Below are 72,089 nucleotides of genomic sequence, written 5' to 3'. Positions count from 1 at the left end.
AAGTAAAATAAAATAATATGCTCAAGAAGAATTGCATAAATATAAGAACTTTTAACCTGTTATCACTTTGAAAGTATCTTCTATAAATATGCTTGGAAATGATATTCTATTTAAATAGCATGAGATTTTCTATGAATTGTTGAGTTTATTAATGGTGGACCTATAAAAAATAAAGGCTACTGATGCATGAAATTCATTTATGAGAACATGCTCATTACTAACACATTAAAGGAAGGAAAATGTATTGGCATTTAAGTGATATAGTAATGTAAATTATAAGAAAATATTCTCTGTTACAAAAACAAATAGAAACAAAGAGAGATGGGAGGAAGCTTGAGTCACATGCAAAGCTATATGTAAAGAATTTTAAAGGCATCTTCATTTTTCTCCAGACCTTTTCTGTTTTTAAGTATGGGGGGGGAAACTAAATGCCCATAATTTGTAATCAGAAAAAATTTCATTTGGAACTCATATAATTTATAAGATAGTCAAAAGAATGACCTTTGGAAAAATCTTATTGAAAGGCAGAATATTTTAAGAAAACATGTCATGGCCCTGGAGTCCAGTTATGGATTTGTCACCTAACAGCCATTTATCTTCTTTGTGAAACTGGTTGTTATTTCACTCTTCTTGAGCTTGCTTTCTTCATCCATAAAAAGAAGAAACCATTATGTCTACCTATGTAATTCATAGGTATTATAAAAAGTACTTTGTATGTCTTTAATTCTATAGGAGGGAGGGGGAAAGTGATTAGTGGAAAGGAATAGAGTGCTCAACTCTAAGTCAGAAAACCCTGGACTTTGATTCTGTCTCACATACTTCCTAGCTATGTCAACGTGGATAAGTCATGAAACCTGTAATTCTCAACTTCTCATTTCTAAAATTAGGCTAATAGTAGTGTTGTTTTATAGGATTGTTGAGAGAATTGAAAAAAAAAAATTGGAAAGCACTTTACAAACTCTAAACCATTCAATTAGCTATTGGTATTATTAATGTTTAATATTATTGCTCATTATTATTATATAAATATGAATTATTCAGGATATTTAATCTGATTTGTGAAAATGGAGATAGATTTTTGGATAAAACTCTTGAAATGATCACTTATATTTATGTTATCCAGAAGCAACATGACAAAATCTCTATTTCTTTGACATTTAGAAACGCAGATATTTTTCTTTAGTTGTTATATGTGGAACTCAAAACATACTTGCAGACGAATCTTTGTTTTAGATGTTCCTTTTCTTTTCTTTCTAGAATCAAAGCTTGGTATTTTTCTCAGAAGACTGAGTAGCCACAATGCTGAGCTTTTGAAATACAACTCTTCAGAGATTCAAGGAGAATTTGAAACACAGAACTTTAACTACTCAGATGTTACTTTAACTTCCATCAAGTTTGTGAGCTCAGAAATTGTCCAATCTTTTCTTAAAAATATAAAAATAACACTCTCCAAAGCCTCTTTGCAAAGCATTTGTGATGCTCTTTGAATGATTTTCATGTGCATAGTTTAAGGTGATTTCTTATCCCAAAAAAACAAAGAAGTAAGGACTCTCACATTCCTTATTCTCTTGAAAAATTAAAAAGAAAATATGTATAGAGATAAGAAAGCATATAACCAAAACACAATAAAGAATGCCAGTTAAGGCATCGTTGTCCAGCTTAGGCAAAATTCACTCATTTCAGATATACCAGTTCAAGGTCATCTGTGGTGAAAACAGAATAGAGAGATTCATTGGAAAGATATATTGTTGTTCCTGATTTTTAAAGTCACTTTCAGGGTTTAAATCAGAAAAGAAGCTCACTTAGAACTGAATAAGGGATGACACAATGAATTTTAAAATAATAATAATAAATCAAGTTATCAAATGTATTAATTTTTCTATCAGTAATAGAATGAATTTAGGGTCCAGGAAGGCATCTTAGACTTAATGATATCCGTGCTGAGCAACAAGGAAAGGGAAGATGAAGAAAGGTGCCAATTATATCATATATAGATAAAATACAAATGATATAGATCTAACTATAGCTATAGATATATCTATAGATGTGAAAGCAGCATAAAGTGCTTTTGTTACTGTAAGTCTCTCTTACCATGTTTATAGTTTCTTATCTATTTGAAAAATTACATATAGGATACGTGAGACTTGTAATGGAAAAAGTACTTTATGCTCATCATGTGGTAAACAAAATGAAGACATTAAGACTGGCAAATAATATAGTTAGATAGAATCGAAACAAGCTAAATGACCAGATCCCAAAATTGAAATTAACTTAGAATGAAGCTTTTAATTGAATGTTCAGGAATTCTTTCCATCATAATCTTTTGTTCAACATTTTCATCAATGATTTAAGTTAAAGCATTAATGTCATGTTGACCAAAACTAAAGAAAGCACATAGCTAGGAAGGATCACCATATAGTGGATGATAGAATCAGGATAAAAACATATGTCAATAGAATAGAAAATGGGGCAAATAAGATAAACATTAATAGGAATAAAATGTAAAATTCTACAATTGAGTAAAAAATTTACTTATAAAATATGAATTAAGGAGATGTGACTAGATATTTGAAGTATAAAATATTTCAAAGCTATGGATCACTTCAAGCTCAATATGAAACAAAGCAGGCAGCCTGTCAAAAAAACAGCTATCTATATTGTCTTGGGCTGCATTAGGAGAAAAATGGTATCAGGGGTCCTCAAACTACAGCTGGGCCAGATGCGACAGCTGAAGACATTTATTCCCCTCACCCAGGGCTATGAAGTTTCTTTATTTAAAGGCCCACAAAACAAAATTTTTGTTTTTACTATAGTCTGGCCCTCCAAAAGTCTGAGAGACAGTGAACTGGCCCCCTATTTAAAAAGTTTGAGGACACAGTAAGGAATGTGATAGCCCTGTTATACTATCTTAGTCAGAACAATTCTGGAGATTTGTTTTCAGTTCTGGGTACCATAATTTAGGAGAGACTCTTACAAAACAAGTCAAAGGGAAAATGGCCAAGACATGATAAGACTAACATACATACATGTTATTTTGAGGGAGCTGTGTGTTTTCAGAAAAGAGAAGATTGGGGGTAGAAAGGTTGCATGATTGCTGTCTTAAAACATTTGATGGGCTGACTCATAAGAAGAATTAAATTTCCTCTGCTTAGTTTCAAAGGACAAACTAAGAAGGGGTGGAAGTCTTTATCAAGTACTACTATGTACTAAGCACTTTGCAGGCTATTAAAAGCATTTAAAGGGAAAAATGTTCAACCTCTTCTTTCAAGGGAGTTAAATCTTAAATTCTATCAGAGAAGCTTGGATACATGCATAGATAAATGAAGGCTGTGATGAGACAAAAGAGAAATCTGGGGGGGGGGGTAGGGAGAGGGAGAGAAATGTGCATCCAGAAAATTTAAGGAGGAAAGAAATACATTCAGTTGAAGGAATCTGAGAAAGCTTCATAGAAGAAGTGGTATGTCAAAGGAAACTGAACTTCGAAGGAAAAGAAAGATTCTGTGAAGAAAAAATTAGAAAGGAAGACATTAAAGATATGAAGGATAGGCTATATGAAAACACAAGAGCAGGAGAAAGATTAATTCAATATAGGGATATACTTTGAAGAAAGGATAGGAAGGATGATAGAAAGCTTTCAGTACCAATCTAAGCACTGTCTGTATTGTTCTGTAGTGTTCTGTAGTCTATAGAGAAGAGGTTTGAAGGTTCAAGGATTTTGAACAAGGGAAGTAAAATAATTATTCTGACAATTGTTTGAAGGGCTGTTTGGATAGGGAAAAGGTGAAAGTAGAGAGACAAATTCAGAAGCTTTATAAGAGTCCATGTGAGATGAATTTTTAAGCAAATGACAGGGAAATCTAAAAAGCATATTACCAAACTATCATTTATAATAATAATGCTAATTGCTTACTATGTATTAACAGTAATATCATATTATTAATAATTTATCACTATGGATTACTATTAATAGCTTACTGATTAATACTTACTATGTGCCAAGCATTGTGTTCTTTACAATTATTATCTCATTTGATCCTCCCAACCACTGTGGGTTAGGGTAGAATTTATTATTAATCCTCATTTTACAGATGGGAAAACTAAGGCAGTAGGTAAATAATTTGCCTAAAAGCTTTGAATCCAGGTCTTCCTGACTCTAGGTATAGAGCTCAATCCACTGAGCCACCTACCCATTGGTTGACAAAAGATTGAACATGGCCAAAATCGTAGAGATTATTTTTTTCCTTTGCCATACAAATATCTGCATTTATGGCTGGGGGTGGGGGAAAAGGCAGGCATTTATATAACATTCAGAAGGCAAAGAGAACAGAAATCAGTTGCTAAAAGTTGCAGAACTAATAAGGGAGAGGGAAGGCTAGAAAGCAAAACCAATGTTCTTGCCATTCCATGCTGTGAGTCCACAACCTGAAATAGATGAGCCTGCCTTTCCCCCCACGCCCAGCCATGTTTCACATCAAGTACACACTTAATTCAAAAGGAAAAATGGCTTTTGAATTAAGAATTCTGGTTCTTAAAATAAAGGATTATAATTAAACTTAAAGTTTTTCTTTGTAACACATAGGAAGATTTTGCTAGAAAATATATTAGCATAATTAGTTTCAGAGGCCAATAAAGAGGACATATTAAATAAAAGGAATTTAGGATAATACTCGGCTTTTGTTCATTAAGTCCTTCCCCACTCCAGCCATCATTCACTCAGCCATCAAACTGATTTTCCTACAATTCAAGATTGGCCATGTCATATCTTTCCCATTCAATCAAATCCCTATTTAGTCAAATCTAGTGGATTCCTATTGTATCTAGAATCAAGTATAAAATATTTTGACTTATAAAATCTTTTATAGTTTATTCCTTTTTATTTTTCCCTTGTTTTTACATTTCCCCCCACATTTTTACATCTTACATGCTAACTGCTTTCAGTTCAGTGATCCTGGCTTTCAAGACACTCCACCCCAATTCTGAGCATTTTCACTAGTAATGTTCTATACCTGGAACTCTCTCACTCTTCATTCCCATCTCCAGGCTTTTTTTGTTTCTTATTATTAACTAAGTTCTAGTTTCTGAAAAAAAAGAAGCTTTCTCCAATCCTTCTAAAGTGTAGTACTTCCCTTCTGTTGATTATCTCCAATTTATCCTGCATATAGCCTGTTTGTACATAATTGTATGTTTTTCTCCTTGATTACTTTAAGTTTCTTAGCACTTAGCACAGTGCCTCACACATAGTCAGCACTCAATAAATGCTAGTTGATGACTAATCGTTCATATAGAAAAAAGATTGACAAGAATAACTTAGTCACAGATGAGTCACTTCGTTTATATTCTCTGGCAGACATTACAAGCTAATACTGAAAACTGTAGTATTGGAAGTGATATTTACATTGGTGAAATCATAGATCAACTAAAACATTGAGGTATAAATTAGCTGTACAGATATGAATAATGCTAATTACAAATGAGTCATTTATGCATTAAAGCAGGTTGAACAGGACCTCTAATTAAAGCAATTTGTTAGCACTTAGTTTAAATTATTATATGCATTTGAAAGTAATAAAATTGCATTCCTTTAAAATAACATAATTTGGGCTTTTTATTACTCAGTTAGAATTTGTGAACTTGGAGTATTATTGGCTTTAATTCTACAATTAACTCTCTGAGAGACTGTATGTCTTCAGACTGTTCTTAGGTCACATCTGTTCTTTCCTAATTCTTACACAGCCTCATCCTGATATGAAAATAACATTGGGCTCAGAGTCAAAAGATCTGAGTCCTAGTTCTGGTCTTCTTAAGTTGTATGACTTTGGACTATTAAATTAATGTCTCTTAATTAACTTGTTGGCTCATCTGAAAAATGACCTAATATTGTAATGATTTATTTCCCTAGCTCAAAAGCTGTAATGAGGAAACACATTTTAAAGGATTAAAGATAGATAAATGATAGATATAGATATTCTTCTATAGTCAGAGATAGAAATATATGTACATATTCCTACATGTGTACATATATGTAGTCTTTATTTATTTTAACATTATTTTTTAAATTTTGAGTTCCAAATGTTAAGTTCCTCCAACACCTCTCCACCCACTGAAAAGGGAAACAATATATTACTCATTATATATGTGAAGTCATGTAAAATAGATTTTAGTCATGTTGCCAAAAAAATCATGAAAAATAAAGTAAAAAAAATAATCATCACTCTAAATTCAATATTCAGGCTTGATGTCATATATGTAAATTTGATTATATGTATCAGTATAAATGATATTTGTGCATTTATTTATAGCACCTAATTTATAAGTACTTAATACATACCTATAAACCAAATATCTACCAGGCACTGTGCTAAACTCGAGGGATAGAGTTAATAAAAAGAAAGACAGTCCCTTTCTTTCTTAAGATAATACTCGGCTTTTGTTCATTAAGTCTTTCCCCACTCCAGCCATCATTCACTCAGCCATCAAACTGATTTTCCTAAAATTCAAGATTGGCCATGTCATATCTTTCCCATTCAATCAAATCCCCATTCAGTCAAATCCAGCAGATTCCTATTGTATCCAAAATCAAATATAAAATATTTTGACTTATAAAATCTTTTATAGTTTATTCCTTCTTGTTTTTCCTTTGTTTTTACATTTCCCCCCAACATTTTTACATCTTACACCCACACATGCTAACTGCTTTCAGTTCAGTGACCCTGGCTTTCAAGACACACCCCAATTTTGAGCATTTTCACTAGTAATGTTCTATACCTGGAACTCTCTCACTCTTCATTCCCATCTCCAGGCTTTTTTTGTTTCTTAATGTTAACTAAGTTCTAGCTTCTGAAAAAAAGAAGCTTTCTCCAATCCTTCTAAAGTGTAGTACTTCCCTTCTGTTGATTATCTCCAATTTATCCTGCATATAGCCTGTTTGTACATAATTGCATGTTATGTACAATACAAACAAGAACTTAAGATCTAAAAGTGAGGAGACAAAACACCAAAGGAGGCAGGAAAAAAAAGTTGGGGCATTACCAAAGGGTACCTGACACAGTGACATCTTATTCTATAGAGGTGAAAGCAAGCAGAACAGAGTTAGCAAGGTAGAGGAGTGAGTTGAAAGTCCAGTTCCTGTTCTCTATTAAGGAAAGCATTGGGAAGAATTTGGAACATAATTGTTCACTCCTCCAGTCAGAAGGGAAAAGGGGCAAAGGGAGATGGAGTTAATCAAGTTTTAAGTTAGCATGAGATTAAAAATGATAAGCTTATTCTGGGATATATGTGTGTGTGTGTGCACAAATACACATATATGTGTATATATATATGTGTGTGTGTGTGTGTGTGTGTTTGTAAATGTTTACGTGCATCAGTTATTATCCCTACTTCTTTGAAAAAGGAGCTATGAGGGATACCAATGAGAGTTTCATCCTTTAATTAGTCACTAACATTTATTAAGCATTTCTATATTCTAGGCACTGTTCTAAGCACTGGAAATACAAAAAAAAAAAAAAAAGGTGAAGGGTGTGGGGAATGTATGGAGCATTGAGAGATAAAAAATAAATTATGCTTAGGGAAAACACTTCATATTTCCAAATGTGGCCCACAGGGAGCTGACATTCATGCATTTCTAAAAAATAATTGCAGCATCTATACTATCCCCTTCCATTATGGGACAGATTTATCCTCAGTCCATTGGATTTCAGGCACCTGACCATGGCAAGCCAGTGCCTCCTTCCAGATGCCAACCCCAGGAGAAGACTTAGAAACAGACCAACCCAGTCAATTTCAAAAAAAAAAAATCTTCTTTTGTATCACCGCAGTACAGCCAAAGTGACACTTTCAAATGAGAATACACATTGTGGGATGTTTTGTCTTGCTCTTCATTCCAGTTTTGTTAGATCTTTTCTTTCTTTGATGCTCAGAATATTGCACCATTTGGCTCTAAAATCTACATTAGAAGAGCATTAATTAAAGGCAGACACAGTGCAATGGAGACACTGTTGAAATTATGCTTGAAGGTACAATGTAATTAATTTTGTACAAGAGAAACATAAAAGAGGGAATGAAACTAGAGGAAATAGCACCACATCTTCACAAAATGATAATGAGAAATACAATTGCAGATTAGACACAATATAAAAGGACATATGGAATAATTAGACTTCAAGAAAAGAAATCAAAACAAAGGGTAACCTGCTAAGTGCTCATGAAAATTAAATGAAGAATACAGAACTGGTGTGAAAGTAGTATTTTCTCTTCTGGTGGCAATGCCTTGTATGAAGCACCTGCCATTTGAATGGAGAATGAAGAAACAAATTGTTCAAAGTTAGACTCTCAGCTCCCCGTTAGAAATAATTCAGTTTAATGGAAGTCCGAATCCATGAATCATAGTTTAATTCCATCAAGCAAGTACTTATTTTGAGCACATAATATGTGCTCAGAACAAAATATGTGCAAAGAACTCTGCTAGATGGTAGACATATAAAGAGAGGCAAAAGCCCTTACTACAAGGAGCTTACATTCAACTGGGGAGGTAGAGCATGTAAATAATTATTAAGTCTATATGATAATTTGAGTAGCATGGAGAGAACATTAACAAGTCAAGGAATCTGAAAAAATTTCTCACAGACAAAGGAGTATGAGGTAAGCCCTAAGAGAAATTAGAGATTCTTAGAAACAAGAGTGAAGAAGGGAATGCATTCCATCTAATCTTAATTCCAATAATCTAAAGTAGTCAAGATTTGGAGTATCAAATTTGGAGACCAACAAATATGCCATTTTTTCTAGAACATAGAATATTTGAAGGGTAGTAATGTATGATAGACTTGGGAAAATAAGCTGGAGCAAAAGTTTGTAGTTTATTGTAGAGATAATAGGCTACCACTGGAGGTTTTTGAGGAAGGAGAAGTATAGCCAGAGTTGAGCTATAGGAAGATTATTTTGGCAACTGTATGATAAATAGATTAGAGAAGGGAGAGACTAGGAGCTACAGTACTATCTAGAGAGTACTGGAATACTTTATAATCAAATTAAATAAATATAGAACTGGAAAGGAAGTTAGAAGATGTTTTTGTTTTGTTTTGTTTTGTTTTGTTTTTTGTAAAACTAGAAGCTTCAGTATGATGTCACCAAGTTATGTTATCCCTTCTAGAATTAGGAAAATGTACAGCAACTAACAAGTGCCTTGAACATAGTAATTATTCATTAATAATTATTCATTAAATTAAACTAAATTATTCTTAGTCAAGTGCTATGATCTTCAACAAGACACCCTCAAAGGATCTGATTTTTACTTTATACTGGAATTCTGTATTTTAATTCACTAAATAGTTTTCACATCATAATCTATAAATCTACATCTCACATTTGAACAGTTTGATTCTCCAAACAAAAAAAAAAAACTACCTATAAAATTCTTCAGCTACTAATCAAATATATATATATATATATGTGTGTGTGTGTGTTCTTCAGCTACTAATCAAATATATATATATATATGTGTGTGTGTGTGTGTGTGTGTGTGTGTGCATATGTATATGTGTGCATGTTTGTATGTATATGTACTCTTAAACAGGCAAGAATTTACCTCCAAAAGTGACATTGAATCAGAAATTAGCCAAATCATTTATTCTATTACAAATTACATAGGTAAACATGAGGTGCTATTACAAGTATGGATTTCATCATTTTGTGTTTTCATTTCCCAGATGCTATATTTTGAATCTATTTTGTGATCAAAATAGACTCACCTATATAATTTCTTGTGACACCCCAGCAAAGTGAGAAGGCAAGTATCTGGATATTGTTATTGTGGCTCAATATCAAAGGTTCCTATTTTTAGTGAACTGAACCACAAGCTTTACAGCCCTCAGGACAGACGGTTTTAGATTATGTCTTTCACATAAAACAGAATAAAATATTATTATAATATATAGGATATATATATACATATACAGAGATAGATAGATGATAGATAGATGGATAGAAGACAGATATTTGCTAGAGTTTCTGATAAATTCTCATGTCTAACCAAGGAGTGGAACTGATAAGTCTGTTGACTACTTTTTTATCTCTAGCATCATGGAATCACAGATTCAGAGCTAGAAGGTTACTCAGAAGTTGTCAACTCCAGTATTTTTTTTAAAAAAACATGTGAGACTATTTAGGCTTAATGAGTTTAAGTGATTTGTCCAGGATCACACAACAAAAAGTGTCTTAAGAGTACATTAAAATTCAGGGTTTCCCTGATGCTAAATCTAGTGCTCTATTAAGCTTTAGTCCTTCCTAGAATATTCTCCCCTAATTTTGAGAAAGAAGAATTTAAAAATAAATACTTTAGTATGTATCATTGAAAAGCAATATGTGCTAATGTAGAAAGACCTAGTCTTGGAGTTAGTAAGAATTCAGTTCAAGGTCTGACTCTGACAGGTACTAGCTGCATGGTTCTAGCTAAGCCACGTGACTTATCTGTGTTACAGTTAGCTCTCTCAGAGAGCAAACTGAAGAACAACTGCTAATTTGCTTCAGTAAAAGAAGCTTCTTCATGGATATTACCAGTGAAATCACTGGTATGCACAAAAAAGACAAAAGACTTTGCATGAAACTGAGGAAATAACTGTCATTTGCTCTTATTCCCTTAGAGTAAGTCTCAAGGCAAAGATCTCAAGGATGGAGGAGTGGGTTTTATCTGCCCAGGGCAGAATCTGAGAAGTAAACTCATCATCATCAAACTTTCTCAATGTTATATCTGGATTCAAAAACAGCCCCACAATACAGTCATAGAATCACATAGACTATCCTAGGGACAAATACAGGACTAATCTTGATGGCTACCTTTCCAGAGCAGTGAACCAACTATATACAACAGGAAAGGACAATGTTCAAGATCCAGACAACTACAACAACATCACCACACAACTACTCTCTTCTAAGCATTCTCTGCCATAGAAATGACAAATTGGATGGTTTGAGGTATACCACTACCATTGCCAACAATGACTTTGAATAAACACTTTGATCTAGGAACTTGTTCCTATCCTGGTGATGTGCAAACAATTTGTGGGGCACAGTTCCACTTGAACTCTCTCTTCTCTTACCCTGCTCCCCTATTTTCCTTGTTATGCCAACATGTTGCAATTCAGAAATGACACTAACATTGATTGATCTGTGCATCTGTGTGTGGATGTGGATATGGACAGCCCTGTCCAACATCAAACCCAAATGAAAATTTGCAGCTGCAACTGCTGCTTGCCAAGTCTATTATGGTTTACAATTCCACCAGCTGTCTGATTCTATGGACTATATAGTCTATTCCATTGCTGAGCAGTGCATTACCTCATCAAAGCCACTAGGAAATTTCTGGGCATTTCTATAGTGGAGCATTGAGTGGAAAAATGCAAGGGGCTAAAATGCAGAATGGGACCCTGTGGCCAAAGGGGATCATTGCAACTCTAACCATATCACTTATTCTCTGGGAGGAACTAAGGAATTGTAAAGAGTCTGGCTAAACAAGCTACTCATTTAATAATAAGAAATAAAGATTTGATTTTTTTTTCAGAAACTGTAGTGTCGCATTTATTCCACTTTCTGTGACTTACTAAATTTTCTGCTACAGCAATTATAGCCATGTATTGTTAGGGAGGTATAAACAGTGAAAGAACTTATTACTGTTGGAGATGATTATTAAATATACAACATTTGCCTACAGCCTACCAGAGAAACACAAGCAAAACAAAAAAGTCATTAAAACTAATTTTTTGAAGTCTGCTAGTGTCCTTGGGCTGAGTCCTAAAACAGTAGAAAATTGATACTCTGATAATTTTCGTTTACAGGACTTTTATTAACAGCATATCTTGTCTCTGCCAATTAATCTTTGCAAATTTTTACTCATCTTTCTGAATGCTGCCTGAATTCTGATAGTTTAGTGCTTGCTATACCTGCAATGCATGAAAATGCTTCTTAATCTGTTCTGCTCTGTGGCTTTCCCTGAAGAAGCCAAGTGAATTCGAAAGCAGTCAAAATATTTCACCCCCACAAGGTAATGTTGGGAAGGGCAAATCCATTATTGCCATATTAATCAAATGGCAGCATCTCTTTTTAATGAGGCCATAGCCAAAGGAGCAGGTTATATATCTGGAAACCTCTTTGTAGGCCATTAGCAACTCGGCCTATATATTCTCTGCTCTGTTTATCCAAAGGAGGGGAAAGGATTGGCTTCCATACATAAATGAAGTTTCAGTGGGGTCAAGCTCCCTGGTGAGAAATAAAAGACTTCTAGGAAATCAAAGTGAATTCAAATTGAAATACTTAGGAAATACATTTTTCTCAAGGAAATCCAAGAAAATGACTGAGTACACATGGCCTCTGTCTAATAAAGTTAATTGATCAAGTGAGAAGAACTATGAATTTCCCTTGAAAAGAGGAAGGTTTTCCATGTGTCAGACAAAAGTATATAGGCATATTGGGAGAAAGGAATAGAGATCAGCATGAAATGGGCCTGGGCTATGAGGAACCCCTGGGAACAGAACTTTAACTATGACAGGACTGAAATTTAGAATAATGCACTTCCTATTTCACAAACTTGTGACAGTGACATTTTTAGTCCAGCCATTCCTACTCTCTCACTCAGGTCAGAAGCTATTATTGCTAAAGATCCTTTTGGTGTTCTGACTTCACCTTCTATTTTCCCTTTTAGGTTAGCTGGAGCTATTTTCCTCCTTTTTTTTTTTTAAAGGCAATTGAGGTTAAGTGACTTGCCCAGGATCCCACAGCCAAGAAATGTTAAGTATCCAAGGTCACGTTTGAACTCAGGTGTTTCTAACTCCAGGGCCATCCACTGTACCATCTAGGTGCCCCTACAACTACTCTCTGTATACCTTACATTCACCTGTGCATTTACATGCTGTCTTCTCCCTTCAAATGGTAGTAGTTCCTTAAGGGTAGGAACTATTTTTGCTTTTTAAATTATTTTTCCTAGATCTTATCACAGTGTTTCGCATATGGTAAAAATGTTTGATGACTAGCTAACTGTGCCCTTCTCCTTCAGCCCAAGGGCCTACTATTATATTTACAATGCATCCTTATCATCCTAAGAAGGACAGAAATACCCTATGTATCCTGTATTCAAGAGAGGCAGTCACCATGGCTTCTACAATCACGGTCCCTCCCACCCATTTAAACCCACCATGCCTCTTCCTGAGAAATTAGGGGTTCAGGGTTCATTGACTATACTCTGAGTACATAAGACAGAATCTCAGGAAATGGTACAAGTCTTTGGCTAGTATGGTCTTTCCATTTTACCCCAACCATATCACACCTCAGAAGACTAGATATTTTCACCAGGCATTTTACAAAGCAATTGTGTCAGCAGCGCTATCTACTATTTATTTGATCTGCTCTTAAACATAGGGACTATAGAGTGAGACAAGCATGTAATTCAGTGGTTCCCACAAAAGTCAAATAGGGCATTTTTTTTAATCTACAGTAAAGATAAAGGCCATCAAACTAAGGATGAGGTGGAATCCTCAAGCATTCTCATGCCTTTTTCTCTAAAGATATCAATAATCTTCTAATTGCCACATCTAATGTTCTTTTTTCAGTCCTCATCCTTCTTGACCTCTCTTCAGCTTGGAATATCATCAGTCATCATCTCCCCTTTGGCAATTTCTCTTCTTCAGGTTTTTATGACCCTGTTTTCTCCTGCTTCTAGCTGTCTGCCTATATTTCTTGGTCATTTTTCCTGTACCTTCATCTAGATCATTCTCTCTAATTCTGGGTGCCCTCTGAATTCTGTTCTGAGAACAAATGTCTTCTTACTTTATACTAGATAATTTCATCTCTGTTCCTATGTATGCATGCATGCATATACACATATATAGGCATATATATGTATATAATACTTAAGTGCATTCATATACAAATACACGCATATTATATACATATATGTGTATATGTTTGCATGTATATACACATACATAGACTCAATAACTCTCTTGAGCTCTAGGCTCACAATGTCATCTTCTTTTTAAGCACCTCAAATTGAATAACATATATAAGCATATTAAATTCAACATGTTCAAAAGAAAACTTATGATCTCTCCCCCCACATCCTCTTCTCTTTCCAGTATCCTCTTCCTTTGATGGCATCACCATTCTGTAAATAACTAGAATGAAACCTTAATTCCTAATTTGCCTTCATACCACATATACAATCTATTGACAAATCATGTTCTTTTTATAAATTTCTTTTACGAATTCTTCTGATTAGTCTTCTTAATAACTTTCTTACATCAAGTCTCTTCCCTTTCCAATCCATCCTCCTCCTTTGACAAAATGATTTTCCTAAAATACAGAACTGAACAGGTTAATTCTTTACTCAATAAATTTGAATGACTCCACTTTGGCACAAGGATCAAATATGAAATCCTCTTTTTTTAGCATTCACAATCTGACTCCTCATCCTTTCAGTCTTCTTGCAATTTATTCTCCTCCCTGTCCTCTAAAACTTGCCAGTCCTCACACCCAAGTACATCTGTTTTCCACATGTTTTGCATTCAAGGTCTACCTGGTCTAGAATGCTCTTTTTTTAACTCTTTTTGCCTCCAGGCTTCCCTGGCTTCTTTCAAAACTCAGCTCAACTCCAAGCTGTAGGATAGGACTGTAGGAGACTTTCCTTCCCCATCCCCACTACCAGTCTCTTATTTCTGAGTTTACCTTCTATCTACACATTATATATATATATATATATATATATATATATATATATATATATATTGTATGCATAGTTATTTGTATATTGACCTTGCCAAAATGGGAATTTCTTGAGTTCAGGGATCATATATTTGCTTTTCTTTGTATTCCCAGACATTAGCATATTGCTTGGCATATAGTAAGTGCTTAGAGTAATGGTTTCCTAACTCTTCTCATTGCTTTAACTCTTATCTTTTTCAATTCATTATTCACAAAGTGAATATGAAATAAGAAAAAAAATAAGCTCCTTCATTTACTACTCTGGCCATGTGACTCCCTGCTCAGAAATTTTCAGTAGGTCCCTACTGCCTATGGGATAAAAAAAATCTCTCCAGCTTTTAAGTTCTTCTATAATCTGATTCTAACTTATTCTAATTATATGATGATAAAGCAGATTTCCCATTTTAATCTTCTACACACTACAGTCATGCCTAGATCTCAACATGTTAGCTCCCACCTCTGGGTCTTTCTATAAGTCATTCTTCTTTGTGATACATATAGTTCCTTCTCATCTCTGTGAGTCCAAATTCTTCTCTTCCTTTAAAGTTCACCTTAGGTTATACTTTTACTAAAAAGTTTTCCTTGATTTTCCAAGTTATTAGTATTGTCTCCCTTTTCAAAAACTCTTCAAGTATTTCAATATCTCTTTAGCGTCTCTACTACATAATTGGCATTTATATTATATATGTGTGTATATGGATATGTATATACAGATATATATGCATGTATATATACGTATGTGTTTTATGTTTTTATATTGCATTCATATAGACATGTGTGTATATTATATAGATATAAATAGATATACCTATATATGCATAAACCTATATGTATTACTCCCCCTACCATGTCACCACACCTCACTTCCTATAGAAATCTTATCTCCTTGACAATAAGGATTATATTATTTTTCATCTTTTTATATCCACTGCTTAGCATAGTGTTTTGTACATATTAACTATGCAACAAAAGTTTATTAGATTAAATTTTAATTTTACTCATAGGTACATAATTCTTGGGAATTACTGAAATGGATGAGTTTTCTTCTGTTACATCAAAGTTATTCTGAGCTTAAAAATGGGAATAATACATTTTAAATGCCCCTGGACATTTAAAACAGTGGTGACATTGGCCAAACCAATTTTTTGTTTCCTCTGGGCCTCTTCAATTTCCTCTTCAGTGAATCAAGATTGAAATATGAGTAAGTCTCTGAGGTCCTTATTTCTGGAACATCCTGTGAGTATAAAACCCTTTTAGTCTTTAGGATTCCTTATTTATATATAGATGTGCCTGTACCAGGCCAAGCTTCAGAATGTTGTTTGCAACCTTTGAATTACCTTCAAATCTTCACCCTCCCTTACCTTATATATGTAATTGTTTGCCATATCTAATTAATTTTAGCTCACCATTTATTTCATCCATTGCCTTCTTTCTACTTACCACTTAATTAAGGATCTTATTGATAAAATTATATAGGTTTCTAATTAGTCTTCTTGCCTCAAGTCTCTACCACTTTCAAACTATATTCCTACAGCACGTCAGACCCTGTCATTCACTTGTTCTATAAACTCCAGTAGCTCCTAATGACTTTAGGATAAGAAAAATTCTTCTAATTGGCATTAAAACCTATCTCTGACTTTTCAGCTTTATTATTTTTATTATTATATTGCCATTAACAGTTTCTTTCAAACACACTAGGATCAAGGCAAACTTCATATATTGCTATTCTACACAGTGCTGTAGGTGAGATTCCCAGTGCTCCTCATTTCACCATCCTCCAGAAGAAAAGAGAGACAAGACAAAGAAAGCAGATTTGTTTAAAGGATACTTTCAAGGTTTCCTTAAAGAATGTTAGAATTGATTGTATGATATGGGAGATACTGGCACAGAACCATCCAGAATGGTGTGCCCTCTTTAGAGAAGTTGCTAGGCTATATGATCAAAGCAGAATTGATCAGCTCAGAAAATGAGAAATGTGCAAATGAGAGCGTCCACCTCAGGTATTCATAGGGACTATTTGTGGCTGATTTGTGGCAGAACATTCTAAGTTCATATTGGTCTGATCAACCACAGTCACACACACTGTAACTTGACTCTAACATAGTGATGTCATTTTTGGTCCTTTGCAAGAACAAAGGACAACCAAACAATATCAAATATGTCTGAAAAGATCTAAATTGGAGTTACAATCAAGGGTTCTACCCTTTTCACTAGCAGAAAGATTTCTTTTCATTATCTTATTAACTTGATTCAGAGGGACCTTACTAATCATTCTAGCTAGAATCCAATGCAGGAAAGATGAGATATGGGATGTATTCCCACATTCTAAACATCTGGAAAACAATCAGGCATTAGTTGTTAAATATGGTATAAGCAAAGATTTATAATCTTTTTTATCAAATTTTTAGCAATGTATTTTTCCATAGGGAATTAGGCTATTAAATCAGTGATGAAATTTGCCTACAAATTGCAGTTTATAAGGCATTATTGAAAGATGGTAGGCACAAAGGAGAAGGAAAGTTAGAGGTATAGTTAGCACAAAACAAACATTTGGCTCCTTAACAGTGTTCAACTTGAGTAGGGGTGATAACTCTTTTTACGGTTCTCCTTTACAGATACAGAGTAAGAAAGATTGCATTTCAGAGATTTTTTTTCTGTTTCTGGTTCTTTTGCCTGATGTCCAGGAGCCAGAACATTCATAGTAAAGTAGTAAGAAAATTTTGAATCTATTCATATTTCATCCCTGAGCAAATATTCTCAAATCCACTTATTGACCTTAAAGTAACCAATATCTGCACCAGTAGTTATACAAGAGTTGGCCATTAATGAAAATAGAATCTATAGCCCACAAGAAGAAAAATGAGGATTGTAGTAGTAATTCCATCAAAATGTAAAGCAGTTGTTATCTAGGACATTTCATAAGGAAAATTTGTTAATATAGCAACTCTCTTGCGAAGGCTAACAATCAGAAATTGAGAGAGTGCCCATCAATTGCTGAATGGCTGAACAAACTGTAGTATATGATTGTAATGTTTTGTGCTATAAGAAAAAAAATGTAGAATGATTTAAAAAAAAAAACCTGCCTTTCCATGAACTGATATAAAGTGAACAGAACCAGAACAATATACACAGTAACAGCAATACTGTATAGTGAATTGTGAATGATCTAACTGCTATCAGCAATACAATACCCAAGACAATCACAAAGGACTCGTGACAAAAAAAAAAAAAATTAGCTGCTTCCAGAGAAAGAATTGATGTTATTTGAATACAGACTGAAGCATCCTAGTTCCCTTTCTTTCTTCCTCTTTTCCTTCCTTCCTTTCTTTCTTTTTTCAGTTTTCTTGCACAAAATAACTAAAATGGAAATGTTTTACATAATTACACATGTATAACCTATATCAGACTGCTTACCATTTGAGAGAGGGAAAAAGAGAAAGACAGAGACAGACAGACAGAGAGGGACACAGAGAGAGAAAGAGAGAAAGAGAGAGAGAGAGAGAGAGAGAGAGAGAGAGAGAGAGAGAGAGAGAGAGAAGTTGGAATTCATTTTTTTAAAAAAGATGACTATTTAAAATTATTTTTACCTGAAATTGAGGGGGTGTGGGAATAAAATATTACTGTAAAAAAAGAATACAGCACTTAGAATGGCCTTACACTTATTCTGCTTCTCTGAGTTTTAATTTCCTTAACATAACATGTCAAATGTTGTTATGAGGCTTAAATGAGACAATTTATTAACATTACTACTAATGTTGTAGTATCCCTTCTTGGAAATTAGCCTCATCAAAGGAGCTTGGTGATTACCCGAGGACAATCATATATTTATGTTTAATTCTGGATACAATTGATTGACCAGATATACATTGATAGACAATCTCTATGGGTAGGACATCAAATTGCGTATCATAATTTGGTAGTGGACATCCTTCATCCATTTACTTAAGGATTTTTCATTGTTTGTTTTTCCTCAGTAGATAATCAGGCCAAACTCATTTGAATGTTTACAAATCCCTTACTCTACAGGAATTTGCAGTTTGATGCAATTATAATATCATCCTTAAAAAGAAAAATCTAGCACTAAGAGGAATAGCTAACATGTTGAATCAGAGTTTGGTCACAAAATGGTATTGGGACACATCTAAGATTAAAAATATAATAAAATATATACAAATGTATTTCCTTGGGTTAAAACTAAACTGTCCAAATATTAAATAGGAGTATAGTTCATGGGAAAAAAAAAATAATTGATGACATTTTGCATGGCACCTTAATGTTCTAAGAAAATTCATAATATTATCACATCAACACTGTCAAATAATTCAAAATTAGAAACAAATATGTCTTTATCATTGGAAATGACATTAAAGAAGAAGCATCTGCTTTGCTTCTTGGTCCTAAAGACCACAGATCTTTTCTATTGCATTCATGCTGAAATGTTTTATAATATCTCCCCCAATTGAATGTGAGCTATACAAAAGCAAAAATTGTTTGGTTCCTATTTTTATTGCTAATGATTTTCGTTGATGTCCTGTTTCAGTCACTGTTTTATTCATGCCTTCCTTAACAGTAGCCTGTGAGGTTGTTAATACATGTATTAGTGTGTTACAAATGAATAAGTTAGGAAGTTCCAGAGGCAGAGTTCAATACCAGGTTTCTCCTGAATGTAAATCTTATATACTTTTTCCACTATATACCATGCTGCTTCTTGGAAAACTCTGAGGTTTATAGTGTGCTGTAAGCATAATATGACTCAATAGAATGGCATGGCAACCAAAAAAAAGTAATGAACTTTTTGGAGTGAATGAAGAAAGATTTTAGTATTCAGAATGAGAAAAGAAATAATCCTCCTATGCTCTGTCAGACCTTATCTATGCTTTAATCAGACCTTTCTGGCATCACATTTTAGAAAATGTTTCAATAATTTTTTGAAAAATATCTAGAGGAAAATGACAAATGCTGAAGAGGATTTCGAAAAATTGGGACACTAATTCATTCTTAGGTAGAACTGTAAAATGATCGAACCATTTTGGAGAAGAATCTGGAATTATGGTCACACCCTTTGAAATCCAGCAATATCTTTACTTGGTCTATTTCCAAAGATGATGAGGGGAAATAGGAAAAGAATCTACATGTTCTAAAATGTTTATAGCTTCTCTCTTTTTGATAGCAAAGAACTAGAAATTACTGTAGTGCCATCAATTAGGGAATGGTTAAATGGAATACTACTGTGATATAAGAAATGATGACCTCAGTGATTTTAGAAAAGCATGGAAAGGTGAACAAAATAATGAAGAGTAAAATAAGCAGAATTGGGAGAACATCATATGCAGTAAACACAATAATGTTGTAAGAATGACTTTGAGTAAATAAGCTATTTTGTCTATCACAAATACCCAAATTAACTATAAAGAACATATGAAGAAAGATGCTATCTGCATCCAGATAAAAAACATATATTACTTATATGAACACACAGATAAATATATACCTTTCTCTGTCTAATGATAGCCAGCTCTAGTGCAGTGGTGGAGAGGGAATAAAACAAAAAAAGAAATTTATGTGAAAATCTTGTTGTATATTTGAAGGGGATAACAAGTTGTGCGTGGTAGATGAGTAGTTTCGTGTACAATCATTTTTTTATTGTTTATGTTATAGAAATTCTTTTTTATTCCATAAATTCAAAAAAAAGGAAAACATCTAGAGGATGGCAGACAAAATGATGACAGCACATTTCAGAATTTATTGAGCACCTACAAATGTACCAGGCACTATAGTAGGTACTGAGGACACAAAGACACCATGAAATAAATCCTGCCTTCAAGATACTTACATTCTTCTGATGGGAACATGAATGCATACAAATAAAATGAATACAGAATAAATATAAGGCACTAACAATTGGAGTAGGGAAAAGAATATATCGAAAATAGAAAGTAAAGTGGTACTTAAACCAGGCTTTGAAGAAAAATAGGAAGTCTGTAAAGAAGAAGTGAAGAATAATGAAAATCCAGGCCTGGGGAACAGCCTCTCCAAAATAGATAAAGCATGAATTGGAATAGGTTTTAAGGGGAACAGTAACTGGGTTTGTTTTGCCTGATTACAGGGGACATGAGGAGGACAGTTTGTGATGTGTCTAGAAGACAGGTTGGAAAAAGATTGTGAAAGGCTTCAAATGAGAGTGCATTTTATCATAGAGGCAATAAGGAACAGTGATGCTTGTTGAGTAGAGAAGTCACATGGTGAAATCTGTCTTTTAAAGAGATCAATTTTTGACAACTGTATGAAAAATGGACTAGATAGGAGATGGAGTAGAGGCAATTGCAATAAATTAACTGAGATGATCTGGGATAGAATTATACTGTTGGCTGTATTTGTGGAGAGGAGGGGCTAAATATTAGAGATGCTGTTGAAGGAGGATTTGGAGGTGGACTTGGCATCTGATGTGAGTTGGGGTCAAAGAGGGGATGAGTTTATGGATCTTACAGTCTAGTAGATATTTATATAGCATTTTATCATATTTGACATTCTTTCTGACTTAATATGATCCAATTATATTAAATCTAGGAGGCACTTCATGGATCATCCGGCTAAAGTCCAACATTTTGTAGATGAAAAAAAAAACTGTACTCTAAAGAGATATAACAATTTGTTTAAGGTCAGAATAAATAATTAAAAGGTCTAAGGTTTAGAAAGAAATCCATCAGACTCTAACTATCATGTCCGTAGTAATGATAACACAGCAACCCTTCCAACAGCCAATGTACTTCTTACTATTCTCAAATTATAGACAAGAAAACTGAGTCTCAGAGATTAAGCAATTTGCTCTAATTTGGTCATATGACCAATAAGAAGCATGCTCTCTAATGACCATTTATTTTGGTGTATCTCTGGTGGGAAGTCAAGTTCAAATATTCCTTAGTACCCAGATTCTTAAACTATAGCTTACAGACCCCTATAGAGTCTCATAACTGAATGCAGAGGTTGCAAAATTATGATTTATTACCAGTAAATGTTTGATTTGTATACCTCTTTTATCTACCTATATATCCAAGATTACATAAAAATTTCTCTGATGAAAAAGGGTCATAAGTAGAAAATGTTTAAGAAGCCCTATTAGCACACCAGGCAGATTTAGCAGATTGAAAATATTTTGGAGTCTACTTTTAACATGTGTTTTCAGTGAGAACCAAGAACCACTATTCTAGTTGTTTCTGACAGATAAATGAGCTGACTTCCTCAGGCCCATTTATTCTGTGGGTTCGAAGTGGCAGATAAGCACTACTAGCTTCAAATTGAAAAATTGTTATTACTGGACCTAACTGGATAGTACCTTCCCCTAGGTTATTAACATAATATAGTTTTGGGGTAGTATTTTCCCTCTTTTTAGGAAATTGACTCTGCCCCTGGAATTATATTTCCTAGTTCAAGTTATTAATTTGTTCATATGTGGCTTATTTCTGGATAACTGGGAGAAATATAAAAATTGGTTACTTGTTCCATTGATTTTAAAGCCTGAGTGACATCTAGACTTTTGCTACTTCTTTGACCTTTTAAATAGTAAACCAGATTAATAACAATGAATTCCAGTGTATTTAAAAATAGCAAATTAACTGATGCCATCAAGGCAGCTATTGTCAGTTGATTTGTTAGGAGCAATATTGACCTCAAAAAACAAAATGGATTTTAGAAACCACTGCAAATATGTGGTTACCTTAACTGAAGAAATCCCAGGCCTTCTTCATTATTCTATTGCCAAATGAAGCATTAATAAATACTTAAATATAGAACATTCATAAATTTTCTGAAGAGGTAGAAATGTTCAAAAAGTATCAACAATGAATGTAACCTTAGGCCCTTTCAATTGAATTTTTAAAATCTATATTACTTTTAAGGAAAATTGAATCAGCATAAAATACATTGCATATCTCATCAAGCTATTGTAGCATAAGGACAGAGTCTGAATAGTGACTAGTACTTCAATGGGTGACAATCAGATCAGATTTGTTAGAGAATGGAGGGTGTGCTAATAAGGTGGGTGACTGAAGCATAATGAATCTGTGGGTCAGGAAAGTGTAGAGAATTGATGACAAAGAAGTAAGAGTGTTTGATGGACATGAGTATTTATATTGATCTTAAAATATGAAATTAGACATTGAAGAAGAGAGGAAAATTATGATGTTAGTTCTGAACTTCTCAAAAAATGAAAGAGAATGACCTGAGGCTAATGGAGATCAGCCACAAGAATATGCTTTGTTTGAATTTGTCAGCGTGAAAGTCCAAAGAGTGATAATGATTACTAAGTAGTAATGGCAGAAAAGATCCAGTGGGTAGCAAGGTATGACAAGTCCTTGTGCTGGCCCCAGGGCCTGGAAAGACAAAAGAGAAAGAACTAGAATAGTTGAATGATTCAGAGATGTGTCCTCTATCCATATGCAAAACATGGATAGGGCCATGTTTTGGTGAGCACAAAAGAAGTATAATAATAATAGTAATGATAAATAATGATAATAAGAATAATAATAATGGAACAGGGATTCTCAAGAGCATACCTGAAAGTAATGGCAGAGCAACAAGTAGAATTGGGGAAATAGCAAAATTGAGCTAAATGGAGATAAGATTACAGGGAAAAGATATTTTCATTCTGAAGATATGGGTTGTAGAATCTCAGTGAGTAAGATGAGTAGAAGGGAGCACAGATCCATTAACCTCTGGCATCATTTGGTTGCACTTTTACCTTTCAGGGTCCTGCTGTGGTGAAGAACAGTATTAATGCTATGTTCCTATTCTATAAACGCCATGAGAATGGGATGATTTGTGACAATTCATTCAAGCTGGATTTCTAAAGTGCTCTAATGAATTTACACATGGCACCATCTGAATAATCCCTTATCAAGATGACAGAGGCAGAATACATTCAAAAGATATCTCTCATGTAGAGCATATAATCAGCTCTTTATCAGGTTTGTTATCTGAGATCTTTATTCTTTTGTCATTCAGACTAGACCTCAACCTCAGACACTAGGCCTTTGAGACATTAGATAAGGCAGAATATCTTACTCAAATCAAATAAATGGTCTTCTGTCAATGAAAGAACAGAAGTTAAAAAATTCAAACTTGAAGTTGAACCATTGTCAAGACCAAAACTTACCTTGAAGAAGAAATGTGAGAATGCATATTTTTCTGCCTTCTTTGAAGAGGAAGGGAAATATAAATGTAAAATACCATATATTAATTATGCTAAAGTTGTTTTCTGTGTTGATTAGTTTTGATAAATTCCTTTTTCTCTCCTTTTTCATTTTGTAGTTGATGTTTTTGTTATAAGGGAATGGATTTCTAGGTGGAGAATGGCACGGGACTGGGAAAAAAAGTTGATATAAAGAAAATCAATAAAATTGGGGGGAGGAACCATGAAAAAATTTGATTTTCTTTGCAAATTTTCCTTAGTAACTTATTCTAGCCTCAGGACAGATTTGGAGATATTAGGATAATTCATGAGTTTGCTCAAGTACAAAATGTTGGTAATGAAAATTGGTCACTGGCGTCACCAGAGACTGTAAACTGAACTTCAATAAAAATTGTTTTCCTGTTAGATTTTTCAGTTTTAGTTATTTTGTCCCATGTAGATGCTCTGTCCCATTCCAACCCACCACAATCAGCTCCCTTCATCAATTCATAATTTCTTGGTAGGCAGAGAACATGTTTTTGTCTTTTTTTCTATCCCAGCACCTGTCACATAGATGGTACTTAATAAAATGCTTAATGACATGATTTGTTGACAGAGAAGTAATTCTGCTAGTCAATCTTCTTATGATAACATTCTTCTCTATATTGTAATAGTCCTGATGCATTGCCCAACACTGGGTCCAAACTCAAACCCTTGCCATTTTAGAAGCATCATATGAATATTTGTTATGTATGTAGCCTATGCTTCATCGCTTTTTGATCTGTGTATACAGAGACCAAGTTTAATCTTAAAAGTTTAATCCAAAGATCATTTCCCTTTAGTTCTTTTAGTTCCAAATTAAAATTTCCTCCTACTGTATTTGAATATAAATCATGCTTAAAATTCCTCAAATGTAGGGAAATAAGTCCCCAGCTTCTATGTGACTCTGAATTCCTATAAATCATCATCCAAATCCTATTCTATACCTCCTGCTTCCTAATTCCTCATTTCCATCCCCCTCAATTTTTTCACCACAAAATTTCACCCTAATTTTACATAATTCTTCCATTGTGCCCTCTGCAGTGGCTATTACATAGATAATAAATTTTTCTTAAGCTTAAATCTATTAATCTCTCAGTTCTTCTATCTACTAATTGTAACTGAGATCTGCTTCACTGTAATGATACAACTTCCTGGGCCAACTATTCCAGTACTGGCTGCACTTCCACTCATTTTCCTCATATTGAGCAAAATGTGGGAGTTGGAATATTCCTTGTTCCCCATTGCCATTTCCAGCTTTTCCCCCATACCCATCACTCAATAACTTCTTTTCCTTTGAGACTGATACTATTCATATTTACTACCCAACAAAAATCCTGATAACTATTACATATATACCCACATACATACATTTTCCTTCCTCCTTATTTGGCTTATAATTTTTCTCTCTTCCTTGATTTCTGCCCTCATCCTAGGGATTTTAACAAGTGTATTGATTTTCCTCCAAATACCCTAACTACTCATTTCCTTAACTTCCTCATTCCTCATAATCAATTCCTCCAACCCACCTTAGCCATGCACGAAGAAGACTTATCTTAATGTCATCCAAATTTTGTACCACCTCCATATCCCATTTTTCATGTGTTTTTCAACCTCTCCTTTTCTACTGGCCTATTTTCTCTTGCTTACTAACATCCCATGTTTCCTCTATTCTAAAAATCTCTCACTTAATCCTTCCATTTCCAATTATAATGCTATAACTTTTCCACTTTTGTAGTTAAATTATTTTAAAAGGCCATTTACAGCAGATGCCTCCACTTTCTCTCTACCCACTCTTTCCTTAACCCCATAGTCTGGCCTCCAATCTTATGATCCCACCAAAACTGCTCTCTGTAAAGTTATTAGTGATCTTTTACTTTCATATCTAATGACCTTTTCTCAATTCTCATTCTCATTTACTTTTCTGCAGAGTCTGATGCTATCAATCACTTTCTCCTTGATATCCTCTTCTTTCTAAGTTTTAGGGACACTATGCTCTTCTTGTTTTTCTCCTAACTATCTGACTACTCCATTCCCTTTGCTAGATGGAGAAGTTCTTTTGTTTCCTAAAGCCATATCATTAAAAGACCCTGCATTTAGCTTTCACTGGCATCTCTCAGCCTACTTGCATTACATATGTAACTGTGATAAACCTTTATCTCAATGGTACCATTTATGGCTCACAATGGGAAAGCTAGTCCAATGCAGAAGTTTTTCACCTATTCCAGGAACTTGGGTCGACTCTTAGGTCAGATTTCTACCATATGGTGATTTATTTTTCTTTTCATCTCTGAACAAAAAACAAGAACACAGTAGTTGTGTTTGTCTATTTTTATAAAACAAATGTAAAGGCATAGTTTTGAAATCATTTATTTATTCCTTGAGACTTAATAACTCATCTCCAATATAAAGGACACTGAACATAAAGTCAAAATATTAGGGTTCAAACCTTTACTTTGTCAGTAACTTGTCTGTGTCCTATGACAAATGACAACTTCTCTAGTTCTTGATCTGTAAAATGAGATTATATTCTATGGTCCCTTCCAATGCTAAACCTATAATCTTATAAGACAAAAATGGAAGAAGTACTTAGGCTCATTTGATGTCCTCACCCCTCTCAAGGAGCTACCAAGGAGCAATTCTAAACCTTTTATAATGACCTCATTTGTCATTTAAGCTCTTTAGCCATTACTGAATCCAACCCTTCCCTTTCCAGGAGTCCTGAGGCCAATATAGATCAAGTCACTTTCCCAGGTCACTGAGGCAGGATTGAAACCTAGGTAATCCTGACTCCTGTTCTATCCATTATACTAAGCTGCCTCTTAAACATAAAGTCCCCCAAAGATGTCCAGTGCTCTTAAATAAGTGAGCTACCACTACTCACATATAAATCGGTTTTGAGTAACATTATCCTTTCCCTATAAAAGAGCTGGTTAAAAAATTGGGTGAGGCATTTACGTGTCCTGAAGAAACATCCAGCAGTATTTCCCTGCATGGACAGTTCATAGTATCCCAGAAATATCCATTAGGAAGATACTCAGAAAATGAAAGGAAGAGAGATTTTTCTCTTCGAGGGGTGACTAAAGAAAGAATAAAGTGACAAAAACTTTGCTATTTGGCAAGCAATATTGGGATTTTATTTTCTCTCTTTTTCAATAAGGTCATTTCTTTTCTGTTGTGAAATGATCAGCCCTTGGATTGTTAGCTGTCACCCTATATAAATATGACCAAAAAGCTGGAGAAGCTATCCTTATTTATTAAAACATTAACAACTTCATCACCAGGAGAAATCTATCAAGGGAACATCAGAGACAGTTTAGTATTGTATATGGGAAGATAACCTGGAAAACTTACATTCAAGTCTCACCTCAAACATATACTTTCTCTATAGCCCTAAGAAAACTATTTAATCTCCTGTGGCTCTACATCACTTTCTAAGACTATAATGTTCAGAGAAAGTGCCAATTGACATGGTTAAAGGGAGTTTCAATCATTACCTAAGAGTTACTACACCAATGAAAATACATGTCAAATATCTAACTTATTTCCAATCAAGGATACCTTCCCTTCCTTCCTTTTTTATTACTGGAGGGTATTAGTATGATCAAGGAGTCATTTTCTGTCAGACTTGCCAAATTCATGAAATGCTTTCATTTTCTTACTGATCCCTCATTGATATGTCACCCTTTTATTAATGGATGGTTTTCTTTCATCTTAACTAATATCAAATGGACGAGCAGAGCAAACAGCATGATAGCCAGTGTTGAATAATAAAGCTGCTTAAGGAGCCCCATTCCAATAAAGTTAAAGGCCTTCCAATGCATTGTAGGTCTGGTTACTGCTTGATTTCCCAGACCAGGAAAGGAATTATGCTTCAAAGGAAGCTAAAGGTAAATGTCTTTAACTCAAGATTGCAGCTTGTTTCAAATAATGATGGTGGTCAGAAGCACCTGCCATTATAATGCCAGTTAATATTAAACTATCAAAGCTGCATGTTAGCTACTTTGATGTGGTCTGCAGTCCTAACTGTGGATGAATGACAATTACTTTAAGTGTTATAAATGGACCCAGAGGGTATAGATTTGGAAGGGCACCTATTTTTCATCAAGAGATCAGAGAGAACTTAATTTTAAGTATTTCTTCTTGATTGTGAAGATAATGTCCATGGTTCACTTCATTTCTCTTTAAAGCAATATCCTGCACCATATGTTTGCTTATCTATATCCATACTGCATCCCTCATTTAGAATGCAAGTTGTAAAGAGCTGAAACTCTGAGTTGAAGCACTGAGGTTGGACAACCAAGGACTTAAAGCTAATTACTGATTGGACAATACTTTATTAGCATATGCTTGGAAAATAGCCCTTCCCACTATTCTGTGCTGGTTCAATCTTTTGGTGTATACAGAGAATTGTGGGAAGGATTAGGGGGTGGAGTAAGACAAGCCAGAGTCACTTTGGTGGAAGACAAAGAGAAGGAAGGTCGTAGAGATCCTGCATTCATCCTGTTCACTTCTACCTATAAAGACCAAGAATAAAGACCAAGGACTTTTGCTTATCCTGACTCTGGCTGATTCTAAGGCATCCAGGGTGCTAACTTGGTTTACAGCAAGCCCCTTGAAGTTTGAGATAATTTTATTTTAAATGTCTATCCCTAGCAGAAGAAAATCAATATGTCTTAGTTGGCTGAGAGTTTTGAATTTGTCTGTTTCTGATTGTGGTGTTACCCTAAGCAAATCAGTCTCTCGATACACTAAACTTGAAGTTGTAAAGAAGAGAGTAACTTGCAATAGCTCGTTGAATATATATTGAATATACCAATGAAATATTGAATATATACCAATGAAATCATAGGTCTAATATCTTTCTTATATTCAACATGTATAAAAGTGTCTCTCTCTTATAATAAATAGAGAAGAGATGTTTTTGCATTCAATTTAAGTTCAGATCTAAGGTGATAACATTGAAATTAAGGTGGAATTGATGAGCAAAAGCATCATGGTAAAAGATGGAAATTATGTAATTCAATTATAGGAGTCTATTAACTAAAATAATAGCTATTACATTTTTTGATATCCAATGCACCAAACATTTAAAAAGTATCTACACGTGCAAGTTACCATACTAGGTGAAAAAAATATTTGCCTTTCTTTAATTGTTACCATTTTTAAAATACCTACTATACACATAATACTGTTATAGATACTGAGTTGAGTTGCAAAAGTAAGACATGGTCCATAATCTCTAGGACTTTACTTAATTCAAAATTCCTGCCTGGAGCTTCAGCCTAACTAATTCTTCCATAATATCAACACAAATAATTTTGATGAATATTTACTAAGCACTAGCTTTATTCAGAATCATTTGTCATATTATGGGGGGAAATACAAGATTTATCTAATACAGCTAATACAATGCACTTTCATAGAACTTAATCGAGTAAAAAGATGTAGACATATTATCATCATCATTACTAGCTCTTACATAATGTTTTAAGGATTACAAAATGCTTTACATATACTATCTCATTTGTTTCTCATAAAAACCTTGTGATGAAGATAGTGAAAAATCCCATTTTACAAAAGAGGAAATTGAGACTGAGAAAGATTAAGTGATTTGCCTAAAGGTCACAAAGCAAGGGACTATTTGAGATTGAATTTTTACTCAGATTTTCCTGAATCCATCCATATCCTGCACTCTATCACTGTACCACTTAAGTTCTCTTACAGGGCAGATTGCTGAATAGAAGGCATTATGTTTCTCATCATTATGTTTCTCAAAGACCTTTTACATTGATAATATCTTATCAGATCCTGTCTTAAAATATCTTCACTCTGCATGAATTCAAGAAGCCAAGGTCATTATGAGTCATTGGAGAAAGTCATTAGGCAAAAGGAGGAATCTGTATAAAACAAAAGTAAAGTGCAATATGTTCTTTGAGATCAAAGAAGTTCATGGCAACTATCACGTTGGAATGGAAGAGGTATCCAAGAATATAGGATTTATCCTTTGAAAGAAACCTCCTCAAGGAAGAGGTAGTATTTAAATTACAAACAGGAATTCACCAGGCAGAGTAATTCCAAGAAGAGTGAACGGTACACATGGAAGAGTGAACAGTACACAAGAAGATTGGAGGAAATGGGACTGAGAGATAGCAGGAAGTCTTGTTTGACCAGAAAATAGAAGAATTACTACAAAATAAGGCTAGAAAAGGAAAGCTATACCAGAAAATAAAAGACCATGAAAGTGTTTAACTACTTTATGCAATAATATTTTGTTAAGTGAGACATCAATTCTAATAAAATTATTTTACTTCATCATTATTCTCCAAATCTTTAGCTGTCTGGCTACATTCATGATAAGCTATATTCATTTTTAAATATTTAGATTTACAAGCTCTTTAAAAATCTTCATCTAGTAATGGCTATCTACTTGAGTATGAGGTTCTTAACTTAGATAATAGAGTAGCAGAAATAGATGAAGCTGCAATGTTCAATTGTTGCTTAGCAATAAATGTTTCCCTCTATACCTGCTGTGATATGTACTTGGCCAGAAAACAGCTAATAGCTCAAAATAATTAGCAAATTTCCTAATTTTGCTGGCTTTTTAGCCATTCTTTTTACAAACCAGGATCATAGAATTTCAGAAAGGAGAGGGACTTTGTGTATTATTTGGAGCAGTACAATACAGGGGAATTCCCATTGAATTGTTTATATATGTTTGGTTTCTACTTCAAGATGGGTCATTGGGTAAGTATTATTTCTGAGCCCCATTTTCCTTATCTATTAAGTATGGGGTTGAGTTAGATGATTTCTAAATCTCCTTCCATATCTAGCTCTATGGTCCAAGAGGCCTAATCTAATTCCAAATTGAAGGATAAATTCTAAAGTCCTAACAACTTAATATCTGTTTTATATAGAACACCTCCAATAATAGAAATTTTCCCATATCCTAAGGTAGACTCTTCTGCTTTTGGAATAACTTAATTATCACAAATCTTATATTGAACTAAAGTCAGTCTCTATATCTTCCATTAATTTGATCTAAGTACTATATAACTGACACCAAAAGATCAAGTCTTACTTAAGTTTCACTTGATAGTATTTAATATAAATGATCAAGGTCCCCCATTTCCAATAGTTTTCTGTTGTCAGAAATAAATATCACTAGTTTCTACAAAAGATTTTTTTTTAAATATACTAAGTTCCAAATTTTTGTGAATCTCTTTCTCTTCCCTGACCACTCCCTAAGATAGCAAGGAATCTGACATATGTTATATAGGTACAATCATGTTTATTTCCACCGCATGTTATTAAAGAAGAATCAAAACAAAAAGGAATAACAATGAAAAAGAAAAAAAGAGGAAAACAATATGTTTTAATCTGCATTCAGACCCCATAATTCTTTCTCTGGATGTGAATACAATTTTCCATTAAGAATCTTTTGAAATTGTCTTAGATCATTGTGTTGCTATGAAGAGCTAAGTCTCATAATTGATCATCATACAATCTTGCTGTTACTGTGTACACTGTTCTCCTGGTTATGCTCACTTCACTCACCCTTCATTTACATCAGTTCATATAAGTCTTGCCACATTTTTCTGAAATCTGCCTACTCTTTACTTCTTATAGAATAATAATTTTTATTCCATTAAATTTATATACCACAACTTGTTCAGCCATCCTTCAATTGATGAGGATCTTTTCAATTTCCAATTCTTTGCCATCACAAAAAGAGCTGCTTTAAATATTTTTGTACATGTGTGGATCTTTTTCCTTTTTTTATGATCTCTAGGATACAGTGCCACTATTGGATCAAAGAGTATACCTCCTTCGGGCTTAGTTCCAAGTTGTTCTCCAAAATGTATGAGTTTACAATTCCACCAATAATGCATTAGCATTCTGATTTTCCCACATCTTCTCCAACATTTATCATTTTCCTTTTCTGACATAACCAATCTGATAGGTATGAGATGGTACTCAGAGTAGTTTTAATTTTCTTTTTAGTAATCAATGGTGATTTAGAGATTTTTTTCATATTGCTAGAGATTTCTTCATCTGACAACAATCTATTAATATTTTTGACTACTTACCAAATGAGAAATGATATATATTTTTATGAATGTGTACCAGTGCTACATACACACACACACACACACACACACACACATATATATATATATATATATATATATATATATTTGAGAAATGAGACTTTTATGAGAAATGCTAGCTCTGAAAATTTGTTTTCCAGATTTCTGCTTCCCAATTAATCATGGTTGAATTGGTTTTTCAAAAACTTTTTAACTTAATGAAATCAAAATTATCCATTTTACATTTCACAATGTTCTCTATCTCTTGATTGATTATAAATTCTTCCCTTCTCCAAAGATCAGGCAAACTTTTCCTTGCTCCCCTAATTTGCTTATGGTATCACCTTTTGTGTGTAAATCATAAACCCATTTTTTACTTTATTGTAGTATAGGGTATGAAGTCTTGGTCTATGCCTACTTTTTGCCATGCCATTTTCAATTTTTCCCAGAAGTTTTTATCAAATAGTGAGTTCTCATCCCAGAGAACTATTGTCTTTAGGGTTATTGAAGAGTAGAGTATTCTTGCCAATGACTATTGTATATTGTGTTACTAACCTATTCCTATGACTCACCACTCTATTTCTTAGCCAGTACTAACTAGTTTTGATGATTGATGCTTTATAATATAGTTTTAAATCTGGTACAGTTAGGCCATTTTCCTTGATGTTCTTAATCTTTCGTTCTGCAAGACACATTTTCTCATTTATTTCTAGATTTATATAATTTTGGGTACTTTGGTTGATATGGCATTAAATAGGTAAATTGATTTAGGTAGACTTGTTGTTTTTATTGTATTAAATTGGCCTACCCATGAGCAATTGATATGTTTCCAATTGTTTAGAACTGCCTTTATTTGTATGAAAAGTATTTCATAATTGTATTCATAAAGTTCCTGGATTTTTCTTGCAGGTAAATTCCCAATATTTTTTATTGTCTGTAGTTATTTTAAATGGAATTTCTCTTTCTATCATTTGCTGCTAAGTTTTGTTGGTAATATATAGAAATGTTGATGATATATGTGGGTTTATTTTATATCCTGTTTCTTTGCTAAAGATATTAACTATTTCAAGTAGGTTTGTAATTGATTATCCAGAGTTCTTTAATATACCATCATATCATCTGCATAGAATGATGGTTTTATTTACTCATTGCCTTTTTTAATTTCTTTTTTTTTCTTCTCTTATTGTTAGAGCCAACATCTCTAGTACAATGTTAAATAATAGTAGTGCTAATGGACATCCCTACTGTACCTCTGATCTTATTGGAAATACTTCTAGCTTATCCCCATTACATATATTGTTTGCTGATGGTTTTTAATAGATACTGTTTATTATTTTAAGAAAACTCCATTTCCCCCATATTCTCTAGTGTTTTAAATATAAATTTTGTCAAAAGATTTTCTGCATATATTAACATAATCACATGAATTATATTAATATTGCTATGAATTATGATCAATTGTGCTGTTTTTCTTAATATTTCCCTTAATATTACTATTTTATTAATTTAATGTTAATAATTAATAATTAATTTTATAATAAAATTTAATATTGATAAATAATTAATATAAAATTTAATGTTTTCTAAATATTAAGTCAACCCTGCCTTTCTAGTAAAAATCCTACTTGGTCTACTATAAATTGCTGTGATATCTTGTTGTAACTGTCTTGCTTTAGTATTTTATTCAAGATTTTTTATCAGTATTCATTAGGGAAATTATAATATTTTCCTCTGTATTGACTCTTCCTGACTTAGGTATCACTCCACATTCTCAATAGATTGTTGAATGCATTATTATCCTGTTGAATTATACTGATCTTGTTGATTGTTAAAATTCTTAGATTTTTTTAAAGTAGGTCTCCTCTATGCTATATCTCTGCAAGTATTTTTTTAACTCTAGCAGAGGTCCTCAAACTACAGCCTGTGAGCCAGATGTGGCAGCTGAGGACGATTATTCCCCTCACCCAGGGCTATGAAGTTTCTTTATTTAAAGGCCCACAAAACAAAGTTTTTGTTTTTACTAGAGTCCAGCCCTCCAACAGTCTGAGGGACAGTGAACTGGCCCCCTATTTAAAAAGTTTGAGGACCCCTGGCTTAAGGAATGGTCTCTGGATTATAAACATTAAGGATTCTTTCTATTCCATTTCTCTGGATAAGGAGGCTATGAAAAGATTAGCTTTTTCAGTGCCTACCACTGAAAGAGCATGGCCGTTAACCCTTTGGTTATTAACTCATGAACATTATCATGGCCATAAAAATAATTGTAAATGAGACTTATGCAGGACTTCAAAACACCTCTAAATGAGAAGGAAGGAGGGATATAAACCTGGCAGAAAAGCTGCTAGATCAAAGGGTATGGACAGTTTCATACAGTTTGAGAATAGTTCCAAATTGCTTGTCAGAATAGCTGGATCCATTCTTAATTTGTGGTATACATTTCCATGCAAAAATATTTAAAAATGAAATTATTTGAATTGAAAAAATTCAATTCCCTTGAAATTAATGTTTGATGTAGGCTCTTATATGTTAAATTTCTTTTAAGTTCAGGTTTGGTTGAGACAAAGTCTTAAAAATCTTCAATTTCATTGAATATCCATATTATAGTTAGTTTTCCTTGATGCAATATATTTTGTTGCAGGTCTCATTCTTTTGACTGATAATATATATCATTCCAGAGACCGCAAATATTATTGCAGCTGTAGACAAATCCTGCACAATTCTTGTTGTAGTGGCAGCTTATTTGAATTGTTATTGCTATTGTTGTTGTTTCTTGCAAAATTTTCTTTTATTTGGGGGTTTCAAAATTTGGCAATGATATACCTTTGTTTTCCTCATAGGATCTCTGGATAGTGACTAGTGGATTTTTTCTATATCTACTGTTCCCAAATGTTCTATCACTCCAAGACAATTTTCTTTGATTATTTTTTGCATTATTATATGAAGGTTCTTTTTTAGTCACAGCTTTCAGATAGTTCAATTAATTTTATATTTTCTCTCCTTGATCGGTTCTCCAGAGTCATTGTTGTTCTTATAATCACATTCTGTTATATTTTTTCATTCTTTATTTTCTGTTTTGCTATTTTTTTTGTCTCATAGCTTCTCTGGCTTCCCCTTGCCCAATTCTACATTTCAAAGATTGATTATTTTTTCTTAGATGGTTATTTTATTTGTTTGTGGGTTTGGGAATGTTTTATTTTGTTTTTCTTCAATCTTTCTCATTTGATTTTTAAAGTCTTTTTTTAGTTCTTCTATAAATTCTTTCTGAGAAGGAAGCCATTTAACTTTACTCTTTGGAATAGAATAGACTTTTTTTTTTCATTTCACTGTCCTTCTCTGAAGATGAATCTCAGTCTTCTCTATTCCTATAGTTAGTTTCTATGGTTGGGTTCTTTCTTCTTGGCCTGTTCATTTTTTTTATGAGAATTATTAGTGTAAACATCTCTAAATGAGAGGGAAGGAGTTGGTACCTCTAGCTTCACTTGAGCTCTCCCCTCTGAGATCCCAAATCAAAAACTTCACCTTGTTGCAAAGTTCCCACACCCAGCTGTATCTCTGCCCCACTGCTTCTGCATTCACCAGGTATACTGGTTCCTTCTTGCCTAGGTCAGCATCTCTGCAGCACAGCTGGGCCTTCTGTTCCTAATTAGCAAAGATTCCCTTAGTCTCCCTCAACCAGACTTATGACTCCCTTCACTCTCCAGGAGTTGAGAGTTCCTGTGATTTGGGCTGAGGGTCCAGCTAAATCCAGCTATCTCAGACTCCCCACTTGCTGATTCTAGGAAGCTAGCCTGAAGGTATTTGCACTTCCCACTGGATACTTAAGATGCTGGCATCTTTCTTTGGTTTTTCTCCAGTTGTCCAAGAAGCATCCCTCTTCGGTGTTAAGGACCATGCCTAAGTGAAAGTGCAGGTCAATTCTCTGAGAGCTTCCACAGCTATGGATCATAACATTTGAAGGAGTTGCAAAGCAGCCTTTGCTGATGCAGGTGTTCCTTGTGGATTGAGAATGAAATAAATTGGAAGCAAGAAGAAAGAGGAGAGGGGTCAGTGGAGAGGTCAGAGAACAGCAACTGCTTCTCCATCTCCTTGTATCATCATCATCCTCTCACATAAAGAGATCCATTTTACAGATCTGAGTTAGAGCTCCAGCAGCCATTTGCAGGTGGATCCCATATCACAACACTTTGGGGTCCAAGTCTTTGTTGTTTTTCATTGGTCTATGTTCACCCTGAGGTACAAATTTGTTCTGTTTCTGGAGGATATGTGGAGAACCTGAAATTTTCTCACCAACTCTAACATCTTCCCAGAATCTTCCCACCAAAAACAAATCTTTTCTAAAAAATCCCAAATAAGATCATGAAGAATCAGACAATACTGAAAAAGAGTCAACAACAAATCTATGTCTTTTTCTAATCAATTAAAGGGAATAGTACCATAGCAAACCTACCTTCAAGTTGCTATTGATTTGTACCTCTGTACTCTTTGGATTTAAGTCAAAAAGTTTCAAAACCAGCTAAATGTGCTATTTGTACAGCCCACATTTCATCATCAATGAAAGTACTTAAGTGGCACAATGAATAGTTATACTTAGAATCAGGAAGATCTGAATTCAGATCCTGCTTTAGACATTTGCTATTTGTATGACCCAGAGTAAGCCAGTTAACTACTCAGTTTTAGTTTCTTTAACTGTAAAATGGGGATAATAAATGCAAATTTCTTACAAGGATATTGCAAGGATCAAATGAATATAATAAATATAAAGCATGTCTTTGACAAAGTCAGAAAGGATTTCTGTCATAAGCTTTGCAAATCTTAAAGTACTAAATTACTGTAGGCTATTATGGTATCATTATGAAAGATTTCTAAAATTACTTACTAAAATAAGGCTATTCTATGTTCCAGGGATTCACCAAGATATTGCTGAGGTATTCCAGTATACCAAGGCTTTGTGAGATTGCTCAGCTGGATATTACTTTTACTGATATAGACTATAGCTACGGAGGTGATTTTCAAGAGTTGATATACCTGGAAAATTGTTTAACTCAAACCTAGTGAATGAGGAACTTGTCCAGTTTAGCATGGTTTTTTACTAAAGAAACTGAGACTGATAGAGTATAAGTGACTTGTCTAAGGTTACAACTAGTAAATGTTTTAAGACAGATTTGAACTTGGGCTCTTCTGACACCAGGATGCAACACTCTGTCCACAGCACCATGTAGTTGTCTCTTTCACTTAATATCTTTGTGAACAATTTAGAATAATGTGAATTAGATGTTGATACAGTTAGTTCATCTTTAAATTAGTTTCCCAAGCAAACCCAAAGCAGAGTTGATTAATAGATTCTTATGCTGATGATGAAAGCTAACAAGTCTTGACCTCATTAGGTCTTCTTAGTCCTTATTTCTTCCCAGTCTTATTTCAAATAATTCCCCTTCATATACTCTGGTCCCTCTTAATATCACCATACCCACATACATGTGTGCTTACACATATACACACTCAATATTCCATCTTCTAAATTTGTATCTTTGAACAAGTGGTAAGCCAAGATTTAAATTACCTACCTCATGACCTTTGCCTCCTAAAATCCCTAGATTGTTTCTAGGCATAGATTCAGTACCATCTCCTACATAATCCCATTCCTCCCAATAAGTAGTAATTAGTACTCTCTCTCTTTCTTGAATCCATTACCAATCCCATACTTAAAAACTGCTCAGCTTGTTGGGACTTACCTTAGATTAACACCTGTTGATGTAACTTCTGGTATGCAAAAAGGAAGACTTTGGTGGAGGATAAATCTGGAAGCTCTGTGTTAAAAGATGGGTATGAGGGAGATCCAGAGAGAACATAAAAAATACATGGTTGTTATGAGCCAGAATTTGATACAAGATGATAATTCACTGGAATTGATGGAAGCAATGCTTGTGTGCTTGGGTTTACACCTTTGAGATTTCACACATTAGCTCACACACATTAGTTCACACTTTTGGGAGATTCACAAGTCAGTATTCAGTATGAGATTCACGAATTGACACCTCTCATAATCCCACTCTCGGAGGAGGAGTCAGCCTTTGAGTTTACACCTCTAGAAGAGCATAAAAAGGAGCTGAGTTAGTGAAGTCAGTTAGTTCGGAACATTGCCAGGAGTCAGAGTTGAGCTAGAGGCAGAAGCTGGCAGAGCTAAAAGATAAGCTGCAAGAACTCTTGGAACCAAGTAGAGAGAGATAGGCCTCTAAGAAAATTAACCAGGCTATTTTGGAGGAAGCAATAAAAGATCTGAATTTTTAACACCTGGCTGCATTTGAAGTGATTATTCATCTGAACCACAACTAAGACTGCCTCCAGGAAATCTCCCCAAGAAACCTGCTCACAGAGAGAACGATCATATATCATATAAAAGAAGAACACCACATTTTCATGGTGGCTTTTGTTCTTAAGGATTGTACTTTACCTGATGATAGAAATTCTTAATATGGGGTCTGCAAACTTTTTGTAATATTAATTAATGTTGTAATTCTAGTATTTTATTTTATGTATTTAGATACATTACCCTTAGAAGGGGGATTAGCTCCACTATGTCAAAGAAGTTGTTAATATCAAAAAGATTAAAAATCCCTGCCATAGTGGGAGAAACCAGATTCTTTGAGGAGGAAGCAATATTTTTTTTTTTGCTCCAAGGAATCATTTATAAACTTAAAGTTGCCACAAGATAGTAAGAGAGGTGAAACTACTAATGAACAGAGGAAGACAAGATGAGTAATAGCATTTGGTGATTCTTTGCTGAAGGGCACAAAAGCAGCCATATGTGACAAAAAGTCTCCCTAGTTTGTCAAACCTTTTCACTTCTGGTAATGCACAAGGGGATAAATGAAATCAGTTGTTAGGGAGTCAATGAGAGCAACAGGTGAAGGAAACAGAAAAGACAGAGAAAGAGAAGAAATAGGTGTTATAACAAGAAGAGAGCTCTTGATTTTCCTCTGAAATTTGTATTCATGCTAGATTTACAAATGTGACACAGAACTAAGTAGAAAGAATGAATAAACCTTTTTTTTTTTTTTTTTTTTTTAACAAGGGAGCTGTTTGGGTCATTCAGTCAACTTAGACTTTAAAATTTCATAACATAGAAAAAGACAAAAAGGAATAAAGTAGATACAAATAAGTTATTTATGTGTATGTGATTCTTTGGTCTTGTGAAATCAAGGTACTCCCCATGTTTCATGGTAACCAATGAACATTTATCTTCTGACCTGTTGAATCCATTCATAGAAATTCTTTTGTCAGACTGTATGCAATTCTACCTTCCTGACATTCATTCATTGCTACAGCTCAGCTGTGCCAAGTGGATTCCATTCAGTGGTCCCCAAGAGCCAGTCAGCAGGAGGGGAGGACAGAACCAGGACACATACTTCTGACCTTCTTCAGGGGGGAAATCTTATTAGCATAGAAGCAGCTAGTCATTTATCCATTTTGCAAATTAAATATTCATGCAGCTGTTTACAGTGTTACACACAGCTCATCAATGCAGCCTTATCCTTGTACATTATCACTTTCAAGGATGAAGTTTTGCCCACAGCCTTATAATTCCTTTAAAAAAAAAATAGATTCCACTTTTCTGCTTACTGATGATACAAAGTCAACTGCAAGTCATGAGATATGTAAGAGGCAGCTTGGCTCTGAAGTGTTTAGCCTAAAGCCAGTTTTGTAATAAGGTTAGAAAACTTGAAGCAAATACAATACATATGTAGATTACAATGTTGCTGTTGTTTGTAAAATCTACTTTCACAAAATAGACCCAAGCTGGAAGGAATCAGAAAATAAAGTTTAGTACAAAATGCATGAAAGCAAGTTTCATTGAGTGAATATGGAAGTGTATTAAAGAAGATAACCAAGATATTTATGAATATAAAAAATGAAATGTAGTATTTTACTTAAATTATTTTAGTTAAAATTGTTAACATGAATGACTTGCTATTTCTCTCCAGGACTGGAACTATACCTGTGATTGCATTAATAAAGAAAAATCTTTGGTAAGTAAATTCCTTCTACCCATATAGAGCAGCACCTTCTTTTCAACTTAAAGCCTTAGAAAATCGTCTAAAACACTGAGAAGTTATGTTTTACCTTCAGTCACACATTGTCAGATTGTGTCCAGCTTAGTACTCAAACCCAAGTTTTCCTGATTCAAAGTTGTCTATCCATTATTCCATATTGATTCTTATAATGACTATACCTGAGTATATCAGAAGATCAGGTTTGAGTTAAAAGGTATGTAAGAGGTCAACTATAGCACCTTAATTTTATTACTAAGAAAACAGGGAATAAAGAGATGAAGTGACTTCCCTAGGTCACAGAAAAATATCTAGGTACTATAGTTCAAAATCCTGCCTTCTTATGATAGATAGACAGTTGTATATGGGTAGATAATTGGGTAGAAAGTTTAATAAATAGATAGATAGACAGATGCAAGATAGATAATAGATACACAGATAGATGATAGAAAGAGAGGTAGATAAATAGATGATAAATAGGTAAGTGATAAATAAATACATAGAAAGATGCATAGATAGATATGATAGATAATAGAAATGATAGATTATGGATAGGTAGAGATAATAGAAGATGAAGATTATAACTAAATGGATGGATGGATGGATGGATACATAGACATAAATTTCAAGTACCTATCATATTAGAGAATGGGATTATATGCAAATTAAGAAAAACAAAGGAAATTGAAACTCAGAATAATTAAACAGCTTGCATAGAATGATAGAAATAGTTTATGCTGAAGATAGGATTTATTGTTATTATTCTTTTTACCCAATCTACAATTTCATCAGTTTTGAGGAGCTCTACTAATGCAGATTGCTACATTCTCTGAAACTTAGAATCTTAGAGAATTGCTTTGAGCATTGCAGATTAAATGATTTACTCAAGGATCAAAAAGTCAAAATATGTCAAAAGTAGGACTGGAACTCAGGTCTTCTTGAATTAAAGGCCAACTCTCTATCTACTACTGATACCTCTCCATTAGTTGTACAGGAAAATTGACTTAATGATACCATATGGTCCAAGTTTTAAAAATTGTGCTATCACAGAGTCTCAAGACTCAGAAGGGACTTTAGAACTTATTTAGTCCATTTCATCACTCAGTAGAATATTCTTAACAGCTCTGACAAATATATGCATACATACCCAGATAATATAGCTTCTTAAACATTTTACTTATTCTGCCTTCCTACTCCATAATCATTCAATTTATTCCATCTTGTTTATGTTTTTCTTTTTCTATTCTTATTCCTGACATTTTCCTCTTGTATAACCAAGTTCAAAAGCTACTTTTTTTCAGTAAGGTTTCTGCCTTATTCAATTATTTTGCTAATTTACATGAACCTACTAGAATGATGCTATGAATTAGACATGATTCAGACCAATCTAGTGCTTTAGACTTGTGATTAGAAATTGAGAAACTTAAAAACAATTTAACACCTACCTCAAGAGCTGTTATGAGAATAAAATAAGAAAATATTTGGAAAGTGTTTGTAAACCTTAAAGAACTATATAAATACCAGCTAGTATTTATTACTAATAAATTAAAATAAAATACAAACAAAGCATTTCCTTAATAACATGGAGGAGGAGGTGGAGCCAAAATGGCTGATCAAAGGCAAGTATTTGCTTGACCTGTCCCTTAAAACTCTCCAAGTATCTTTAGATAATAACTCTAAACCAGGGTTGCTTAAATTTTTTCCACTCATGACCCCATTTTGTCTGAGAATTTTTATGTAACTCTGGAAATTCAGGTATATAAAACAAATATACAAATCAAACATTTACTAATAATAAATCATAATTTCATAATCCCCACATTCAGTTTGTAAAACCTTGACTGGAATCATAGGCCACAGTTTCAGAAGTCTGGGTGTAAACAAATTTTAGAGTAACAGAACCCACAAAAAGAAAGAATGAAACTAATTCCCAGCCCAACTCAGAAAGTCAGTGGGAAAGGGCTTATGCAGTAAGGCAAAAGAAGAGTACAGTGGGCTGTGCAGACAGAGTCCTAGAAAACCAAAAAACAACACATGCTGTGACTCAGCAGCAGTGGAGGTTTCCAAAAATCTTAGCTCACAGAACATAAGGGCTTTGAGCATGTATCAGAAAGAGATTTATAGGGGTTCCTTTGTTGGTACTAGAGGCAGGACTGTGTTATATTGATGCTTTTTGTATCTGGATTGCAGTCTTGAGTCTTAGTTCCAGTGTGAGGAACACTAGCACAGCACAGTTTGTGGTCCTAGGGGAAACAAGGATCCTAATCATGGTTTCAGGGTTGAAAAAAGTGCTTGCAGTAAGTAGCTCACAAACCAGGACACAATTCAGGAGAATAGTAAACACACTTAGATTACACCAACTTGGAAGAGCCAAAAACTTATATGTCCCCAGAATTACATATGAAAACAACTGCACAAAATCCCTGAAGCTTGGAACAATGCATCTGTTATCTGCACTCAATATGCTACTAAAGCCCTACTTTAGTGTAGAGTTAAAAGTCAAGAAATAAGTTGGAAAATGAGTAAAAAAATGGAAAAAAAATTCAGATCAAAGAAAGTTATTATGGTGAATAGAAAGATCAAAAGACACACATAAGAAGATAACAAAGTCAAAATTCGCGCATCCAAAGCCTCAAAGCAAAATATGAATTGATCTCTGGCCATAGAATAACTTGAAATAATTGTTAAAATCAAATAAAATAGGTAGAGTAATAATAGGTATTACTCTCATAATAGGAATAAGAAGAAAAATCATGAAAAATAAATCAACAGTTTGGTAAAAAAAAAAAAAAAAAAGCACAAAAAATTAAGAAAATAACACCTTAAAAACTAGAAAAGAATAAATAGAATAAATGGTTAAAGAGGTCAAAAATACAATGAAGAGAAGAATGCCTTGAAAAGCAGAACTGGCAAAATTAGGAAAATGTATATAAAAATCCACTGAAGCGAAGAATTCCTTAAAAAGTAAAGTTGGTTAAATAGAAAAGGAAGTATAAAAGCTCACTGAAGAAATCATTCCTTAAAAGTTACAATTGAAAAGTAGAAGCTGCTTCATGAGACATTAAGAAACAACCAAACAAAATCAAAAGTAGGAAAAAAATAGAAGATTGTGAAATATCTCATTGGAGAAACAACTGAATTGGATTTGAATTATTGGACTACTTGAAAGTTATGATTTTTTTAAAAGCCCAGAAATCATGTTTCAAGAAATTATCATGGAAAACTGACCTAATAGTCTAAAACTAGAAGGTAAAATGGAAATTACAAGAATTCACTAATCACCTCCTGAAAGAGATCCCCAAATGAAATCTCCTAGGAATATTATAGCCAAATTCCAGACCTTCATGATAAAGGGGAACTTACTACAAGCAATCAAAAAGAAATAATTTAACTATCATGGAGCCACAATCAGGATACCAAAAAATTTAGCAATTTCTATATTAAAGGATCAGAAAGCTTGGAATATGCTCTTTTGGAGGACAAAGGAACTAGGATGACAAGCCAGAATTATCTATTCTATATCTATATCTATATCTATCAGCAAAATTGAGTATAATCTTTCAGAGGGAAAATGGATATTCAATGAAATAGATTTTAAAACATTCCTGATTAAAAAAAACAAAAAACAGGGCTGAATAAAAATTTTGGCTTTTAAATACAAGATGAAAAGGAAACACAAAAAGATAAACAGGAAGGAGAAATCATAAGTGATTTGAGAAAATTAAAATGTTTATCTTCCTCTATGGAAAATGGTATTTTTACCTCCTAAAAACTTTTCTCATTATTAAAGCTGTTACATTGAAAGCAGAGATGTGAGTGGAATGCAATAATATGATCATTTTTAAAAAGTAAAATATAAAGAAAAAAGAATGCACCAAGAAAAGAGGAAAGGGAAAGATAGAACAAGATAAATTATCTAATATAAAAGAAGTCTGAACAAATTTTTACATTGGAGAGGGAAATGGGGAAAAACTAGGAGGGGCTAATTTTCATCAGAATTGGCCAAAAGAGGCAAAAATACACATATTCAGTTGAAATCTATCTTTCCATACAGAATATTAGGAAGGGGAAAGGAAAAGAGAAGTGGAAGTGTGGTGATGTGGTGAGTTCACTTAAGGAAAAGAATTGTGGAGGACATAAAAGTCAGAAACAAAACACTTTTGAGAATAGACAAACTAAAAGGAAAGAGAGAATAGAATAAAGGTGGGAAATAGGATAGAAGGAAATGCATAGTTGGTAATAATGTCCAAAAAAGTAAGTGAATTTATTTGATCAAGACCCCATTTCTCAAATATATTGAAAACTCTTGAGTTAACTTTATAAAAAGATCCATCCATTGCTTGATAGATGATCAAAGAATATGAAAGGCAATTTTAAGATATATTTTAAGATCATCAAAGCTATCTATAATCATATAAACATGTTGAAAATCAATATCAATGAGAAAAATACAAATTTAAATTATTCTGAACCACTACATCAGACTTGTCAGGTTGACTAATATGATAGCATAGGCAAGTGACAAGTGTTGGAGGGGATGTGGGAAAATTAAAACACTAATGTCATTTTAGTGAAATTGTATAACGATTCAACAATTCTGTAGACCAATTTGGAACAATCCCCAAAGGACTATAAAGCCACCCACACTTTGACCAAGAAACATCATTAATAGGTCTGTATCCCAAGCTGATAAAAAAAAAGAAAAAATATAGATGTGTACAAAAATATTTATAGCAGATCTTCTAGGGTGGACAAAGAATTGGAAGTTGAAAGAATGGCATTAATTGGAAAATGGCTGAACAAATTACATATAATTCTGATAGAATACTATTGTGCTTTAAAAAATATTGGTCTGTGGACAGAGTCAAGATGGCAGAAAGTAGACAAGTCTTATCTGAGCTCTTCCTGCATCCCTCAGATCAATACCAGATCAAGTCTCTGAACTGGTTTTACAATGACACAACCCATGAATATTTGAAGTGTAGTTTTCTAGCAGAAGATATTTTGGAATAACTTCAGAAAAATTATGTTTCAATTGGACAGGGACAGAGAGGAAGTGATGTATCACAGGGACCTAGGGTGTGTGGCATCTGCATACTGGAAAATCTATAGTAAGACTCTTAGTCAAAATATATCAGCATCGGCTACTCTGTCCTGTTTGGAAGCCAGTGGATCAGCAGATTAGTTGTGAGACATCAAACACAAATACAAATGGCAAATAGTGAGCCTCTGAACCCCAGAATAACATGGACAGAATAACTGTCCATGCCCACCCAGCACTGGAAGGAAATAAGCAGCATCAGCCCAGAGCAGCATAAAGCCACTGTCACCTGTAGCAGAAGGTTGGTACAATCTCCTCTTTCTCCTAAGAGCAGAACTCAACATTTAAAAGAATGAGAAAAAAAAGCAAAAAGAACTCTGATCTTAGATAGCTTTTATGAAAACAAATAAGAGACCTTAAACCTTGAGGATAATAAAGGCAAATCAGATGAATTCCCAAAAGATGACTTTGCTTTCACAAGGCTCTCTTGGAAGAATTCAAAAAGTATCTTAAAAGACAATTAGAAGAAAAATGAGGAAAGGAAATGAAAACTTTGCAAGAGACTTTGGAAAGGAAACATAAAAATTATCTGAAGGAAACTCCTTAAAAATAGATTTAGTGAAATGGAAAATCATATAAATCCTTACAAAATAGATATGATGAAATCGAAAAAGCATGAAACTACTTAAAAATAGATTTGAAAAAGCGATCAATTATTTGAAAAACAAAATTTGTAAAATGGAAAAAAATTCTAATAAACAAAAAGAATCTCATTTAAAAGTTCAATTGGCCAAATCCAAAAGGAGATAAAAAAACTAATTGAAGAAAATAATTAACTAAAAATTAGAATTGAAGAAGTGAAAATTAATGACTCAATGAGACTTCAAAAAATCAAACAAAACAAAAAAAAAAAAAAGAAAGAAAGAAAGAAAGAAAATGTAGAATACCTCATTGGAAAAACAAATGACCTGAAAAATAGATCCAGTAGAGACAATCTAAGAATTATTGGACTACCTGAAAATCATGATGGAAAAAATGACCCCAGAAACTATCTTTCAGAAAATCATCAAGGAAAATTCCCTGAGGTCCTAAATCCAGACGGTAAAATAGCCATTGAAAGAATTCACCAATCACCTCCAGATAGATACTTATTTATTTTTTGCTAGTATTTTATTTAAGATGTTTGAATCAATATTTATTAGGGAAATTGATCTATAATTTTCTTTCTCTGTTTTCACCCTACCTGGTTTAGCTATCAGCATCATATCTGTGTCATAAAAGGAATTTGGTAGGACTCCTTTCCCTATTTTCCCAAATATTTTGCATAGTATTGGAATTAATTGGAATAAAGGAATAATTTCCTTTAAATATTTGATAGAATTCACATGTAAATCCATCTGGCCCTGGAGATTTTTTTCTTAGAGAGCTGATTAATATTTCATTTTTTTTTCTAAAATGGGACTATTAAAGTAATTTATTTCTTCTTCTGATAAGGAATTTGGATACTATAGCACTTGGTACATATATGTTTAGTATTGATTTTACTTCATTATTTATGGTACTCTTTAGTAAAATGTACTTTCCTTCCTTATCTCTTTTAATTAGGTTTATTTTTTGCTTTTGCTTGATCTGAGATCAGCATTGCTACCCCTGCTTTTTTCCCCCTAACTTCAGCTGAAGCATAATAGATCCTGCTCCAACCTTTTACCTTTATTCTGAATGTATCACTTTGCTTTAAATGTATTTCTTGTAAACAACATATTGTAGGATTCTGGCTTTTAATCCAGTATGCTATCCACTTGTTTTATGGGAGAGTTCTTCCCATTCCCATTCCCAATTAAAATTACTAACTTTGTATTTCCTGGCATCTTGTTTTCTAGGTTATACTTTTCTCTTTTGTGCTAGTATAACCTAGTATATAACTATAGTATAGTATAGTTATAAGTATAGGTTATAAGTATAAATAAGGTCAAAATAGGTTTATGATTTAGACAGAAAGAATGATATTATAAGCAGACTAAAAGAACAAAGAATAATTTACCTCTCAGACCTGTGGAAAAGGAAGGAATTTGTGGCCAAAGAAGGACTAAAGTACATTCCTGTATACAAAATAGATAATTTTGATTAAAAGTTTTTGTACAAACAAAACCAAAGCAGACAAGATTAGAAGGGACCCAATGAGGGTGGAGGGTAGGGAGGAATTTACATTTCTGATGAAGTCCTCATTTCTAAAATATATAAAGAATTGACTTAAATTTATGAGAATTCAAGCCATTCTCCAATTGATAAATGTTCAAAGTATATGAACACAAAAGTTTCAGATGAAGAAATTGAAACCATTTCTAATCATATGAAAAGGTGCTCTAAATCACTATTGATCAGAGAAATACAAATTGAGACAGCTCTGAGGTACTACTATACACCTCTCAGATCGGCTAAAATGATAGGAAAAAGTGACAAACATTGGAGATAATGTGGGAAACCAAGGACACTGATACATTGTTGGTGGAGTTGTGAATTGATTCAACATTTCTGGAGAGCAATGGAAAACTGTGCAATACTCTTTGATCCAACAGTGTTTCTACCAGGCCTGTATCCCAATGAGATCATAGAGAAGACAAAGGGAAAGGGACCCACATGTGCAAAAATGCTTGTGGTAGCCCCTTTTTGCTGTGGCAAGGAACTGGAAATTGAGTGGGTGCCCTTCAATTGGATAATGGCTAAATAATTTATGGTAAATGAATGCTATGAAATTGTTCTATAAGAAATGATCAGCAGGTTTATTTCAGAGAGACCTGGAGAAAATTACATGAATTGATGCTAAGGGAAGTAAGCAGAATCAGGAGATCATTGTACATGGCAACAGCAAGTTTATACAATGATCAATTCTGATGAACATGGCTCTTTTCAATAAAGAGATAATTCAGGCCAATTCCAATGGTCTTGTATTGAAGAGAGCCATCTGTACCCAGAGAGAGGAGAGTGAGAACTGAGTGTGGATCACAATGTAGTATTTTCACTCTTTCTGTTGTTTGCTTGCATTTTGTTTTCTTTCTCAATTTTTTTTCCTTTTTGATCTGATTTTTCTTTTGCAGCATAATAACTGTGGAAATATGTAGAGAAGAATTGTACATGTTTTAAAAAAAGAAGTGTTGGGCAGGATACCCTCAGGAAAAATATGGATTTATATTAATTGATGCAAAATAAAATGAACAGACTCAGGGGGACATTGTGCACAGTACTAGTAAAATTACATGATCATCTACTATGAACTTCCCTATTCTCAGTCATACAATGATCCCTCATCTTTAAAAAAAATCCATTCCATTTTAAACAGTTTCATTATAAGGATAATGATCCTTATTTCAATATAAAAATTCTCTGTAATTACAACTTGTTGGCATAATTCTGCTTTTATACTTAAATAAATCTATTTTGTATCTGCATTTTACCATTGTCTAAAAACATCTCTGAATTACTTAATCAATCCACCTATGGCATGATTTTGAGTCCTCTCGTAAACCTAGTCAACATTTCTAGACAGGTCCCAGTATAAAAATATCCTTCCAAATATCTGGCAACTAGAAATTGTTACAATATTCCAGACATGGCTTTATCATGCCAAAGCTTAATGAAGCCATCATTTCTTCAGTTCTGGACACTGTGCTTCTGTGAGTACAGACGAAGGTCATATTAAATGTGGGAGTTCTCTGATGATCCCAAAACACCAAAACTTCCAGGTCTTTTTTCATATAAATTATTGCCTACTTACATTTTCCCAGCATTGTATATGTAAGGTTGAAATGTAGTAGAAAAAATTAAAAGCCAATATTTCCTCATTAATTTTTACACTAATTAAATGTAAATTTAAGCTAAATTAGTTATCCTCACTATTTTCATGTGAAATGTAAATTTGTTAGATTTGTTATATTAGTCCTCAAAAAATAACTGATTAAAAAAAATGGATAAGCCAGAGACATATCTTCATGGTATTCTATAGATTTCTTATCTTCTACATTTAAATCCTGCCTCAGATATTTCATAACCATATAACCTTGGATAAGTCACTTAACCTATCACTCAGTCTCAGTTTTGTCACTGACAAAATGGGATAACAATAGCACCTATCTTGTAGAACTCTTGTGAGAATAAATGAGATAATATAGATAAAATGCTTTTAAAATACTCAAAAAATACTAGCTTTAGTTATCCTCATGTTCATATCAATACTTTTTTGGGATGGATGAAACAATTACCTTGAAGACCACCTAATTGTTTAATCATCCAATTTATATCTTTCCAGACTGTTTGCAAGGATAATGTAAAGAGAACTGGAGCTGAAGTCAAGAAGGCCCAAGTTCAAATTTATACTTAAATATTTACTAATTATGTGATCCTGGGAAAGTTACCCATTAGCTTTTTGTCTCAGTTTCCTCATCTGTAAAAGAGAGATACAATTGCATATCTCCCAAGGTTATTATGACGATAAAACAAAGTAATATTTGTAAATCATCTTGCAAACTTTAGAATGCTAGGTGTTGTTATTTATTATTTTAAGAGAATGGAATGGACAGAGTACATACATTGTTCTAGATCTCTAATCACTCTCCTTTCCAATTCATCCTCCATACAGTTTCCTTATTAGTAGCCTTAAAATGTAGATCTGACCACAATATACAATATTTCCAACTCAAAAATGTTCAGTGACTTCTTGCCTCAAAGATAAAATTCAAAATCATTAGTCTGGCATTTAAAGTTCTTAAAAATCTTGATTTTCCTTCCTAGTTTAATTTCATATAATTTTCCTTGGGATACAGTGATCCTCCTAGATGCCACTAACTACACACACACACACACACACACACACACACACACACACTATTCCATCTCTTAAAGTTTTCCCCACAAATGGTACTTCAAATTTGAAACTACCTACCTCCTTCCTTTTGCTTACTAGGATGCCCACCTTCTTTCAATATATATTTTCAGGACCACTTCCTATGCCAATGGTGGTTAGTGCTCTCTCATTGGAAATTACTGCATAATACTTGGTATATATTGTGTGTTTACTTAATTGAGTACATGTTGTATCAAGAATTTATAAGCTACTGGAAGATAGGGATTATTTCGTGTTATTGTACCATAACACTATGGATGGTGACTTACACTTAGCAGGAATTTAATGAAAATTGACTGAATTTAATCAAAGGTTTTTCTCCAAGGAACTTGACAGTTGAGTAATAATAATAACCAAAATTTATATATCATAAATTAATGAGGTGCTTTATATACATTATCTCATTCCATCTTCATATGAGAAAGAATACAGGGATTTTAATTCACAATTTTATTAGTAAAGAAATTACAACTCAAAAGTTTACATAATTGCTATAGGTACCCAGGTACAAGCATCAAAAGCATTATTTGAATACAGATCTTCCTGACTTCAAATTTAATCCTATATTTTCTTTTTTTTTTGACAATTGCAAAACCTTTTATTCCAATTTTTCCCCTTCTTCCCCCTTCTCCCTCAGATGGCAGGTAGACTAATACATGTTAAATATGTTAAAATATATGTTAAATACAATATATGTATACATGTCCATACATGTTTTTTGTTGTACAAGAAGAATTGGACTTTTAATCCTATATTTTCATGTCCATATATCATGCTTCACCTTTACTGAACTATCTGTCCCACTTTCTTTTCTGCTCATACATTTGTAGCACTTCTTACTTAAAAATCTTTGATAATAATAGACTGAGATCTGGTAATATCCACCATGCATTTTAGCATGACTCTTTGGGTTACTTTCATTTTTGATTCTTTAGAAACAATGGTGTTTCATGATTCACAAATACAAATAGATGAGCTTCTGCAATACCATGTAATTTGGGTTTTTTTTTTAATATAAACTCAGGTTTAAAGCATTTTCACCTACATTATGCTTCAGTAATACTTAGGAAAATATAATTATCAACACTTAAAAATTAATGAATACTTTAGAGATCTGTAATTTTGTTAACATGGAACCCCTTCATTTCCCTCCAGCACCCCAACTCTGAGAGATATGATGATATTTAATAGATAACATCATAATGATAATTCACATTTATATAGGTAAATTTTACATAACTTGAAATTACTTAAGTTTTAAAGTTCTCTGTTCATGCTAGCATTCATTATTATCCTGTCAATCTATTAATGAACATTCCTTTAGATCTAGTTGATCAGTCGGAGCCCACTTAATTTTATCATCATCCACTCCAGATCTTTCCAAATTGCCCATGATGTTTAAAGTTCACAATGAAATTCATTTGCATTATTATTTATTCTTCTCAACAATTTTAAGTGATGTATAATTCTTATTTTGTAATTGAAGAAACTGAGGCTTTAACTTGCAGACAGAAAACTAGTAAGTGGCAAAAATAGCAGTTTTTGTTTCACTTCAGACTGTGATTTCATCAGAATAGCAAACTCTCTGTGAAGAACTTCTACCAATGAACAGTGACATCTTTTCAACTTAGACTTAAAGAGTAACCTGTTAATGAGAAGTCAAGGGACATATCATGACTCACACAGCCATGATGTTTCAGAAGAGAGCCTTAAATCAGTTTTCTCAACTTCAAATCCAATTAGCTGTAACTTTTGACTGATTCTTACAAACTCTAATGTTCATGTGTAGAGCAGAGGATTATAGATCTGAAGCAAGAAGTGACCTAACAGGACATCTAGTCTAAATCTTTTATTTTTACAGATGAGGAAACTGAGGCCCAGAGAATTGAATTTGCTTTGTTCAGTCAATAAGAAATCAATCAACATTTATGACATGTTTAGTATGTTCCATGCTCCAAGAAGAACTGAGAATTCAAATTCAGGCAAAAAGATGATCCTTGTTCTTGAGGAACTTATTTTCTAATGGGATGGGCCACATATAAAAGGAAGCTAAACAGGAGAAAAGAAGAAAGTGCCCACAGAGGGGAAAGGAGAACAAAGAAATGAGAAGAATTGGAGATGAAATATTGATTGGAATGAAGGAGGGAACATGAGTGGTCTGCTCATTTTCTTTAAAATAAAGGTCTTCAGAAAGAACTGAACAATCAGTGAAAGGAGCCAAAATCACACAAACAATAAGTAGCTCAGCACTTATTCAAACATAGGTGTTCTGATCCACATATATAAATTCAATGAAATAGATAGCTAAAGATAGCTGATAGGTTCAATGATAGATTAAAAGAGCAAAAATTAAATAGCTACATAGATCTAAATGTAGATTTACAAATACCTATTATATAAAGCAAAAAGAAAAGCAGAGAGGTATGTGACAAAATTCTCATGCTCAAGGAGCTCACATTCTATATAGTGATTATACATACACTTACAGAGCAAGTAACATTCAATATAAAGGATTTCATAAGATAACATACTATTATGAGATGAATGTTAGAGACATCAATAAATTTTGTGAGTGACTTTAAAAAAAAAACTTTGTAGAGGAGAAGGAATTTGAAGTGAGCCATGAAGGATAGATAGGATTCAGCTGAGCAAGTGAATTGGGTCTGTCATGTATCTTCTTAAATCAACTGTATAATTAAGTTTTCAGATTTAGCTATGATAGTCTCTGCTAGGTTGGGGAAGGCATTTGTGTGTGTGTGTGAGAGAGAGAGAGTGAGAGAGAGAAAGAGAGAGAGAGAGAGAGAGAGAGAGAGAGAGAGAGAGAGAGAGAGAGAGAGAGAGATGGGGAATGAATAAAGTCTCTAGCATCATTGATAACCCCTCATCATTTATACCATGCTTTCATTGGGATTCCAATAAGTCTCTGCTCTCTTTGCTATTCATATAAATAGAGTATATACAACAAACATCTTGAAAACTCTACCTGGTATTCACCAAGCTAATTGAGGAGAACTGTTCAGACACTAAAAATTCACCAGGCTTCCCATGAGCCAATCTATCTCAGACTGGCTTTCTGGTCATGCTGTGACAAAATTAATGTGAGATAATAACAGAAGGGCAAATATCTGTGGTGGGAGGGACAGGGGAACCAAGATAGATGGCAGAGCAAGAAGCTGAAACTGCTGGTTCTTTTTTTATAATAAATAATAATGATTAAAGTCTGGTTTCATAATTCAGCAATTCTGATAAGCCAGTAAATAATTAACAATAACAAAAACAGAATAATATTGTGTTTTAGCAAGACAGGTTAATTTGAGTCTCAAATGAAGGCTGCTCTTAGTAATTAGGAAGTTGAAGGAGACACTTGAATTATTCTCTCTCTTTTAATCAAAACAGTAATAATGAGATTCTGTGCCCCCATCATACAGGTGATGGTTAAAATCCTCATCACACCTGACAGCCTAATTCAAATTGTCATCAAAGAACTTCAAAAGGATTGAGAGGCTCCAGTTAGCTTCCAAATTGTGTTGTCATTTTCAATTTGGGTGGTAGTCAAAGGGATGATGTAAACTGAGTTCCTTATGAGGGTAGACTTTAGGCATTTAAAACTAATCAGAGTTGGACATCTTCCTGCATCTCCACAATTAATTTTGCAATAGCTTCCTTCATGTACTCTTTATGTCAGGAAAACTGGACTACTTTCTCTTCTCCAAACTCAGCATCCCATTCCCCATTACTATTCACTTTTATAGGATACCCTTATCTGCCTACTGAGGACTTCCCTCTATCTCAGCCTCTGAGAATATACAATTTCCTTTAACTTTCATCTCTGAAGTCTCCTTCTAAAGATACACTATTTTAATTTGCTCTCTTCCTCTCGAAATTACCTTTCATGCCTATTTACATTTTATCTTCTTTCAGTAGAATATAATCTTCTTGCAGGCAAAAAGGGTTTCATTTGGGGAAATATTTCTGTATGTAAATAATTATTATTGATGCTTGTAGGGTTGTACTAGCAAATATTTACAAACTACTATGAAAATATAAATCCAATTTTCAAAACTACATAAGGTCTAGTGTTCTTTTCACAGACTAGCACAATTATAATAAAACCATCAATAACTTTCTTTTGGAAGACTAAGAACTCTTTCTGAAATAATTTTACAACAGGATAGAAGTCTCTCTCTCTCTCTCTCTCTCTCTCTCTCTCTCTCTCTCTCTCTACCTCTCTCTCTAAATATATGTGCTTAGATCTTATTCAGTCTCTTATGATATATAGATTCAGGCTAGAGATTTTATTGGTTAAAAAAATACAAGCAAGTCAAAGACAGAGTCCTGAGATGTTTTATTGAAGACATCTCTCTAGGTGATATCACTCTATTTGTCAATGTTATAGTTCCCAAGGGTTAATTTTTAGGATAAGTGATAGAATCCAGCAATATAGGTGAAAAAAGTGACTGATATGCTTAAGCTATGTATGGACAGCTGGGTTTTGAATTTTAGATAAATGGATAGATTGATAGATGCTAGACTGGTGAGAGATAAAATAAAGAAAATAATTTATTAAGCATTTACTACATGATGTTTTAAATATAAGATGATCCTTGTCCTTAAAGAGTCTAGTTTCTAATAGATAATAATAATATATAAAAGAGAGCTGAAAAGTGGGGACCAGGGAGAGACATATTCAGGAAGTGCATAGAGAAACCTTGTTCTGGCCAAGATAAAGCAAAAGCTCACCTACCTTGCAAGGCCAGGTGACCCAGAGGCAGATTCCAAGTTTTGAACTGGGGGAAAAGAAATGAGAATAATAAATGAAGTATAGATAGCATGATGAGAAGATGACTAAAAAGTGGTAAAAGCTCTGACTTCTGTGAAAATAAGGTAAAATCTCACTTCTTATGGTATCAAATGATTTCAGGTGGTCACAAATATAAGGTGGAAGGGAGTGTTCAAGTGGGGCATTAATATTAGATAGATCATGATTCACAACTTTATTCTCACTGCTTTCCATATGTATGGTGAATCAGAGGGTGGAGATACTGTCTAGGAGTCCTAAATATGGAGTCCCATTATATTATGTCATGAAGTGTTTTGTTTTGTTTTTTTTTTTTACCTTGTCCAGTATTTTTGTGGATTTTGCTTTATTTGTTTTTTTATCTGGTACATAACTATTTTTTTGTGAAGGTTTTAGATTACTGAGAACTGCTAAAAGAAACTAATCTGCCAACTTGTTGTTCACATAATTCATATTTATATATCAAGCAGAAGCATAACTCAAAGAGAAGCATGCTCACTAAAAGCAATCACTAGTAGCATGAAAATTATTTTGTAGGGGTCTAAAGATAATGAAGCCTTTCAAATGCCCCCATTTTTTTGGAAGAAAATATGCTGATTTCATTATGACCCAGAGCCTTCAAAATTTCCTCAATAAGATTCATGATCTTACAAAGTTGTAAATAATTTATACAGGAAAAAATGAAATAGATGAAAAATGACTGAATAGACTATTTAGTTGCATGCTGATTATTAATGACATTAGTATTTATAAAATGTCTTAAAGTTTGCAAAGATCTTTGTAAGTATTATCCCATTTTATTCTCACAATAATCCTGAGAGATAGGTACTATCATTTTCCTATTTTACAGATGAGGAAACTGAAACTGATCTCTGAGGTCAAGTGACTTGTCCAGGATCACACAGTTATTATGTTGAGGCCAAATTTGAACTCAGCTTTTCTTGGCACCATATTAAATTGACACTCGATCCACTATGCTATCTAACCGTCCTCTAAACGTTATATCACCACATAGAATTAGGGTGGTCATTAATTAGCTTGTCTCAGAATAAAATAAAGATTGGATTCCATTAAAAAAATTGTATCGAGCTTTCAAGGTTCCCAAAATGCTCTCGATTTTAAAAATCTCACCCCTTTAAGAAACAAATGTTTTTTACTTCAATAATATTTTAGGGTTTCATATATTTGAACATCATAATATCCATAGAATCAAAGTTGTGAATGACTCAAAAGGCAAGGAAAGGTTGTATGATATCTGCAGATATGCTGCAGCCTATTCCCTATGGTTAGATAAATATTATAGTGATTATAATAGCCAACTCTCCCTAACAAAAATGAATTAGAATAATAATAAAGAATTTATCTGATATTTTAAGGTATTTTCAGGTTCCCTCACAAAGACCTTGTGAAGGTAAGTATTAAAAATATTATTTCCAATTTACAAATGAGGACACTAAGGCTTAAAGAAGTTAAATTTCTAGCCAAAGATCACACTGCACCAAATAGCAGAAGCCCCAAATCACCCTCATTGTCTCTGACTATAAATTTATTTGTTTTTTCCCCATTCCTGTTAAAAGTACATCTGCTTTGTCCTCTAGGAAATATAGATAATCCCTTTAAATAAGCTGCTTGGGAATAAAACATTTCAATTTCTATTCAGTGTGAGCAGGATAGAATGACAGCTCCCTAAAAAACTATTTCTTTTGCTATAAGGAACGGGCTTGTTCTTTGTGATCTTTGAAAGTTACCTTTTTGTCAGGTTGAATAATTTGGATTTTGAGGTAATAGAGGAAAATTGTGATCAGTCTTTCTATTTTTATCCTCTACAATTTGAACACTTATCAAGCAAACATAGTGAAGATAGCAAATTGAATTATTCTGGCCAAGACCCCAGAAATACATGGACAACTCTTTTTAAAGGCCATGGGAGTCCATATACTCAACTTAAGGCTCAATTATACTTTTGAAAATCAGTTTGGAAATACTATTTCTTTCATAACTTCTATCTTCCAATGAGAATAGGTATCCTAGTATGTTATATTGGAACAGCATAGGAATATGTCTCAGTAATTTTATGACACATATTTGAGCATGATTTAAACCATTCATAAAGTAGGTATTAGAAAGCTTATGATTAGATCACTAAGCAATATCCCTTGGGTATGGACTTTGCCAATTTTTGATTTTCTGTGATTCCAATGATTCACCCTCCAAAATAACTTTACGGTAGATTTAATACCAACCCAGGCATGAAACATGGAAGAGAAAAGGATAAAAAGAAGTAGAAGAAGAAGAAGAGAGAGAGAGAGAATAAGAAAGAGAGAGAGAGAGAATAAAATAGAGAGGAGGGAAAGGAATTAAAATAATATGAAATAAAAGCAATAGTTTTAAATTATTTTAGTTAATAATTGTCAACAAAAGAAATGATCCAAATTAAAACATGAAAGAATCAAAATCATACCCCCAAAATCCTAGTGGGTAGGAAGGAAAAATCAAACAAACAAACAAATAAATAAATAAATAAAGCAGCTATCTCTCTGGGAAAGCAACTGGGACATACCCCCAGTGTGCTGAATTTGAAGGTAGCCTGCAGCATTGCAGTCCTTCAGGAACATAGGAACAGCAGAACTATGAAGAATCCTTAGTTAAAACAGGAAGTCTTTAGATGACTAATTGAGTCAAACTCCTTCTCCAATTTACCTGCCACTTTCTTCCCCTAAGATTCAGCCTCCCCAGCAGCATCCTTATATGATATTTTTTGTATATTTGACATTAAAATAAGTATAAATCTTTACATTGAGTCTTAGATAAATCCATATTTCATTAGAGTGATATGTTTTCTCCTAACTAATGTTGGAATTAATGTTAGTTGACCTGAGCTTGATTTTTGATACTTATATCAAGTTAAAAACATTTTTTTAAAAAAATCCTATTTACTACTAATAATAGGAAATAAAAGAAAATTATTTTTGTTTGTTTGTTTTGTTCTTCCATGGCCCTTTCCAGGCCTGCCACAAGTTCTACTGCTTTGGTTCATTTTTATTCCATCTTTTTCTTTAAGGGGTCTCCACTCACCTTGAAGGCCAGGCATCCTCACAGTGCCCTAAGCAATATATTTCTTTAAAATATAGTTGTACTCAATTTGGATACAGTTCTGATTCTGGAGATTCCATAGCAGAAAGTTTAATAGCCACTTTATTCATTAAGAAAACATTTTGTGCATTTGTGAAACTCAGCACTTTGTAAACCTGCCACCAGCATCCCCATCCCTGTGAATCATCATGAATCGAACTGAAGTCAATTTGACTGCAAGGGAATGAATCAGCTTTCCTCTTATCAATAGGACCTTTTTCAATAGAGGTTTGTTTGTCTTTGAAAAGGATGGGGGGAAGGAGAGATAGGATCAATTTTAGAAATGCTAAAGGAAAACTTGAATGGTGCTCTGATAAATTACTTAGAAAAGTCCTTCACAGTAACAATAGACCCTCCTAACATTGAAATTCTAAACTTAATAACAAAAAAATAAAGACAAATAAAAATAATTTTCTCTCTTCAGGTTAATCAGTTGAAACTATTATACTTTCCTTTTTTTAGAGGTAAAAATGATCTTAATAGTTATGGAGTTTCAATCCCACCAGTGTACAACTAAGCCCAGAGCAATTAAGGCCTTAGTCAAGGCCACACAAGTAGCAGAATCAGGATTTGAATCCAAGTCTTCTGATTGAAAGATCAGTGTACTTTTTTCTGAACCAGGCTGTCTCCTAAAATATATATGTATATATATGTGTGTGTGTGTGTATGTACTCTGTGTGTGTGTGTATATATATATATATATATATACATATACATATATATGCTAAATGAAGTACTATGTGATCATTTTTTATGTAGTGAGTGATCCTAGACGATATTTTGCTTTTTAATTCAAAGAAGACACAAAAGAATAGCTATTGAACGGATATCTAAATAAAGGCTTAAAAAGGAATTTGTCTAATGATGAGGATTTTCATTTAATGGTTCCTGCCAAGACTCAAATTTAGCTAACAAACTGAGCAAATAGTATGGAAACAGAAGTTTCAGAGTCTGTAAATGATAAAAACAGACTGGCAAAAGCTGGGAATTAAAAAACAATGGCCTGCTGATTTTAAAGTGAGATTGTGATCAAAAGAGGGATTGCAAAAGTGGCACCTTGGTGCTCTATCTTGCTTCTTTATCAGTAAGTTCTGTATCAAATTTGAACTGTTTACAAGTTAAAACAAGATTCTGGTGACAGCTCAGCTAACTCAATCATACTAAAAAATTCAGTTGTATTTTGGGTTAGAATGAAGATTCAAGTGTCAGAATTTTGCTGGTATTTTGGATAACAGCAAGGGAGACCGAACAGAATGGTCCTTGATTTTTTTGATCAGGTTTGCCATTCTTCAGGGTATTTTTAGGACCTGTCACTGATTATATCTTTAAGACCTCAAATAATGAGTTGTAGCTTAAATGCCCAAGCTGACAGGGCATAGAACCAGATGTTCCAGTAAGAAGAGCCTATTGTTATTTTGTTTGCCATTAGCATATAGCCTGATTACTTTTTCAACATTTTAACTATGTGCCCTGAAAGCTCCAAAATCAGAACTCTAAAATGTTTGTTTTCAACAAACTAAGGGACAAACATGGTACAATTGACAAATCATGAGTCAATTAATTAGTGATATTTGATTTATTTCTTTCCCTAAGAAGCATCTAATTACAGATTGTTTTAAGGTTTGTAAATTTCAGTAATATATTTCTAGTCTGATCTACACAATAACCCTGTGTTATTATTAGACCCATTCCACATAAACTGAGGCTTGGTGACTTTCTCCAGGATTATACAGCTAGTAAACATTTGAGGTAAGATTTGCCTGACTCGGAGTCTTTTATTTCTGCTACCTTCTTGAAAATAAATAAGGTTTTTTCAGGATTTTAATATAGGGTGTCCCCGAAATCTAAGTGCAATTTTAATCTTTAATAGTAGCTAGAAAGATGATTTCAGAAAGGCCTGGAGAGACTTAAATGAACTGATGCTGAGTGAAATGAGCAGGACCAGAAGATCTTTATATACTTCAACAACACTATATGATGATCAATTCTGATGGGCGTGGCTCTCTTCAACAATGAGATAATCCAAACTAATTCCAATTGTTCAATAATGAATAGAACCAGTTACACCCAGAGAAAGAACTCTGGGAAATGAGTGTGGAGCATAACATAACATTTCCACTCTTTCTGTTATTGTTTGTTTGCATTTTTGTTTTTCTTCTCAGGTTATTTTTACCTTTCTAAATCCAATTCTCCCTGAGCAACAAGAGAACTGTTCGGTTCTGCACACATATATTGTATCCAAGATCTACTGTAACCTATTTAACATGTATAGGACTGCTTGCCATCTGGGGGAGAGGGGAGGGAGGGAGGAGAAAAATTGGAACAGAAGTGTTTGCAAGGGTCAGTGCTAAAAAATTACCCATGTATATGTTTGGTATGTAAAAAGTTATAATAAAAAATAATAGTTAGAGTGCTAGACTCAGAGTCTGCAAGAACTGAGTTCAAGTCTGGATTATATATTAAATTTATAAATATAAGCAAACTAATTAATCTCTTAAAGCTCCAGTATCACTCTATGACTGTTAGGTACGGACAAATCACTATCTTTAGTCAGTGATGGGAATTTGCCCACCAGAAGTTCTTTTTATATCTATGAAACCACAGATCCAGACAGACCAAAAACCATGATAGTTACAAAATAAATCCCCATAAATCCTCAGCATTTTTATTCATCACCAACAAAATCCAACAGCAAGAGATAGAGAAATTCCATTCAAAATAACTGTCGACAGCATAAAATATTTGGGAATCTACCAAAGGAAAGTCAGGAATTATATGTGGAAAGAAATGTCTTTCCACACAAATAAAGTCAGACTTAAATAATTGGAAAAATATTAAGTGCTCTTGGATAGGCTGAGCGAATATAATAAAGATGACAATACTCCCTAAACTAATCTATTTAGTGCTATATCAATCAGACTTCCAAGAAAATATTTTAATGATCTAGAAAAAAATAACAACAAAATTCATATAGAATAATAAAAGATTAAGATTGAGAATCTCAAGAGAATTAATGAAAAAAAAATCAAATGAAGGTGACCTAGCTGTACCTGATCTAAAACTATATTATAAAGCAGCAGTCACCAAAACCATTTGGTATTGGCTAAGAAATAGATTAGTTGATCAGTGGAATAGGTTAGGTTCACAAGACAGAATAGTCAACGATAGCAATCTAGTGTTTGACAAACCAAAGATCCTAACTTTTGGGATAAGAATTCATTATTTGGCAAAAACTGCTGGGATAACTGGAAACTAGTATGGCAGAAATTAGGCATGGACCCACACTTAACACCGTATACCAAGATAAGATCAAAATGGGTCCATGATTTAGGCATAAAGAAAAGATTATAAATAAATTAGAGGAACATAAGATAGTTTATCTCTCAGACTTGTGGAGGAGGAAGAAATTTGTGACCAAAGATGAATTAGAGATCATTACTGATCACAAAATAGAAAATTTTGATTACATCAAATTAAAAAGCCTTTGTATAAATAAAACTAATACAAACAAGATTAGAAGGGAAGCAACAAACTGGGAAAACATCTTCACAGTTAAAGGTTATGATAAAGGGCTCATTTCCAAAATATATAGAGAATTGACTCTAATTTATAAGAAATCAAGCCATTCTCCAAATGATAAATGGTCAAAGGATATGAACAGACAATTTTCAGATGATGAAATTGAAACTATTACCACTCATATGAAAAACTGGTCCAAATCACTATTGATCAGAGAAATGCAAATTAAGACAACTCTGAGATACCACTACACACCTGTCAGATTGGCTAAGATGACAGGAAAAAATAATGATGAATGTTGGAGGGGATGCGGGAAAACTGGGGCACTGTTACATTGTTGGTGGAGTTGTGAACGAATCCAACCATTCTGGAGAACAATCTGGAATTATACCCAAAAAGTTATCAAACTGTGCATACCCTTTGGCCCAGCAGTGCTACTACTGGGCTTATACCCCAAAGAGATACTAAAGAAAGGAAAGGGACCTGTATGTGCCAAAATATTTGTGGCAGCCTTGTTTGTGTGGCCAGAAACTGGAAAATGAATGGATGCCCATCAGTTGGAGAATGGTTGGGTAAATTGTGGTATATGAATGTTATGGAATATTATTGTTCTGTAAGAAATGACCAGCAGGATGAATACAGAGAGGCTTGGAGAGACTTACATGAACTGATGCTAAGTGAAATGAGCAGAACCAGGAGATCATTATATACTTCAACAACAATACTGTATGAGGATGTAGTCTGATGGAAGTGGATTTCTTTGACAAAGAGAAGATCTAATTCAGTTCCAATTGATCAATGATAGATAGAAGCAGCTACACCCAAAGAAAGAACACTGAGAAATGAATGTAAACTGTTTGCATTTTTGTTTTTCTTCCTGGGTAATTTTTACCTTCTGAATCCAATTCTCCCTGTGCAACAAGAGAACTGTTTGGTTCTACCCCCATATATTGTATCTAGGATATACTGCGACATATTTAACATATATAGAACTGCTTGCCATCTAGGGGAGAGGGTGGAGGGAGAGAGGGGGAAAATCGGAACAGAAGTGAGAGCAAGGGATAATGTTGTAAAAAAAAATTACCCTGGCATGGATTCTGCCAATAAAAAGTTATTATTTAAAAAAGGACCAATAAAACAAACAAATAAATTTTACTGTAACATCAAAAAAAATAAAAAATAAATTTAAAAAATCCATGATAGTTCAGAGTGCTATAGTGTCAACCACAAATAGAAACATATTGATATAGGCTGCACATTGACTTAGAAAACCATAAGTGAACATCAAGTGTGTTATGTTACATTTTTTATCTATTTTGTTAAACATTTGCCAATTACATTTTAAAATGGTTTGAGTATACCAGGGAGTTTATAGGAGTTGCATGGACCTCAAGTTTGACACCTTTAATGTATTAAGTAGAGAGTTAGACTTGGAGTCAAGAACTGATTTTAATACTCTAATAATCTTGTGCAGAGATCAGCTTAAGCTCTCACTGTTTTAGGCAACTCCATAACTTCATGGAGAAAGTACTCATGCCACAAGTTCACATAGCTGATGGACTCCATAATTACATATATTACATAATTACAGATGCATGTGAGGAAGTCTTGTAAAGTACAGGGGAGCCATCTTTCATATTGCTTTCCACACAACATGAGCCATGGTCTGCCTGTGCCTTCTGGAATCTTAATATCCAAGGAACTGAACTCTAGGCAACAATCTTGTGGGTTAAATGAGTGAATGCTCTTTCTGAATTGAAACCAAAGCTCAAACACTGAAAGAATAGTGCTTGGAAATATTTTCTTAGCATGTTAAAAATTGATTTTTCCCTCTACTACCAAACTTTAGATTCCAAAGGATATTAAACAGTATGTCAACGTTTGTTGCAGTAAATTGTTAAGGAAAACCTAGTAATTTTAATCATTTTGTCAAGACCAAAATAAGCCAATGTATCACGTTGTTTCTCCACTTTATGGCTTAATTACTTGAATATCATGCCCACTAGGAAAAATAATAGCTCTGGAGGAGGACTTTTTTATCACTCAAAATTTGGTTAGTTGTGTTTGCTTTGAGATAAGATGAATAATTACAAAACTCATTAGAAGCTGACAACCAGTAAGAAAGAAAGGATTGTCAGTTTGTTATAGGTGAGTAAAATCAATCTTTCCCTGCTGAGTGTAAGTAATCTCAACATAAATATATAAGACATCCTTAGAATCTAGCTAGATTTTTATAAAGCTGAGGAAAGTTTTTCAAGGGGGGAAAATAAAAGGAAGAAAAGTGATTCTTTTTAAACTTTCCCAAGTGAAACCTGCTACTTAGACTCAGTAGTGTGGGTCAGGAAGAAAGGTATCTTTCTCAAGGTCCTTGATCCTCTCCTTAGTTAGTTAAATACAAATGGGGAAGAAAGAGAGAGAATATAGGTTCTCCCATTAGAACATAGTTTTCAATGAATAAGTTGGGCTGCAGAAGTTTCTAAAAATTAGTTGTTGTCCAATCTTCTGATGAAAAAATTATAACCATTTCTAATCATATGAAAAAATTTCCTAAATCACTATTGATCAGAGAAATGCAAATTAAGACAACTCTTAGGTACCATTATACACCTTTCAGATTGATTAAAATGACGGGAAAAATGACATCATTTTTTAATGATGCATATTGGAGGGCATGTGGGGATAATGGGACACTAATATATTATTGGTGGATTATGAACTGATACAACCATTCTGGAGAGCAATATGGAATTATCCAAAGGGCTAATAAACTGTGCATACCCTTTGATCCAGCAGTGTCTCTACTGGGTCTTTATCCCAAAGTGATCATAAAGAAATGGAAAAGGGCCCACAAGTGCAAAAATATTTACAGCAGCCCTTTTTATAGTCTCAAGGAATTGGAAACTGAGGAGATGCCCATGAGTTGGAGAATTGCTGAATAATTATGGTATATTAATGTTATAGAATATCATTGTTCTAAGAAATGATCACCAGGATGATTTCAGGGAGGCCTGAAGAGACTTATATGAACTGATGCTAATTTGATATGTTATACATGTATAGTCAAACACATTTCCACATAAATCATACTGGGAAATAAAACATAGACAAAAGAAATCCAAGAAAAATAAAGAAAAAGCATCTTTGATCTGCATTCAGGCTCTACCAGTTCTTTTTCTGAAGATGTATAGCACATTCTATCATAACTCTCATGGAATTGTCTTGGATCATTGTATTACTGAAAATAGTTGATTTATTCATAATAGATCATGATATACTATAACTGTTACTGTGCACAATGTTCTTATGATTGCTTTTTTTCACTTTGCATTAGTTTATGTCTTTTCATGTTTTTCTGAAAGTACTCTGTCCATCATTTCTTAAAGCACAATAATATTCCATCAAAATCATTTCTATCAACTTGTTCAGCCATTCCCCAATTGATACCAAACTTCAATTTCCAATTCTTTACCACTTCTAAAATATCTGCTATAAATATGTTTGTATACATAGATGCTTTTCCTTAAACTGTTGAATAATTGAACTGTTTATATTCCCATACATGAAAATGATATTTTTGCCTCCTAAAACTTTTCTCATTATTTGCATCCATGATATTTGAATTCCATTTTACCCTCTGGTTCTAGAATTTCAGTGCAGTTTTCCTTGATAGTTTTTTGAAAAATGATTTCTAGGTTCTTTTTTTTTAAATCAGGACTAGTTCAATAATTCTTAAATTACTTCTCCTGCATCAAATCCAGATCAGTTGCTTTTCCAATGAGCTATTTCACATTGTTTCCTATCTTTCATTTTTTTTTTTGTCTGATTGTTTCTTAATGTCTCATAAAGTCATTAGCTTCCACTTGCCCAATTCTAACTTATAAGAAATGATTCTCTTCAATGACCTTTTGTACCTTCTTTTCCATTTAGCCAATTATACTTTTAAGGCATTCTTTTCTTCACTGGATTTTTGACCCTCTTTTACTGTTTGATCTATTCTTATTTTTAAGATATTACTTTTTTTAGTATTTTTGAGCATCCTTTGCCAAGCTGTTGACTTGTTTTTTCATAATTTTCTTATATCACTTTCATTTGTCTTCCCAATTTTTCCTCTAACTGTTTTACTTGATTTTTTTACTGAGGCAATTGGGGTTAAGTGACTTGCTCAGGGTCACACAGCTTGAACTCAGGTTCTCCTGATTTCAGCTACTGACACTTAGTAGTTTTATCCACTGTGCTATCTAGCTACCCCTCTTACTTGATTTTTAAAATCCTTTTTGTATTTTTCTAAGGCTAAGACTAATTCATATTTTTCTTTGAGATTTTGGATGCAGGAATTTTGACTTTGTTATCTTATAAATATGTGATTTGATCTTACTGATCATCATAGTAACTTTCTTTGTTCAGAATTTTTTTTCTCGTTTATTCATTTTCCAGACTATTTCTTGACTTTTAACTCCATGTTAAAGTAGAGCTCTGCTTGGGGGGGGGGGGGCAGTGTAGGGGGTAGGGAGAAGGGAGAGGATGCACTGTTCCAAGCTGTAGAGGTTTTAAGCAGTTGTTTTTATAGGTAATTCTAAGTTTTTGGCTCTTCCAAGATGGTATGATCTAAGGAGAGGTCTATTTACTACTCTCCTGTACTGTGCCCTGGTTTTTGAGCTGTCACAAGCACTCTTTTCAATCCTGGATTCCTAGTCTCCCTTTGCTACTAATTCTCCTCATCCTGAGACTAAGACCTGATGCAATAGAATTCTGCTCCTGATACCAGCAAATCTCCTGTAAATCTCCTTTTGACCCATTGTCTGACCTTCTTACCATCTATGGACTGAGATGTATGGAAACTGTCAGTACTCCCACTGATTCAGTCACTCTGAGAGTTAGTTACTCCTGGTTTTCTGGATCCCAGTATCTACTAGCACAGCCTGAAGGGTACTGCACATCCTGGTACAATAAACCTTTACTGCAGACTTTCTAAGTTGTCTCACTCAGGCTGGGAAATTCTTTTCCTTCATCTTTTTTTTGGGTCCTGCAAGTCTAAAATTTGTTTAGTCATTACTTAAAGATATTTGCAAGCATTTGGGGGAGAGCTTCAGGGAGTCCCTGCCTTTACTCAGCCACCTTGGCTCCACATATATACCCCCAAGTCCAAATTGTTTTTTTAAAGTCTCTTTATTTATACCATGATATATAAAATGGTAGATGCCTCAGAAGGCTTTGTTTCTCTCAGCTATTTGTTCCAGAATGCATTTAAGTGTTGTAACAAAGATTTTTTCCTCCCTTTTTTTATAATGATTTTGTCCCATCAATCCAATTCCCTCTGCTAGGAAATAATTTTTATCTTCCAAATAATTCTGAGTACACCAATTCATATTTAATTTTATGAATTTATTTCAAACCTCTTCCTTGCCCTACCCCCAGAACTATTTGGAGAGCTTGACATGCCACTGAAACTATGCTTCTTCAACTTAATGTATTCATTAGTTATAATTGCTTCCAATATGTCCTCACCAATCTTAGTCTCCTAGTTACTTAATGGTTTTGATTGGATGTAGAACACTTTTATCTGGGTTAATTTACTATTCATAGTACAATGATTGAGTATTCATTTTGTTACCCAGATTACAGCAGTAAATGGAGTTATATATCATCGACAAGAAAGCTACAGAGTATTTTAATATAAAAATGCCTTTTAGGCATCTTAAAGTAGTAAACAACATGAATGACCAAGCTTTGTCATTTTCAGGATTTCCTGACCCAAATCAAGTTTAGTCATTAACCTTTCATGTGAGAGGCAACATGGCATAATAGAAAAGGGGGCTCACCTTGGAGAGTTGGCCTGGAAAACCTGGATTTAAATTCTAATTTTGAAAAATTCTAGCTATGTGACAATGGGCAATTATCTTAACATCTTACCCCCAGGAAGCTCTCTGAGAAAATATATCCATCATAATAAGTTACTGCTCTGGATTAAGAAGGGAATCTAAACCAGATTTCTCTGTTATCAGTGAAACCATAGGTCCAAGCTAAAACTAAATACATAAATAAAAACATTTCATGAATAAATGTGACTGAAAACCTCCTTCCCCTTGCTTGATCCTACATCTCAGTCCTAGAAATGTGCAAAATCCTAAAAAAGAAGGATTTTAATGAAGGGGAACCAAAGGACCCCAAGGGGGCATCCTTGTTCTAACCAGTGGGTTAGAACCCCCCCACACACAGAAGATTCTTATTGAAAATTCTTCCTTTTATTGATCCAAAAATCTACCCACCCATTGATTTCTGCCTGGCCTTCTGAAGCAACAAATAACAAGAGTGTTCCCTCATTTCCATGATAGTCCTGGAAATGTTTGAAGACAGCTAGCATGGCACCCCTTAGGAGGTACTCAATAAATATTTGTTGATTGAGTGGTACACTCCAAAGCAATATACAACTTTGGCACTGGCCACAGTGTTTGGAAGTTGGGCAAAAGGGAAGCATAATGGAGGAAGCTCTATTAATCTCCCTCCATAATACTGGCAGGCTGCTCAGCCCTAGTGTTTTTCCAGCAAATAGCTGGATACATGATTGATATTGATGGGAAGGAAAAGTGTAAATTAGACAGCAGCTGACAGCTTCACATATCCAAGGGGATTAATCCATGATCTTCAGTAATCACAAGAGTATGCTGACCCATGGGAATGTAGCTGTCTGACAATGCTACAAAACTCTTTTTCAGTGCCATTATAAAATCCACTTTTGTGGGACAAGATGATAATGGCATTGTAAATAAATTTCTCTACCATTGAATATATTCCAGAATAAGCTCCTCAAAAAGGAGAATTTTGTTTTTGTATGCCCTGCACTGTGGCCAGAACTGTCTGAGTATTTAAAGAAGCAACCACAGAATGCTGCATAATTAAGACCAGTTAGGGGGTCATGAAACTTGTTTTTTTCTTTAAAGTGCTATATATTATTACAACACCAAGAAGTGTTTTAATAGATCTAATTGTATATTTTGTGGGCGACAGGAAGGTCTTAGAGAGAAAAAAAAGAAAAAATCATTTATTAAACCCCTACTATATTCCAAGCATAGTGGTAGGCTTTTTGCAGATGCTTCATTTGATCTTCATAAGAAATTAGAGCTATTATTATCCCCATTTCACAGATGAGGAAACTGAGGCAGACAGGAATTAAGTGACTTGCCCAAAGTCACAGAGGTCAAACTTGAATTTAGATCCTCCTAAGTCCAAGTCACTGGACCACTAAGTTACCTAAAAGGAACCTATCTCTAAATTTAGACCTGAAAGGGTGCTCCCCCATTGTCAGCTGGTCTGATGTCTTTCCTTGACTTACTACTTCTCTCACTCAAGCATTAGGTACTACGGGAATTTCAATTTTCAGTGAACCAAACTGGATTTTTCATCTGGTACCAAGAAAAGCTGAAGTCTCATTGGAATAAGAAGCTGAAACAAACAGAAACATCTGTCTGAATAATGAGTTTCATGTTGAGGGATGTTCAGAATACAGGAAACAACAAACCAATCAGTTCTGGTCATTGAAGACATCAAGTTCTGAAGTACACAAGGTGGTACAGTGGTTAGAACACCAGACCTAGAATAAGAAAAAATCAAAATCTTAAACTGAAATCTAGCCTCAGACACTTATTACCTATATAACCCTGCACAAGTTACTTAATCCTTTTTGCCTCATTTTCTCATCTCTAAAAGGAGCTGGGAAAGGAAATATAAATCACTGCAGCATCTTTGCCAAGAAAACCCCAAATGGAGTCACCAAGAGTTGGACATGACTGAAAAATAATAGAATGTACAAAGGGAAATCTTTAGGGAAACCATACTTTTTGCCCTCCTCCCCTCTCACACACATACAACACCTCCAATAATCCATGAAGTCAGCATGATCCAGCCGAGCCATGTATCAAAACTAGCTCATCGAAAGGGAGAACAATAGAATAAATGAGTTTTAGGAGAAACAACCAAACCAGGAGTGATTTGTGAAAGACAACAATAAATCAGCAGCCCTACCTTTGGGGAGTAGTTTTTGTTCAAAAGCTTTGTTTCAATGTTACCCGAGACAAATATTCTGCTCTGTGTAGTTTCCTATTTTAATTGAAGGAAAGCAACTAATTATCTCAGAGAAATAGTCATTATCAATAGAGGACAGCCAGATATTTTCAGGCAATGACCCAGAGGCAGCTTGGGGCATTTGATATGCTAACCAGTCATTAGAAGGCATGATATTCAAATCGGGCTGACATCAAGGCACTAGTAGGAACCCAAGGAGTTGGATAGAGTCAGATTAGAAGAATGACTCTTGTCATATTTCTGAACTTCCAATTGGATATTATTGATTCCTAATTAAACTGAACATTCTTCTGACATTTGGTCCTCAATCAAAGTGGAAACCTTATATTTCTATGTCTTCTTTCTCAGATGATATTCCATCTACTCTGTATATGTCATATGTGTACATAATTATTTACATATTGTCTCTTACCTCAGAATAAAAACTCCTTGAGGGCAATGATAGCATTCTGACCAGCATTTAACATGATGTCTGTCACATGCTACAGCTGTTGCTGTGACTGCTGAGTCATTTCAGTCATGTCTGACTATTCATGACCCCATTTAGGGTTTTCTGGCAAGAATACTAGAGTGGTTTCCCATTTCTTTCTCCGGGTCATTTTACAAATAGGGAAACTGAAGCAGACAGGATTATGGGTCTTATCCAGCATCACACAGATAGTTAGTGTCTTTTAAATCTTCCTGATTCCAATGCCATTATTCTTTTCCTTTTTGCTGATTACAATGGCTGAAGATACATGAATAGACATGAATGTGAATTAGAATGATATCATTCTTTGTCATATGCATATAAGTACAAAAGGTATATTTCCTAGCAGAAGAGGACTTTCTACAAAGAAGTCTTATTTAACTTTTTCCCCCTCAGGAAATGCACTTTGTATAGGGGAGTAGAGGTACATTTGCTTTGGGTGTTTGTTGGGAAGTAGCCTCAGGGAATAAGCAGTATTTCCATTAATGTAATATTTTACAATCATTACTAATAATATAAAACATCATATTAAAAATACCAAGTTATTCACACAAGGCCATTGGCAAATTCAGTGTAGGGAGAGGCTTTTACTGTGTGGAGCTATAGGATTGGGATCTGGAATAGACTGGACTTTAGTCCAATCCTTAGTAAATCCAAAGATAAAAAATGAAACCCAAAGAAATTGCCCAAGGTCAAACAGGCAGCAGTACCAAAATTCAGTTTCAGGTATCTACATCCCAAATTATGGTAGTCCAGAAAAATCTCTGCTTTTCCATGCCTTTATGAAGACAGGACTTATAACCCTGGACAAGTTATTTAATCTATTAGAATCTTTGTTTCCTCATTTGCAAAATAAGAGAGGTAGACTGAAAGTCTACCATGTGCCATAGCCTAGGCTTTAGATTTGCCACTACAGTTTCTCTTGGGTTTCCTGAAAATCATTAATAAAAACTCTAGACTCAATTGCTACTTCCCTGCCTGTATTATCAGAAGTGGAAAATCAATTATATACTCTCAAATGATACATCCATTTAAAAAAGAAACTATTTTTATATCATTGACTAATCTTATAGAATTTATTTGGTAGACTCACACCAAATTGAGGAGGATTAACAAACAAACAACTTGGATATCAGATCAGGAGGCTATCTCTCACTGAACGATCCACTGTCTTTTTCTTCCTTTAAAATATGAAGATGACCATACCCAAGGCTTGAACTTCATGTATCCATCTCACTCTTGAATTCTGGTTATATCTTTTTCTGGCTTGTGACTATGATTATACCAAAAGCTAGAATTTACTTAGTGCTTTAAGATTTACGTGATACTTTAATGTACATTAACTTGATTAATCTTCACAATAACCTTATGAAGTAGATGTTATTATTACCCCCACTTCATAGATGAAGAAACTGAACTTGAGGTGTTAAGTATGTGAGCAAGGTCACGCAACTAGTAAATATTTAAAGCAGGATTCCCTCTCAGGCAGAGGAGTGCACTGGAGCCAGCTGGAATTGGCCCTAGAGAGCTCAATTGTTAAATATTCAGTGCGAGCATTTGCACCTCAGAAATCAGCAAAGGCTATATATAAATCAGAGTTTGATTTATTGTTTTGTTGATTTTCTAGACTTTAGAAAGTGATGGAGAAAATGTTAATATTGCACATTAATCTTAAAAGAGTGTCAGATATATATTTGTTTTCCAGATTGCTGTTATTAAAATTTTTCCAGCACACCCTTGAACTCAGGTCTTCTTCAGTGTAGCACTATCCATTTCATCATCTGGATGTATTTTTGTCTCTTCTTTTCTTCTCCTACTCCTGCTGTCATTGGCTTTCTGAAGTTAAACTCCAATTTTCCTTTGTGATTTAAAGGGCATCTATACTAAAAACCTTTAACCCTGCTTTAACAGGAATTTTATTCTTCTACAGAGTTCCCTTTAAGGTCCAGAAATGGAGTAGAACATAAATCTAGTTCTTTTTTTTCAATAGCATTATGCTACATCTCTCACAAGTTTCTAGCTTAAGAATGAAAAAACAGAAAGAAAAAGAAATTGAGTTCATCTGAGTG

This window comes from Sarcophilus harrisii, chromosome 2, assembly GCF_902635505.1.
Source record: "Sarcophilus harrisii chromosome 2, mSarHar1.11, whole genome shotgun sequence".
Classification (NCBI taxonomy): domain Eukaryota; kingdom Metazoa; phylum Chordata; class Mammalia; order Dasyuromorphia; family Dasyuridae; genus Sarcophilus; species Sarcophilus harrisii.
Note: the sequence above shows the minus strand (reverse complement) of the source record.